Genomic DNA, 63593 nt, shown 5'->3' with positions numbered 1-63593 from the left:
ATGATAAGGTTTGCCATATAATATTTCATATGGACTTACTCCTATCCTCTCTCTTGGTTTGATCCTAATTCTCAACAGGGCAATGGATAATGCTTGGGGCCACGGAATCTTGGCTTCCTGACAGATTTTCTTCAATTGACCTTTCAATGTCTGATTCATCCTTTCAACTTGTCCACTAGACTGTGGTCTCCATGGCGTATGGAGATTCCATGTTATTCTTAATACAGCTTACACATCTTGGACTATCCCTGCTATAAAGTGCGGTCCTCGATCAGAGGACAACCCTAGGGGAACTCCAAATCTTGGGATGATTTCCCTCAAGAGAGTTTTTACCACTTCTTTTGCTTGATTAGTCCTACAGGGAAAAGCCTCAGGCCATCCGGAAAAGGTGCAGACAAATACTAACAAATACTTATAGGATTGGGCCTTAGGCAACTCAGAAAAATCTACTTGCCAATAATCTCCCGGTAACTGACCTATCTGTAATTTTCCCATCTGCACCTGCTTCCTGACTACTGGGTTATTCTTTATGCACATAGGACACATTGCATTTACTCTTTTTGCCAGTGTTAACATCTGGTTTGAGAGAACCTCATTTTTCAAAAATTTTACCAATGCTTCTGCACCCCAGTGGCACTTATTGTGTTCTGTTTCAAGCACTGCTTTCATTATTCTGACAGGTAAAATCACTTGTCCTATGGGGGAAATATACCACCCTTTAACATTTTTCCTTGCATTTGTCATTTGAGCTAATTTCTCATCTTCCTGTGAATAATGTGGTTTTTCTTCCATATATGGTATTGCTGGATTATTTCGAACAGGCAAAAGAGTCATCTGAGTCCATACTTCTCTTGCGGCTTGTTTAGCCGCTTGGTCAGCCTGTCGATTACCTCGAAATTCTCGTCCGGGATCTCTCTGATGTCCTTTAACATGCATAATTGCCACTGCTGAGGGTTTGTGTATTGCCTCTAGCAATTGTAAAATTTCTTCCCGATGTTTAATCGTTGTCCCTTGAGAAGTAAAAAGTCCTCTCTCTTTCCAGAGTGCTCCGTGAACATGAACTACCCCAAAAGCATATTTGGAGTCAGTCCATATGTTAACTCTCTTTCCTTGGCTTAATATCAAAGCTCTCACCAATGCCCATATTTCGGCCTTTTGTGCAGACGTACCTGGGGGTAGTGCGTTTGCTTCTATCACTTCTTGTTCAGTGACCACTGCATACCCAGCATACCTGGTGCCGTTCTCCACAAAGTTAGATCCGTCGGTGAACAATTCCCAGTCAGGATCTGTCAATGGCTCGTCCTTCAAGTCTCTTCTGCTCGCGTAGACTTGTTCAATGGTCTCTACACAGTCATGCTCCAGGATACCTTCTTCCTGTGTAGACCTAAGGAATTTGCGTCTAGCCGTTTGGAGAAATATCCAACCGGTCTTTTCCAGGATCCTAGACGCTGAGTGAGGACTCCTAGAGCCATTCGTTGTCTCTCGCAGACATAGAGCTGAAACTCCTTGGTTGGGTTCGGCAGTCCCAGGGTAGGTGCTTCCTGGAGAGCTCTTTTCAATTCCTGGAACGCTTTCTCTTGCTTCGTCCCCCAGGTCAGCTTGGGCTCCTTTACTGCTTCATATAAAGGTCTGGCAGTTAGTCCAAAGTTGGGGATCCACAGTCTGCACCACCCGACCATTTCTAAAAAAAGATCTCAGTTCCTGATTATTTCGGGGCATAGGGATAGCACATATTGCTTGAACCCTATTTGTTCCTAAGCGCCGGGTTCCTTGGGAGATTTCACATCCCAGATAAATAACTTTCTGTTTTACTAGTTGTGCTTTTTCTTTTGAGACTAGATAGCCTGCTTGCCCCAGCATGTTTAACAGTTCAATGGTTAATTGACGGCAGAGTCCCTGCTCTGTATTTCTCAAAAAGATGTCATCAACATATTGAAGTATTATATATGAAAAAAGAGATTCTTTTACCTGAGTAGTCTTCCATTCTTCAAGTTCCTTTGCTAACTGATTACCAAATATCGTGGGTGAGCATTTGAATCCTTGTGGTAATCGAGTCCAAGTAAGCTGTCGCTTCCGTCCAGTCTCTGGGTTCTCCCATTCAAAGGCAAAGATTTTCCAACTTTCCCGTGCCAGTGGTATGCAGAAGAAGGCATCCTTTAGATCAATCACTGTAAACCACTGAAATCTCTCAGAAACAGATGTTAACAAGGTGTAAGGGTTAGCTACAACCGGGTGGATATCTTTTGTGATGAGGTTTACTGCTCTAAAGTCTTGCACTAACCTATACTTACCATTTTGCTTTTTATCGGAAAAATGGGAGTATTAAACTCTGACTCACATTCTTTTAATATCCCTAAAATTAAAAACTATGTGATCATAGGAGCTATTCCTTTCCTGGCTTCTAAACTAATTAGGTATTGTCGCACTCTAACGGGTTGTGCTCCTTCTTTCTCTTAAAGAAAACAAGTAAATATCTTCACTGGCTTCTAACTATATATCGGCATAAAAACTCTCCTCTGGGCAAAAGGGTTTTTATTGCTAACATACCAAGTTAAAAGTTCACAGACCCAATTCTTAAAAGTACCATATATGGGCCAGTAAGTATTATTTCCTATTCTTCTACCTCCCCACACTTCAATACAATACTTAATCATTTTCTCCTTTGATCTTCTATAAGTGCTGGAATAACAACTCCGGTTCTCTAAGAGGTTCCCCAAGGGACTTTCAGGGGGAATCCTCAGCGTCCTAGCCTCAAAGTCACCTTTTACTAATCTTCTTATCAGAGGGCTATTTGTAATCTCTCTCTGAGGTTCCTCTTTTTTTTTACTACTTTTAACTTCATTCAGAGGTTCCTCTTTTAACTTCTCTAAAAAGGCTGAAAGAGATTCTCCCCTATTCCGTCCCACCGAGCACAGCCCTGACCAGTCCAGCGTCCCTGGTATCTCACTTTGTACTCCCTCCACCAACAATTCTCGGTAAATTCTCAACTTTCTACAATCTCCAGGCACATTTGGATCCCACCCGGGATCCTCCCGCGGCACAAAATCATCCACTGTTCCCCCCGCTGCCCGGGACAGAGTTCGCATTCTTTCTTTCGCTCTTTCCACCATCACTCTTAATACCATTTCTTTTTCAGTTGAATCCAGAATTGTATCTAACAATAACTGTAAATCATTCCAGTCCGGATTTTGAGTTTTTCTAACCATTTTTATAATACAAGTCACCTGCTCCGGATTTTCTCTGTATGACCCAGCTGACTGTTTCCAAATTAATATATCATTAGGTAAAAAAAGAAACTTTCATCATGACTTTTCCCCCGTCCGCTCCAACTGCTTCCCGCGAAGTGGCCATTAATCTCGGGGGTGAAAGCGAAACTTCCCTCAACTTTCCCCCCCCCGCCATCTTTCTCTACTCCTCCCTCATTCTCTTCGTGCTCTCCGCGTTCGTTCAGCTAAAGGAGTTCTATCAAAATCACATTCTCCCTTTCTCTTTTCTTCCTCATCTGAGGACGATTCTAGCGGGGGCATGGTGGGTGATTGTGCCCTCACACGTGAAGGGAGACTATCTGTCGGGGGCGCACTTGGAGTTATGCTGGGGGAGACTAACAAAGACACATCCTCCTCTGGTTCTGAAAACCGTATTTTCCGTTCTTGACATCCTATGCCTTTATCATCTAATTCTTTCAAAATCAACATATCACATTCTTTTTGCCATTCAGTCTTACGTTTTAGATAATAAAACATGTCTAGATACGGTATTTCATCCCATATTTCATTCTCTCGTAAATATCGCATCAAGGGGGTTATAATTTCCAAAGTCACTGAACCATTTCTAGGCCACTGCATTCCTTCTGTCTCATATTGAGGCCATACATTATTACAATAATCAATCGTTTCTTGTTTAACTCTTGTCCAAAATTTCCCTCCTTCCAATGTTTTAACAAGCAACCAAGCGGAGAATCGCTAGGGATATCATTTTCTGCACAAGATAGTGCCTTAAAGGTTTTAAACGGCATCATACTGACTCACACACACATACACACACACACACCACAGTCTGAATTCAAAATCAAATTCACAATAGCACAACAATATAAACCAATACGTTTTACGACCAGCGCAATAACACAACGATATAAACCAATTACATATTCCAAAACCAAAACCAAAACCAACTCGCCAATTCTCCCTCTGAGTGGCGAGTGCTGGTACAGCGCGGCTTTCGCTACGTCTTACGACCAGCGCCTAGGCTTCCCAACCGAGGTACCTTTAGCCCAACCCAGGGGGTAACTCACAGTCCCGTCTTATAGGCAGGCTCCCAACTAACAAACCTAAAGGAATAAAGCACCTCCGGGCTTACCTGGATGGTTGTCCGTCGGGCGCGGGGTCGGGCACGGGTCGATGTCTCCCCAGAAATCACCTGGTTGCCGGCGTGGAGTAGATCAGCTCGTGAGCCGCCCCAGCTACCCCCGGAGTCCCCAGTCTGGGTCGCCAGAAAACTGTTGCCCGTAACTGTTCACACAATTTCTGACCTACGACAAATCCCCTTTTTGGTTTTTGAGCAGTTTATTTTGCATTTCTGTGTCACTCTTTATTGTACCAATAACATATCAATAAACAAGATTACATATAACAATAATAGTACATTAACAAACTTAACAACTTAATAACTTCAAGGTTTGTGCTCTTAAATTTTACTTAACAGTGCTTCTAAATATAAAACTTATTCTTAAAACCTTTTATTCAATATAGAACACTTCTACAAATGGAGCTCCATTCAATATCACACACATACATGCATACATTTTCATCCATTCACTTTCATTCGGTGGCCACCAATTAAACACACATTCACACAAACATACTTTTGAGTTCCATTTCACCATGTTCTATAGGATAAAAAGCCATAATTCTCTAATACCTTATAATGTTAAAGCTTCTTATAAACTTTCCTTCACCAACACCCAGTGAATAATTCAAAATTCATACAAAACACTCTCTTAAATTCTTAACCTCTATAATTATGTGCTTTTTAAACTTATGTGCCTTAAAAATATATAAAAAATTGTGCTCATAATACCAAAAATTTTGCTCTTGTAATACTGAAAAACTATTATATACAACAGCTTCTGATAGTGCTACTGTTACCTACAGGAAGAGCATTAACCCTGTTCTGAAGAACCAGCTTCTTTCCAAGGTTTTACCCATCGTGCAGGTAGCCAGCGAACACCTGTATCTGTTAAGAGACAAGCATAGCCTCTTCCAGTCATCTTCGCTTCTGCAGGCCCTTTCCATTCCCCTGTCTGTGGATCCTTCTATTGCACCTTGATTATTGCTTGTTGACTTACCAGACCCGACTGCAAGGAAGTGTTATGAATAACAATGGGAGGGTCTGTTCTATTACCCGTCAACCGCAAGAAATTCAGCACATATAACACTTTTGCAAGTCGGTCATGTGGACTGGCTAGCTCTTCTCCCCCCTTCTGTTTTTGCAAAAGTGTTTTCAGAACTCCGTGAGCTCGTTCAATAATAGCTTGACCTGTAGGAGAGTGAGCTATACCAGTAACATGAGAAATACCCCAATTCATACAGAACCTTCGGAAACGTTGTGAGGTATAACCAGATCCATTATCAGTTTTAAGTTCTGTGGGGATCCCAAGGGCTGCTATGCATGCATGCATATGACGAATGACACATTTGGCACCTTCCCCAGCCTGGGCAGAGGCCCACATGGCATGAGAAAAGGTATCAATGCATACATGCACATATTTCAACCTCCCGAACTCAGCAACATGAGTGACATCCATTTGCCAAAGCTGCAATGCTTGTAGCCCCCGAGGATTGACTCCCAAGCCAATGCCCAGCCCGTTCTTGTGACAGGCTGAACAGGCCTGTACAATCCCTCGTGCATCTGAGGAAGTGAGCCCAAACTTTGTGGTTTAGAAATTCTGCCTTCTTGATGTCCAGGTCTCAAAAATAGATTTCTCTGACCACTGATATATGGCAGGCCTTAAACTTTTACTTTGTTTTTCTAACAAATGGCCATGGCCCAGAACTTGTCCATCATCCATTGTCTATTGCCCCCATTCAATCTCCTGCCAACAGTTTCTCCCCACTGCTGGGTGGGTTTCTTTGTCAAGCACTAGAACTTTTTGGGTAACAGGCCCAGTCCTGTTGCATATATTTCGTGGGGATCTGCAGGAGGGCATTGAGTCTTCCAGGAGCAAATTGGCAGAGGACCCCAAGCTGGCTTGCAGTGTGGATGTGCTGGAGGGCAGGAAGGCTGTGCAGAGGGGCCTGGACAGGCTGGACCTCTGGGCCGAGCCCGTGGGCATGAGGTTCAAGAGTGCCTTTGGGGCCTTTGGGGCCTCTGGCCACAAGAACCCCCTGCAGCTCCAGGCCGGGGGCAGAGGAGCTGCAAAGGGTCCCCATGGGAGAGGCCCTGGGGGTGCTGGTGGACAGAGGCTGAACCTGAGCCAGCGGGTGCCCGGGTGGGCAAGAAGGCCAAGGGCAGGCTGGCCTGGATCAGAAAGAGTGTGGCAGCAGGGGCAGGGCAGTGATTCTTCTGCTGGACTGGGCACTGGTGAGGTCACAGTTGGAGTGCTGTGTCCAGCTCTGGGTCCCTCAGTTCAGGGAGAACCTTGAGGGGCTGCAGTGGGTGGAGAGCAGGGCAATGGAGCTGGGCAAGGGTCTGCAGTGCCTGTCCTGTGAGGAGCAGCTGAGGGAGCTGGGCTTCTCCAACCTGGAGAAGAGGAGGCTCAGGGCTGACCTTCTCCCTGTCCACAACTCCCTGACAGGAGGCTGGAGTCAGGTGGGGGTCAACCCCTTCTCCGAGGCAACAGGCGCTAGGACAAGAGGACACGAGGACCTGCCTGTCAGGGGCTGTTTGTCAGGGAGAGGAGCAGGACTTTTTGGAGAGAAACAGGGATTAGGTATTGAAATGGGCTGCCCAGGGAGGTGGTGGAGTCACCGTCCCTGGAGGTGTTTAAGCAAAGACTGGCCATGGCACTGAGTGCCGTGGTCTGCTTGACGTGCTGGGGATGGGGCGTAGGCTGGACCCCGGTTGATCTCACAAGTCTCTGCCAAGCTCAGGGACTCTGGGCTTCTGTGCCAGCCCAGCCTTTGGGGACAGCATGCTGGTGGCTCCGAGGCTCCGTCCTTGCCTTGCCTTGCCCATCTCCTGGCTGCCAGGCAAGGGCCTTGTGACATCACAGCCTCTGTGGAACAGCGCGGGGGCTGAAAACTGTCAGTGCTGCGTCCCCGGGCCCAGAGCCTGGGCAGAAGTCGGCTGGCAGGGACGGGCAGAGACTGTGCAGAGGTGTCAGCTCGTCCCGCAGCAGCACGATGCCCAGCCAGGGCATCTCCTGGCTCCTCAGGCTCTCGCTGCTCCTGCTCTTGCCTGGCCCACTCGAGCCTTGCAGCCGTGCCACAGGTGCCATTGCTGAGAACCGGGCTTTTCCTTGGATGGCCCCTTGCCAGAAAAGGCAGGAGAGGCTGGAGAGAGGGGAAGGAGGGGGGTCAGGCCGCTGGGATGGTGCCGGCGGGCCGTGAGCCCAAAGCCAGCAAGGCCTTGGGCCCACACGGTGTCAGGGGAGGACTGAGAGCCCCCAGGGAGGAGGAAAGCTGGGCAGGCCCCAAGGCTGCTGGGCCTCTTCCTTGCCAGCCCTTTGGCCAAGGCCCCGAGGCAGAGGTGGGGCTCAGCCCCTGCCCAGCAATGGGGCACAGGCTGAGCCCCAGGGACACCAGAGCCAGGCGGCCTGAGCTCTTCTTCCTGCAGCGTCTGCCTGGGGCAGCCCAGCCAGGCCTGAGTCTCTGCAGGAGAGGCCAAGCCCAGCCAGAGAGGGCTCAGCCCTCTGAGGCTGCACTCACTGCAAAGGGAACAAAACATTGGCCCAGAGGACATCCTGCCCCCAAATGGAGAACTGGAAAGGTCAAGAATAAAAAAGTCATCCCTCTCCATTAGTAAAGAAATGTTCAGACCTCTTTCCTAAAAGCATCCAGGACTCAGGTCACCAAATTTTCTCTCTGACAATGGTTTTTCCATGGTTCTCCTCAATTCCCAGCCTACCCAGGATCACTTTTGGGGTCCCAACCTTCCCTTTTTCCCCCCCTTCCCCCACCCCTTACACATCATTCCCCCAATCCCCAGCCCCCTCATGCTCAGTTTGGGGGTCCCACCTTCCCCTTTTCCCCACTCTTCTGACCTCTCCCTCCCCTTTCCCATCAGTCCCCAATCCTCATTCCCCCTCCCCCTCCACTTTTGGGGGGTCCCACTCTCCTCCCACTCAGTTTGAGGTCCCACCACCCCTTTTATCCCCTCTAACTCACTGATCCCCCTCTTCCCAAGACCCCTCTCACCCGAGATCTCCTCACCTTCAGCGGGAGGGGCTCCCAGTAACACCAGTGCTCATAAATGTCACCCCAGAAAAGGGGTTAGGTGGGGTCCTGGGTGGGTTTGGGAGTTCCTTGGCGGGCTGTGGGGTGGTTTAAGGGGGTCCCAGCACACTTTGGGATGCATTGGATGCCGTGTTGGGGTGCAGATGTCCCCCAAAGCTCCCGCAGAACAGGGTGAAAAAGGGGGGGCACAGAGTGTTGCCCGTAACCAAAAGAAACACAAACCAACAGAGTGCCGGTTTATGCGGTGCTTTATTCGGGGCCCTGGGAACCTGAGGACTAGCATCCAAAGTCAGGATTCCGAAGACCCTCATTTTCAGTTCAGCTTTTATACACAAACAAGTTTATGTGCAGTTTCCACGGCAAACCAGTTACAGTTTCCACAGCAAACCAGGTGCAGTTACAAACAAGCTCATGCTCCATACTGATAACAATTAATAATCATCTACTCTAATCATAAATCTGCTTAAGTTGTCTTACTCCTAGAAACTGTTTAACAGACCCTTACTTCATCTTAGGTAACAAATTACTATATCCTAGGTAACAAATCATTATATACATGCTTGACTAGATCCTTTGATTATGGTTTCCACTTTTTTTCAGCACACAAACAAGGTTGCTAACTTACTTCTTTGGAGTGTTGCTTTTCTAGGCCTACTCTCCTACTAAGCCTTAGCCATTCTACTACTAAAATTTAAATTGCTTTGCAACATGTCCCCCCTTTTGAGCATTCTTCAGGCTTTGCTTGCAAGGATGCTCAAATACAACAATCTTCAGGTTGCAGTTTCTTGACAGGCAGGAGGTGGTCCATTTTGCGATGAGATTACTTCTTTTCTTGTTATAGCTTTCATGATGCGTCTCGTATGTTGACTTTCTTTTACAATCATTCCTAAAAGACACTTGTAAACAATTATAGCTATCACAATAATCACTACAATCAATATTCCATACTGGATAACAGAAGATATCCATCCTGACACATGAAGACCTAGGGAGCTGAATAATTGTCCTATCCAATTGTGTTCTGATTCTTTTTGCAGTTCATGAACATTCTCGTCAATTTGTTCTAATTGACTAATATCTTTTTCTACTTCCTGAGTGACATTTGGGATGTGCACACAACAATACTCGTCCTTAGCATGCAGGTAGCCGCAAACTCCATGTTCCTTAAGTAATATTAGGTCTAATGCCATGCGGTTTTGTATGGTCATTCTAGAGGTGGCTTGTAATTGTAAATTTAGATCTTTAAATCTCTTCTTGGTGACTGCTGCTAACCTTTCAGTTTGTCCCATTAATTTAAACAACATTTCTCTGTTCCGGTATGTTGAGATTGGTGCAAACAGAGACTCTAATGCCCATCCAAATTTAACTCCTGCTGATGGTTCATGCCAATCTCCCAACCCCAGGTTATCAATGTCTTTACTAATTTCTCTTTTCCCTCGTGGTTGTATTTCTACTGATGTTAACTTGTCCTGCTTCCAGAATGGACAGAGAGTAGGTATCCCTAGTGTGACAGGTACAACTGGACCATCTATTGGCATGTGGGTGGTCCACTGACCATGTCCCATGACCCACACTAAATTTCCTGGGCTCTTAACTGTGGGGGTACGGCAATCAATGTTTTCGCTTGTTACCCATGTTCCAACTACTACCCATCGGAAAAATCCAGGCACTTGTTCACATTGTTTCTTAGTCATTTCGTTTTTGAGTAGACATGCATCTATCATTTCATTCCATGTTTTGGTCACAAATCTGCAATTCCACGTAGTATTCTTAAATACTTTAGGAATTTCTGGTACTGGAATTATTCCCCATGGGATTGGGTCTCCTGCAGCATGAGGCATAGGGAGACATGCAGTAATTTTTGTGACATTCTGTACTCTCCCAAAATCACGAATTAGGCCTATGACTAGGTTTTCTTGTTCTACTTCTCTATCTGGAATTTGCGGGTTACTTACTTGCCGGATTATTCTTTCAGCCCTTATGTAGACGGCAGTAATTCCAGTATCCCACCAGTCATCTTTACTTATCCAGCAAGTATACTGGCCCTCATCTTCTCCTCTTTGTATTTCTTTGATTTTCAAAACTATTGTATCTGCTCTCTTCTCAATCTGATGTCTTTTTCCAACTTTCAAGTTTTGTCCTTTAAACCACCACCCATATTCAGAATACTGTCTTTCTGGAATTTTGCAACTTAGAATCAGATCTCTTCCTTCCTGGGCCGGATAAACACTATGTTCTGGCCTAACTCTTATTCCTTGATGTGGTACGGCTACTGCTGTCCTTATCCCGTGATCTTTCTCTTCTCCACATGAGACTACACAAAGAAATGTACCTTCTGTCTTTCCTACTCTGGGATTAGAAATATTCAGCCACCCTTTGCCTCCCCTACTATTGGACCACCAGCTAACTCCTTGACTTTGTGATTCCCAAGATTGATTTGTCATGTTCAATTTCCACCACTTTACTTTAACTGATTTTCGGCAATCATCAAATTGGAAGGTACAATTGATTTTTAAAGGAGGACCATCTCACATGTCTGATTGTTTCCTAGTGGGTAAAACTCGCACTTTGGTCACCGTCTTCTGAGTCGTGTTTATTGTCTGTATTTCTATATGTCCATAATCAAAGCTTTCCCAAATCCAAACTACACACATATATGTCTCCTCCATAGCTTTGGACACTTTGGGTACCTGCAGAACGGTGTAACCTTTTTGTTGTGTAGCATCCCAAACTGTTGTCACTCCTTCTGTCATGATTTGGTCTTGATCTCTCCATCTCCACTTGACATGGACATCTCTTAATTCAGCTCCCTGGTCATCTGAAAATAAACAGGTTAAATTCACATCAGTATGCTCTGGTACAAATAAATAAGGATCCGGGGTCTCAATTCTCACGGTGGTTTCTGCTAAACTTATCAACCCCAGGAACACTATGATCCTCAATGGTTGGCTCGAAATACCATCCTTGTGGGTGAGAGAGGTTCTACCGACCACGAGACTGGAACCTTCTTGACCCGAGTATAATGGATCCAGCTGTCGACTCCTTCGACCTTTACTGCCGTGTAGGTCGTCATTATCACCTGGCGAGGACCGTCCCATGTTTCTTTCAGCAGCTCCACCGACCAGTTTCTCACGTAGACATGATCTCCCGGAGAAATGTCATGCACTGGATTCTCCAGGGGCAGTTCCCAAAAAGATGTCGTCTACATACTGAAGTATTATATATGAAAAAGGAGATTCTTTTACCTGAGTAGTCTTCCATTCTTCAAGTTCCTTTGCTAACTGATTACCAAATATCGTGGGTGAGCATTTGAATCCTTGTGGTAATCGAGTCCAAGTAAGCTGTCACTTCCGTCCAGTCTCTGGGTTCTCCCATTCAAAGGCAAAGATTTTCCAACTTTCCCGTGCCAGTGGTATGCAGAAGAAGGCATCCTTTAGATCAATCACTGTAAACCACTGAAATCTCTCAGAAACAGATGTTAACAAGGTGTAAGGGTTAGCTACAACCGGGTGGATATCTTTTGTGATGAGGTTTACTGCTCTAAAGTCTTGCACTAACCTATACTTACCATTTTGCTTTTTATCGGAAAAATGGGAGTATTAAACTCTGACTCACATTCTTTTAATATCCTTAAAATTAAAAACTATGTGATCATAGGAGCTATTCCTTTCCTGGCTTCTAAACTAATTAGGTATTGTTGCACTCTAACGGGTTGTGCTCCTTCTTTCTCTTAAAGAAAACAAGTAAATATCTTCACTGGCTTCTAACTATATATCGGCATAAAAACTCTCCTCTGGGCAAAAGGGTTTTTATTGCTAACATACCAAGTTAAAAGTTCACAGACCCAATTCTTAAAAGTACCATATACGGGCCAGTAAGTATTATTTCCTATTCTTCTACCTCCCCACACTTCAATACAATACTTAATCATTTTCTCCTTTGATCTTCTATAAGTGCTGGAATAACAACTCCGGTTCTCTAAGAGGTTCCCCAAGGGACTTTCAGGGGGAATCCTCAGCGTCCTAGCCTCAAAGTCACCTTTTACTAATCTTCTTATCAGAGGGCTATTTGTAATCTCTCTCTGAGGTTCCTCTTTTTTTTTTTTACTACTTTTAACTTCATTCAGAGGTTCCTCTTTTAACTTCTCTAAAAAGGCTGAAAGAGATTCTCCCCTATTCCGTCCCACCGAGCACAGCCCTGACCAGTCCAGCGTCCCTGGTATCTCACTTTGCACTCCCTCCACCAACAATTCTCGGTAAATTCTCAACTTTCTACAATCTCCAGACACATTTGGATCCCACCCGGGATCCTCCCGCGGCACAAAATCATCCACTGTTCCCCCCGCCGCCCGGGGCAGAGTTCGCATTCTTTCTTTCGCTCTTTCCACCATCACTCTTAATACCATTTCTTTTTCAGTTGAATCCAGAATTGTATCTAACAATACCTGTAAATCATTCCAGTCCGGATTTTGAGTTTTTCTAACCATTTTTATAATACAAGTCACCTGCTCCGGATTTTCTCTGTATGACCCAGCTGACTGTTTCCAGATTAATATATCATTAGGTAAAAAAAGAAACTTTCATCATGACTTTTCCCCCGTCCGCTCCAACTGCTTCCCGCGAAGGGGCCATTAATCTCGGGGGTGAAAGCGAAACTTCCCTCAACTTTCCCCCCCACCGCCATCTTTCTCTACTCCTCCCTCGTTCTCTTCGTGCTCTCCGCGTTCGTTCAGCTAAAGGAGTTCTATCAAAATCACATTCTCCCTTTCTCTTTTCTTCCTCATCCGAGGACGATTCTAGCGGGGGCATGGTGGGTGATTGTGCCCTCACACATGAAGGGAGACTATCTCTCGGGGGCGCACTTGGAGTTATGCTGGGGGAGACTAACAAAGACACATCCTCCTCTGGTTCTGAAAACCGTATTTTCCGTTCTTGACATCTTATGCATTTATCATCTAATTCTTTCAAAATCAACATACCACATTCTTTTTGCCATTCAGTCTTACGTTTTAAATAATAAAACAAGTCTAGATACGGTATTTCATCCCATATTTCATTCTCCCGTAAATATTGCATCAAGGGGGTTATAATTTCCAGAGTCAATGAACCATTCCTGGGCCACTGCATTCCTTCTGTCTCATACTGAGGCCATACATAATTACAATAATCAATCGTTTCTTGTTTAACTCTTGTCCAAAATTTCCCTCCTTCCAATGTTTTAACAAGCAACCAAGCGGAGAATCGCTAGGGATATCTTTTTCTGCACAAGATAGTGCTCTAAAAGTTTTAAACGGCATCATACTGACTCACACATACACCACAATGTGAATTCCTCAAATTCACAATACCACAACCATACAAAGCAATACGTTTAACGACCAGCACGACAACACAACATAAACCAAGTACATATTCCAAAACCAAAACCAAAACCAACTCGCCAATTCTCCCTCTGAGTGGCGAGTGCTGGTACAGCGCGGCTTTCGCTACGTCTTACGACCAGCGCCTAGGCTTCCCAACCAAGGTACCTTTAGCCCAACCTAGCGGGTAACTTACGGTCCCGTCTTATAGGCAGGCTCCCAACCAACAAACCTAAAGGAATAAAGCACCTCCGGGCTTACCTGGATGGGTTGTCCGGCAGGTGCGGGGTCGGGCACGGGTCGATGTCTCCCCAGAAATCACCTGGTTGCCGGCGTGGAGTAGATCAGCGCGTGAGCCGCCCCAGCTACCCCCGGAGTCCCCAGTCTGGGTCGCCAGAAAACTGTTGCCCGTAACCAAAAGAAACACAAACCAACAGAGTGCCGGTTTATGCGGTGCTTTATTCGGGGCCCCGGGAACCTGAGGATTAGCGTCCAAAGTCAGGATTCCGAAGACCCTCATTTTCAGTTCAGCTTTTATACACAAACAAGTTTACGTGCAGTTTCCACGGCAAACCAGTTACAGTTTCCACAGCAAACCAGGTGCAGTTACAAACAAGCTCATGCTCCATACTGATAACAATTAATAATCATCTACTCTAATCATAAATCTGCTTAAGTTGTCTTATCCCTAGAAACTGTTTAACAGACCTTAACCACATCCTAGGTAACAAATCGTTACATACATGCCTGACTAGATCCTTTGATTATGGTTTCCACTTTTTTTCAGCACACAAACAAGGTTGCTAACTTACTTCTTTGGAGTGTTGCTTTTCTAGGCCTACTCTCCTACTAAGCCTTAGCCATTCTACTACTAAAATTTAAATTGCTTTGCAACAATGGGACTGGGTGTCCCCAGGAAAGCTGCCCTGTCCGAGGTGGGATGGTTTGAGTGGTGCTGCCCATGACTGGAGGTGGCTCTGGGCAGGACACCAAGGTGCTGGTGGGCACGAGCACATTCCCTGGAGCAGCTTTGCCTCAGGAAGGATCCCACCTACCATCAGGGTTGGATGGGGCAGCAGCAGCTCCCAGAGCCACACTGGCATGATCCACCAGACCTCCTCATCCAGAGACCTGACTCCAGGGTGGATCATCCCAAAGCACTGCTGCTGCTACCTGTGCAGAGGCAATCCTTTGGGAAGCCCAGGAAAATGTCAGGGGAGGGGCTTTGCTGTAGGAAACTTTCCCTGGGCAGGTGGAGGGAGGTGCATGCCGGTTCCTAGGGCAGACACTGATGTGTCGGTGCCATGGAAAGGGCAAGGCAGGGAGGAAAACCAATGCCTTGGCAACCATGAGTGTTCCCTGCCAGCAAGTTAATCTGTGCAGATGGCATGTGAGGGCTGAGCGTGGGACTGGTTTCCTTCCTGGCCGAGGGGGGAAGGAGCAATGTTTACTGAGCCCAGGAGCAGGGTCCTTTGGACTGTGTCCCTGCATGGCTCCCTGGAATGATTGCTGCTACGGAGACAATAAAACTGTGTGTGGTGTTTTGTCTCTATTAGCAGAGATCCACCAATTAGCTGTAATTCATTGTGGCAGGAAAGAGGATTAAAAACAAATGTTATTATTCCAAATTTACGTTGGCTTGTGCAGGGTACCAGAGTGTGGGGGTGGCAAAGCCTGCCCAGGAAGCCTTCAGCACTCTTGGCTGGCAGCCCAGCTGTCACCCCACTGCCCTGGCGACACCTTCCCCCACACAGTACTCCAGCTACTCCAGGGAAAAATGGCCTCTCCCCTCTTGGAAGTACTTAAATGGGCTTTAGCATTGCTATCCCTTTGGTGAGAGCAGTTGTTGCCATTTGCTTCTGCGTGGAAGGTGTCCCTGTCAGAGAAGATGCCACCACAGTGCTGGGCTCGGGAACCAGCTCGCTCACAGGAACTGAACCCCTGAGCCACAACACTTCTGCCTGTATGATCCCAGGCCTTGGAGCATCCTCTCGATTTTTCAAACCTTTGAGCCTGCGTAAGTGGATATTGACTTTTCTAAAGAATTTTGGCAATTCCTAGGACTAGGAGGTGCCAAGAAATAATCCAGAACCACTTTAGATGAACTTCTTAAGCTTAAAATGTGCCCTGGCTGTGTTCCTGCAGGGTCAGTCTGGGCTTGTCTTTCGGTTTGTTTGTGCTTTGCCTGTGTTTTGAATTGCCTTCCTCCCCGCTGAGATCCAGGGCAGCAGCCACGAGGAGATTTTGGAAGGACAGCGTGTGCTGTGTCTCTTCTGTGAAGGAGCAGTGGTCGATGCTGCCAGCTCGGGATGTGATCGCTGTGTGAAATGGATTGATCAAAAATGTGATGCCTTCCCTGTCAGTGACATGTGCCTTCATTTCCAGAAAAAGAGGGATCCCTCTCCCCGGCAACACTGTTGAGGAGCTCCTGAAGTACGTCAGCTATGACACACCACTGACACTTCCCCAGTTTCTAGAGAAATTTAATTACTACATGCCTGCTATTGCGTAAGTACCCTGCTTTTTGCTTCTCCCCCCTCAACCCTTGGTAGCATCCCTTGGCTCAGCCCTGGAGGTTCCCTGTGTGCCCTGGGGGTGAGCAGTCCCAGTTGATGGGTGGCACTGCTGTCCCTGCAGGGGTGACTGTGAGGCAGTGAGGAGAATCGCCTACGAGTTCGTGGAGACAAAGGCAAAGGAAGGAATCGCCTACGTGGAGGTCCGGTACAGCCCTCACCTCCTGGCCAACTCTGGTGTGGATCCCATCCCCTGGGGACAAGCTGAGTGAGTGATCCTGCTGTGCCAGGGAGTTGCTGGGTGGCCAGTTGGGCATGTAGAATGCATGGCTCACTCCGGACAGCAGTTGTGTGTCCAAAGCTCCTTTCTCCCCCCATGCAGTGAGCACCAGCATGCTTCCACCTCTCCTTCCCACCTGTAGGGTTTTTCATCTTAAATACCTCTGTGTGCTGCTGTGTTTTAACTTCCCTTGCTTTGGGTACTGGATTCTGCATGTGTAGGGCAGCTGTGCTCGACCTTCTGACTGGAGCTGTTCTCTGTGCGAGGCAAAGCAGCCTTCACATGTGGACTGCCTGCAAAATGGGAATTTGAACTGGCAGAGATAGTGGGTGGCATTGGAGGGGGCTGGTGATCCAATCCTTTCCTTGCATATCATCTCCTCTGTGATGTGTGCCTCTTATTAAATCAGTGCTGGGCTCTGTGGTCCCTCCAAAATATGCTGTGGTGGGCACTGAGCCCCATGCTTGCCCCTGCCTGGCTGCAGGTAGTTGTGTGTGATGCTCTGGCAAAGAGGGGGTTCCTCTGGGCAGGATTTGCCCCTGGTTCCCTGAGGCATTTCTAAATCTTACTGTCATCTTCACATGCTTCTATGCCCGACATCTGGTAAATGTGGGCATGGCATGGGTGTAAAAGGTGCTCATAAGTTCTGGGTGGTCTCATCGGGTGCCTCTGGATGTTGAGGCGAGTGGAGCCCCGGGCAGCCTGTCTCCTGCCTGCCTCCCTGGCTGGTGTCTGCCCTCTTGCTGATAGCTTTTCTTCCCTGCAGGGGAGACCTCACTCCAGATGAAGTCGTTCAGCTGGTAAATCAGGGACTACAGGATGGAGAAAGGGATTTCCACATCAAAGCCAGGTCTATTCTATGCTGCATGCACCATATGCCAAGTAATGAATTGCAGCTCCCCTGCTGCTCTGCTCCCCTTCCCTGGCGCGTGGCGGGGGGTGATGGCCCCTGGGTTCAGGTCCCTGCACAAATGTGGGGAAAGCCCCTGGTCCCTGGGTCTGATACAGGACCAGACAGTGCTGAGGAGGAGTTCTTTCTTGGTGGGGGGTCCTCTGCTCCCTTCACTGTGGGGAAAAGGTCTGCTGGATGGCAGAGGGGGGTCTGTGGGTATAAGCAGTTCGTGAAACGTCTTGCTCGTCTGTCCTCTGCCTGGGGAGCTGTGATCTCTGCTCCCTGCCCAAAGGCCAGAGCACCCCCTGGGCCAGTCAAAGCCATTGGCACAGGGAGCACTTGCATCTACTGTGCTGTCTGATGGGTCTGAGAGCAAATGGTCGTGGAAGGAGGACTGAGATCTCACACTTCCCTGCTCATGGTCCTGCTGCTGCAGCAGCATGTGCTCCTTCCTTAACCTGGATCACAGGGCAGCCAGAGAATCCACTGGCTGCCGTCAGTCTCTGCTGCCTTAAGATGAAAACACGAGTCAAATATACTTAAGACACATACATAAAACGTTTTTAAAAAAATCAGCAGCTCTGAACTTGGTCAGTAACAGGTGCTGTGACCCAGAATAGGAAGGAAACCTGATTTCCAGCATTTCAGTGGGCTGCTGAGTTCTCTGAGGACCTTCCTCCAGGGAAGAAGGTCAGAGAGAGAGTGTGTGACAGCAACTGTTTTATGTGAAGACTTTTCTCGGAGTATCTTCATATCTCACATCAGTTTCATATAGGCTTAATAGGGTAGATGGTGGAAAGATTTTTCCTAATGAGTACGTGGTTAATTTGTGTCTAGAAATGTGAAAAATCATATTCCTGGAAACTGGGAGATTGGAGAGTGGGGTTTTTTCCTGCCTGCACAGCCAACCGCAAACAATGCTTTGAAAACTCGACCCTGTCATTTCTGGTTTCTAGGAAGAAAACATTTTTCTTTGTAGAAACTGGAAAGCTGTAAGGCACAGTCACCCTGATCTGCAGTGTGCCAGCACACAAGTGGTAACGGCAGGAGGTGGCAGGAGCATCTGAGGGTGCGTGGAGCTGCACTGCTGGAGGGATTGCTTGCGCAGGCAACAGAGTTGGCATTCTCATACCTGTATCCCAAGGCACCAGCTCTGTTACCCAGAGCCAGGAATGTGCTTGGTAAAGAGTCTTTAGTGCTACGTTCAGGATATGCTGCACAGCATATCACCTGTGATATTAATCACCTTGTGAATAATGAACTGTTGAGAGAAAGGCAGAGGTGCCAGTCAGAACTAGCTTGTATTAAACTTGTTAGTAAAATAGTGGCTCTAACCCAGTGAGTTGGGAACTGATGAAAACAAAAAAAAGAAGAAATTGCACACATCCTCTTATGTGTTCCTATGGTTTGGGGATTGTATGTACACAGCAGGTACCTGTTAATTATTAACACTACTGTTTATCTCTGTTTCTTGGCCTTTCTGCTAAGGTTAAGTGCTATGTGAGCTGGTAGATGCATGTCCTTTAGCAGAGGTTATCTATCCTGATCAGAGGGAGCTCTGAAGTAATTGTCAGCCACTTGTTACTCTCTTTCTCACTCATGTCAAATAGATAAAAATTCATCTCCTTCCCACCAGGAGTAGAATCCATTGTCTTGCCCCGGGGAAGTCGAGGATACCCAATAATAGGGCATGGCTGACTGTTGTACAGGGCCCCCCAGAGATCCCTCTCAGCCCAAACTCCTCCTTAACAGGACACATCCAGCAGATGCCTGGCCTGGGATGGGGTGAAAGCTCAGGAGTGAGTTGAGGGAGTTCTCCAAAGCACCATGTTACAGCCTCAGAGCAGTGCAGTTCATCTTACCTCAAGCCAACTGCAGCAGTCAACCACTGGTTGGAGGGGATTTTTTTATTATTTTTTTCCCCTTGCTCAAAGTGATCAGAAGAACATGATAAGAGCAGTTTTATAGCTAGTGAGTGCATTTGGTTTCCCTTTCCTTGATGACAGACTGATCAGTTGACAGCTTTTATTTGCATGAAGATGACAGACTTTTCTAGGAGTTTCTTTTTGAAGCATCAAATTTTAGGAAAGACCAAAGAAAATAGCTCTAGCCTTCTAGTCATAGGACCAGGATTTGTTCATTAAAATGCTTCCTCCTAAATACTGGTGCTGTCTCTTCCAGGCTGGTCTCCAGAGGTGGTGGAGCTCTGCAAGAAGTATCGAAACAACTCTGTGGTGGCCATTGACCTGGCTGAAGGTCAACCTTCAGAGACCCTGAAGGTGGAGAATGACTCTGAGCATAAGAAGGCTTATGAGGTTTGTGGAATTAAGCATCTTAAAAGAAATTACAAGAAAAATACATATTGAGGTGACATGTGTGAAGGGACAAGCAGCACGTTTTTCCAACTGCAGATGGCTGGGACAACTTAGAAATGCGTTGCAGCTATTAAAAACAGAAATGTTTGTTTATATTTCCTAAATGATTAAAGGTAGGCATCACTGCTTAAACATGGTCTTGGAGCTGGGGCTTGGCATGCTACCCTGTAGCACTGAGCGTGACACAAGTGACATGGAGCCCAGATCATCCCCCACCCCGCTGCTGTCAACTCCTGGGGTTCAGTGGAACCATGGCCAAGGTGGAAGAGACTGGCCTTTCCAGTCTGCCAGAAATCACCCAAGGAGCTGAGAGGAAGCTGCACATTTGAAGGGCTTTTATCTGATCATCTCAAAAACAAACACTGTAATAGCTTCAGGAGCCTGATCCCAGACTCTTACTAGACCTCAGCCTTTGCAGAGGTTCTAAGGGAAAGTCTTGTTCCTCTTTGCTAGTGGGAATTTGGGGTTGTTAGTCCCCTCCATCAGTGGGGGAGGAGGTTGTGCACCCCCACTGGCAAAAAAGACACTGGTTTGTAAGCAGTGCTCAGGTCTGAAAACATGTGGGGCTTCCTGGGGTCTTCACCCCATTAGCGGGAGCTGATACAAAGTCTGCCTGCACTGCTGTGCTGGATAAACAGAGTGATTATGAGCCCAGATGCAGGCACAGGGATTTATGAACAAATGGGCAAGTGTGTCTTATCCTCCCTGCTGTGCCAGCAGTACCCAGGTCCAGCCTTCTCCATCTGAAGGGTGCATCTTGTCTTTGTGCCAGGGGCTCGCTCAGGCTCTGAGATGCTGAAGCAAACCCCACTCCTATCTGTATTAAGTAACTGAAAAAACCCTCCTGAGTGCAAAGCCCTGAAGGACTGTCTGTGAGGAGTGGCTGCTGTGGGATGGGGCTTGCAACCTGCCTGCTGTTGCCAGCTGGGTGGCCCTTCTCCAGCAAGCCAGAAGCCAGGCTTCCCTCGAGGCTGCATGGCTTCCCAAAGCCCAGGTGGCCTCTGGGCCACCCTGGCAAAGGATTTTTCGGGTTGGTCATGGAACTGCACCGAAAGCTGCACCTGCAGGGTCCTCTCGGCTGGGCTGCCTCCACCCCAGCCCCTTACAGGAGGGAGGTGCTCAGTGTCAGAGCATTTCTTCATCTCTGCCCTGGGGGGGGCTTCTAAATTCCCCCATGTGGCTGCAGCTGGCCAAAAAGGTAGAAGTTCCACAGACTGGAACTGCTGCAAGGTTCATGCAGAAGGACAGGTGGGTGGAGGAAGGGGAGCTTGGAGCTTGCTACTGTCTGGAGAAGAGGCAGTGATGAGCTCACCCAAAAAAGCCCTTGAGGAGCCTGACTGGGCTCCAGCAGAAGGTACCAGGATTTCTCAGTGCCTCTGTTTGTGGCCCTTCTCTTGTAGCCCTTGGAGTGCAGAGTCTGTGACCTGTGGGCTCTTGGCACAGAGCCCTGTTGCTTGCTGTGCCATCCCAGGGGTCTGCTGCCCTCGCTGCAGGTGGTGGGACAGGAACATGTTGTCCCTTGTTTTGCAGGAAGCTGAGAGGTGTGGGATTCATCGCACTGTCCACGCTGGGGAGGTTGGACCCGCTGCCATGGTCAAGGAGGTTTATATACCTCAAGTCTACAGGCTCCTCCTTCCACAAATCAAGCTGCTATACCAGAGCAAGTCTGGTTAGAGGTGGAAATGCCTGAGAGTTACTGTGCATGTGCAGATTTTCTTGGTTTTTCCCCAGAATGGTCATATCCAGCTAATAGATGGAATATATGTGTATATACTTAATGACATTGGTTTCCTAACTCTGGTTGGCACATTGCTGGTGACTGACTGGTCACGGGAAACATCCCACTGGCTCCTGCTGCTGTCATGTGGGTTTTGGGCTCTTTGCATCCGTGTCCTGGGATGTGCACTCATCCATCAGAGTAGCACTGAGGGGCAGCTGTGAACAAAGCTCTAAGCCTGTATCTGGCTTTATCAGTGTGCTGAGCTATCTGTGTCCACAGCTGGGGTTCAGGTCTGCGTGTTTGATTCTGCTTTTCATACTTAACTCCCCCAAACAGGTCTGCCCATGGTCCAGTTATCTCACTGGAGCATGTTCTCCAGACTTCACCAAACACCCCATAATACAGTAAGATTTCTCAATTATATGCAATCTTAAATAACCAGGATTTGGGTTGTTTTACTGCTTTATAAAGCTAAGGCCCATCTAATCATGTAGGACAGTGTGGCACATCCTTGTCCTTTTGCACGGGGGGAGCTGGTGGAGCTGGAGGGGTGAAGGGGTCCCTTGAGATGGCTGTCCTGTCCCCCCTGCTCTGAGCTGTGGGGCATGAGGTGCTGCACCCCAGCCACTACTGGCAGGTCAGTGCAGAGCTGTGGGGACAGAAACCACGCTCCATGTCTGTCTCCAGCAGTTCCAGCTGCAGGGACAGCCCTGAGGTCTTTGCTTTTACTGCGTTTCACCCTGAGAACTGTACAGCGTCACATCCAGTGCTTAACCCACCACTTCAACCACATTTCCTTACAGATTTAAGAAGGATCGTGCCAACTATTCTCTAAACACGGATGACCCCCTTATCTTTAACTCCACCATTGACAAGGATTATGGCATAGTCAAGGAATACATGGGCTTCACCGAAGAGGAGTTCAAGAGAGTTGTGAGTCAGCCCTGGCTGGGTGCTCTGATGCTGTCCTGGTGCAGCCCAGAACAACCTGCCAGTTTTTCTTTATGAGCTGAAGAATTTTTAATGGAAACCAAAAAATGCCGTCCTGGCCTTGTAAGCAGGAGGCTGAGAGGGTGCTGAGCTGGCTGGAGGGGGTTCTGGAGCACTGTGGGAGCAGGGTGTGGGCGCAGGGTGGGCTCTGAGGGGCTGCATCTCCCAGGCTGACTGCCTCAGTCTGTGTGGGGAACGGGTCAGAGTGGAAATTGTCTCACAGCAGGTCTGAGCAGCAGGAAAGGTAGGTGCCTCTTGCTTTTTTTTTTCCCATATTTGGAACTGCAGGTCAGTTATTTCAAGGCCTGGCCCAGGAATGAGCAAGATTCAACAGGTATGAAAGTGCTTGCAGTTTTTCCACTTACAACATGAGGATGCAACAACTGAGCTGGAAACAAAATGACTGCTGGTCACTGTTTTGGCACACAGAGTCATTTATGTTTCTTGCTTACATCCTTGATCTTCTAATTATCCACCCAAGACAGAAAGACAGGGTAACTGCTGGGGGTTAGACTTACCTGGTTACCAAGTGAACCTTCCTGGTTTGAGTCAAGTCCTGGTGAGCAATTCCACCTACATGTCTTCCCAGATACTTGACTTGGGAAGAGCAGGAGCATCAGGCCTCCTCTCAACTCTGTCTGGTGGAACAAATCCCTTTCTCCTACTGACCTCTCTCTCTGGGTCTGGAAGGAGGAACAAGGACAGCTGTGAGCTCTGGGATCCTGGATCCACAGCTGTCCTCTCCTACTCTTGCAAAAGCCACGTTGTTTCTGTGTAATAAAAGTCCCTGCACAAGACAGGTGACCAGGTTGAACTGCAGAGCCAGGCTGTGTCCCATCAGGCTGCCACCATGGCTGTGTCAGGAGAGGCTCTTTTCTGAAAGGGAGTCGGGAGAGTAGGAGCAGGTCTAAAGTGCATATCCCAAAAATCCCAAAGTATTTAAAGACTTTAAAGTATTTGCTTTGTGCCTGTCTCATTCCTCTTGGGACTGCTCTAGTGATGGGCCAGAGCAGTTGCCCTGTAAAACAAGACCATGGAAATAAATAAATCTGAGAGTGGAAACTTTACACTTTCCCTCACCTGTTGCTGCTCAGAGCCAGATGTCCACGTCTGATGTGTTTTAACATCTCTCTTGTGTTCCCCCTCTTCTTCCCCAGAACATCAACGCAGCCCAGTCCAGCTTCTTACCTGAGAAGGAAAAGCAGGAGCTGCTCAACAAGCTGTATGAAGCCTATGGGATGGTCCCCAACACATCGTGACCCGTCCCTGTGAGCCAGCGTGGAGCAGGGCCCTTCTCCGTGTGCTGACTCCTCTGTGCCCGTTGGAGCTTGGGGAGGAGGTGCCCAGGGTTGGTCTCTATTCCTGGCAGCCCTGTGTTAACCCTTACAATGCTCATCAGAATCAGACTATCACATTCACCCACCTATACCCCACAAACTCTCCCAAATGGATATCCAGCTTCCTATCCTGCTGTTGTGCAAGCAGACTGGATCTGCCTGCTGGCCTGACTCCCTTCTCCATCTGTCAGTGTTTCTGTACTGCAAACGCAAACAGAAGAACCTCCCCTGCTTTTTTCCCCCCCACTCTTTCCCTGTTTTTCCTGCCCTGTCCCACTGACCTCCCTGGCCCTTGTCTGCGGTGCCAAAATAACCACCTTTAACTCTGACTGTGGCCTGGGTTAATCTTCACCCTTGCAGGGAAGAGGTGTGTTAGTGCTGGCAGGGAGTGAGCAGGTGTTTCAGACACAGAGGCTTTATTCCTGTCCCTGTGGGTAGGAAGGTTTGGTCACAGCTCTGTTTACACAGGGTTAGTCTTGTACTAACAAGACTGGAACAAGAACAAGCTGGAAGCTGGTGCCCCTACCTATACACAGGTCTGAAGGGCATTTAAAACAAAACACATTTTTTTGGCATCCTTTCTTGGACAAGAGCTGTATTAGGCCACCCAATGTCACTGCAGGTGACAGCAGTGCTCACAGCTGGCCACGCCCATGCTCGCACATGCATAGGAAGTTGGAACATAATTTTACCATTCTGGGCCAAAATCCACCTTGGGGGACTTTTCCCAGTTTTGTACTCATCCTGGAGAATTCCTGTGAACTGCAGTTTGATCTGCTTCTATGTTCGTTTAGGACTTGGAGAAGCCATGGTCGATTGGCTGGTTTAACAGTTCTGCCCTCTTCCTGATTTGACATAATCATTAGGCACTCCTAGGGCTGAAAAAGTAAATTAACTAGGGCCCAGTGTTGACTTGGGTCCCACCTCATTGCTTCTCTCACTCAACTACAACACTGGCTCCAAGTCAGATCTTCGGTTTGGTGGAGAATTTATACAGAAAAATTCACCGAAAATTCCTAAGTGATTTTTGTGCATAATAGTGTTTTTACTTAATAAGCAATACAGCTGTGCATCCAGAGAAGAGGTCATAATTTTCTGACATGAGTGTGTGGTGTGCTTTAGCATCCCAGGTGTCTGCTGAGATGCTTACTCCAAAGATACTGTACCAAAAAGTTGCCTTTGACAAGGGGCTGTGGTCACCATTACCACGGACAGACCACGGACCGGTCCAGCCTCATCCAGCAGGAACAGTGTGCTGGGAGTATTTCCATTCTTTCTGGGCTTCCATATTGGTCTTCTGAGTAAAATACTCATCTCTGAAGTACGTGGTGCATATATACACATAGATAGATGAATAAGAGAGAGTGATTTTCTTATTTTTATAAAGCAAAAAATAAAGCATCCCTTTTAGGAACATGATTGCAGTAAGAAACAGGCCTTTTTTGGGTAGTTTCTCTCCAAAAATTCTTTCTGAAGAAGAGTTTCTTGTTTGGATTCTGGACAGTTGATTGTTAATCTTGGTTAATAAAATAACAGATTTATATTAAAGGTAAATACTTTTGCCTTTTTGTTCAAGGGTGACTGTTAGGAACTGTGGTCCCTGTTCTTCAACATGTGCCCTGGTACCCCTGCTAGACCACAAGGGTCCACTGGTAAGTGTGAGGGGGGCTTTGGCAGCCTGATTCCTGCCTTCTCCTGTTGCCAGGCTGGAGCACTTTGACAGCCAGAAGGAAGCTTACTCCCTTGCCAGACAGCCAAGTTGGATTTATGGATGCAGGTTGTTCCCGTGTCCTTTTCCCTTCAGTAATCAAAGGGATGTGTAACCCCTCCTAGAAGCAGCAGCGCCATCATCGTGTACTCTCACTTTTTCTGGTGTGTATCAAAAGTAGTTCACAGGTTTTTTCCCCTGTCTCCTGAGTTTTGTACCATTGGTTGATGCTCAGAACCAGAAGAGGGACAGCCTGGGCTGCACCATCGACGGACAAAGGGGAGTGTTTGCCAAGAGACTTTGGATCATTTAGTGCTTGGTTAGAGCTTCCAGAGGTCTGGCATGCCACGTGTTCAACTGAAATGGAGGGCTCGGAGCATCATGGGAACAAAGGGACCCCGGACACTGCCAAAACTCAGGGAGACAAGGGAACCCCAGGACACTGTGGAATCTCCTGGAATCCAGGGACCATTGGAATACACTGGGGCCTCCTGGAACCAAAGGGAACATGGGACACTGTGGAACCTCATGGAATCCAAAGGACCCCGGGACTTTGTGGAACGTCAGGGAATCAAGGGACCAGTGTGACATCCCAGAACCTTTTGGAACCAAAGGGAACCAACGGGACATTGTGGAATCTCATGGAATCAAGGGTCCATTGTGACCTTGTGGAACCTCACAGAATCAAGGGGCCATTCTGATTCTGCAAGGCCTTCTGGAGTCAAAGGGACCATTGTGACACTGTGGAACCTCATGGAATCAAGGGTCCATTGTGACACTGGGGAAAATGATGGAATCAGTGGGCCATTGTCACACTGCAGGGCCCTATGGAGCCAAAGAACACTGGGAAACAGTGCAACCTCATGGAATCAAGGATCCATTGTGCCTCTGCAGGGCCTTTTGAAGCCAAAGGAAGCCTTGCACCCTGTGAAACCTCATGGAATCAAGGGACCACCGTGATCTTGCAGGGCCTCATGGAACAAGAGGAACCCTGGGATTCTGCAGAATCTCATGGAATCAGGGGGCCATTGTGACACTGCAGGGCCTCATGGAATCAAATGTCCATTGTGACAGTCTAGGGCCTCAGGGAACCTAAGGAATCCAGGGACACTGTGGAATGTAATGGAACAATTGGGCATCTGTGACTCTGCACAACCTCATGCAACTGAGGGGCTGTCTTTGCTCAAAGACAAAACTTGGAGTGGGAACTCCAATGAAATGAACTCCCTCCCTTTTTTTCCCTTACCAATACAGAGAGATAAAATGCAAGGAGGTATAAGTTTAAAACTAAGAGTTTACTGACAAGGGAATAGCAGCAACCACAAAGACACACAGGGAACAGCTTACCCACAAAGAGGGGAATTCTTCGCCCACATGGCACCCCTGGAATAAAGGGGAAAAATGTGGAGGATCCTCCCTGATAACCACCCGTCTCTGACCCAGCAAGCCAAAGAAACTCTGGCAAAAGGGGGCACAAGCAGAAGCACGTGCCTGGGGTCAGGGTCACTCTCAGGGTCTCCCCGGTTGTGGTGCTGAGTTAGACTAAGTCTCTGAGACACACAAGATGGGAGGCTACTGAAGAAGGAGGGAAGGTAAACACGACTTTTTTTTAAGAAAATATCAAAAGCATAGAAAATAAAAAACTGTACATAAGGAAAGACCTCCTTGTTCATGGGAGTTATTACACACAGTGGGAGCATCATTCAACAAATAATATTCTACAATTCAACATCATGGACTGTTCTGACCCAAAAATCAAATCCCCTTGAGGTACACAGTGTGTTTCCTCATCCCTCTGCATCATCCACCAAGTGCACCCAAGTCCTTGAGCAGAAACAATCCCATGGGTGGCTTTGCCTTTGCTTAAGGCAGGACTAATCCAAACTCTCCTCCCTAATATATTCCTCACATGGACCACAGGGATTCTTTGGAGAAGGAGTTTGGGACTTTAAACTCGAATCCCAGAATGATTTGGCTTGGAAGGGAGCTAAAAGGTCATCTGGTCCAAGTCCCTGCACATGGACAGTATCATCTTTTACTAATTCAGGTTACTCACAGTCCCTGACCTTGGAGAAATGCAGGGATGGGACATCCACTTCTCTGGAAACCTCTTCCAGTTCTTGTCATCCTTATTGTTAAATATTTTCTCCTATTATCCAGTATAAAAGTCTTCTCTTTCAGTTCAAAGCCATTGCCACTACAGGCCTTGGTAAAAAGTAACCCTGTGATTTACTTAGATTATGACCATGAGATTTTCATCTGCAGAAACACTGGTGAGTGCCCAGAGATCTCCCAAGATGGGCTTGGAAGGTCTCAGGCACATGAGCACTAGAGAGGGGCTGAGGAGCTGTGGCCTCAATGGTGTGCAGACTGAGGACAGTACAGGACAGCCCTCAGAGGGCTTGAAGGGAGGATTTAGAGCTGGTGGATCCTTTTGTCATAGCAGAAAAGATCCTGAGAAAGAAAAAATTAATGCCAAGTGCAACTAGGGAGGTGCAGATTGGAACGAGGAGAAAAGAATTTTACTCCAAGGCGGTGCTGTGTTGCAACACATCACCCAACAGGAGTCTGGATGAGCCCAAGGCTTTGTGTGTCCAGGAAGAGCCAGGGAGGACACAGAGATGTCAGTGCAGGAAGGTGCCAGCCAGGTGGGGCAGCCGGGGGGATGACGACAGCCTGCAGGGAAAGGGGCAGGGCATGGACACCGTAGGACAGCCTGGGTTGGAGAGGAGACAGGGAGGGGGAGAAGCTGAAAGGCCCTGACAGAGCCACCTTCTGCAGGCCTTTGGCCATGGCTGCTGTCTGTGCCCCTGATGCCAGGAGGAGACAATTGGCCCTTGCAGCCCTGGGGCCTCCTGACCTCCTTGTCCCTGCTCAGCAGCCTGGCAGGTGCCACCCCATGGTCCTGCCCTTGGCATTGCACATCCCACATCCCAGTGCCCCAGGAAGAGCCCTGAGGAATGAGGCAGGGACAGGATCTGCCTTCCCATGGGCTGGGGTTCAGGCCTTGACCCATTGGATGAAGGGAACAAGTCAAGGTTTATTCAGCATCAGAGTCACCTTTCCTTTGCTTGTCCATCCTTGTCATCACTGTCTGCAGTCTTCTGCTCTAACTGGAACATGGGGACACGTTCTCAGTTGTGTCCCTCAGTGAGACTCATTAGCACTACAAGAAACTTTAGTGTTTCAATCTCATTTTGACTTCTTGAAAAGTTGTTTGAACTTACTCTCAGGGACTGAGTCTCATGAAAATAACGCCAACCCCTCCCCGAGGGTCACTAAATGCCTCGGGGCAGTTGCTGTGCTGCTGAGCTGGGCAGGGCTCCTGGCACACAGGGAGCTCCTGGCAAGCAAGAAGAGCTTCAAAGAGACAGCTCTGCCCAGGAGCAGCTCCTCTGCACAGCCCAGCAGGGCTGAGGGCACTGCCAGGGTAGCTCAGGGACACCAGCAGGGCACAGACAGAGCTTCAAGGGGCTCAGCACTGGCAGGATGGCTGAGAGCTCCCTGCAGGAGGAATCTTGGCAGGGTTGCACACGGTGAGTCTGTGGCTGCAGGGCAGTGCAGGGGCAGCTCCTGGAGGCATCTCCTAAAGCTGACCCAGCCCCAGCTGATGGGATGGGTGAACAGGGGACTGTTTTGGGGCACTTTGGCAGAGCTGTGAAGCCGGGGGTGCAGTCAGGGGTGCCCAGGGCTGTGGGGCAGAGCAGGGTCCTGCAACCCAGGGCGCTGTGCTGGGCAGGGACTCTGTTGCCTGCCAGGGGCAGCTCTCAACTGGCCCGGGGAGCTGTTCCCAGGGCTGGGGCAGAAGGGCTGTGGGCAAGGAGCAAACCTGGCAGCTGAGGAGGATCTTTTCCATGGCTTGGTGATGCAGGGTCAGACCTGCTCACAGCTCCAGAACACTACATCATATTTAATGCAGAATTTTTTGCAAAGCTCAGAAAAGACAGGGGCTACAGGAAAGGAATTAGTGCTGAGGTGTGTTTCCTGCTAAGGCATTGTAGCAGAGACATTGTTCTCTCGGTTCAGGAGGCTGCACTGATATTCCAACTCTTTTACTCTCAGACATGAATATTTCAGGCAGGATCAGAAATGAGCACAGGATCCTGGGCAGTGCTGAGCCTTCCCTTGGGGGTGGGCACTCTCCTGTGCCAGTCCTTGGCTTCTCTGCGGGAGGGCTCCTGTCCTGCTCTGTCCAGCACAGCTGCACCTCTGGACACTTCAGAGATCTGCCTTTTTAAGCAGCACTGCCCTGCTCTCAGCACAGATCTTGGTGGGGTTTTTAAAAATGAATCCGTGTGTGAAGTCGCCTTCAAGGCAGCCCAAGGGAAGGTGCAGGGCAGATTGGAAACAAACTGAGAGGCACTGCAGCTCTCCTGGCTCTGCAATAAGCAACGGAAAGCTCAGTCCTTCTGCCTGTCCTGTCTCAACACTCCTCAGATTTGTAATCGGAAAACTTTGCCCCTAAAAAAGCAGATGTTATGATTGTAACCAAAAAACCCATTCCAAATTATTTGAAGGATACTCTGTGCCTCTCTTCTGCAGCCCAAATTGCTCCAAGACAACAGTACAGGAATTGAACTTTTCCATCAAAACTGGGTTCCATGTGACATCCCCTGTGATCATGAGAGCTGCCCCAAAGCAGCTCCATGTCGACACTGCAGCAGAGCAAAGCTGAGGCCTTCGCAGCACATGGGCAGAGCTCCTGCTCCTCAGAGCAGCCTCAGAGAGCACAAACCAGGGAAAAGAAATGCCTTGACTTGGAGGGGATTTCCCTGAAAACTGCACTGGCTTTGCTGAGAGGGGGCTGTCTTAATTGTTCCCTGTGCTTTCCTTTTCTGAACAGACCTGTCCTAAGGAACAGCAAATGTGCAACAGCAGCTCCATGCCCCAGTTCCTCCTCCTGGCATCCGCAGACCGGCGGGAGTTGCAGCTCCTGCACTTCTGGCTCTTCCTGGCCATCTCCCTGGCTGCCCTCCTGGCCAACGGCCTCATCCTCAGCGCCGTAGCCTGTGACCACCACCTGCACACCCCCATGGGTTTCTTCCTGCTCCACCTCTCCCTCACAGACCTGGGCTGCATCTACACCACTGTCCCCAAAGCCATGCACAATTCCCTCCATAACACCACAACCATCTCTTACACGGCATGTGTTGCCCAGGTCTTTCTGCTTGTCTTCTTTCTTGGAACAGAGTTTTCCCTCCTCACCGTCATGTGCTATGACCGCTACGTTGCCATCTGCAAACCCCTGCACTACGGGAAGCTTGTGCCCACATGGCAGCAGTTGCCTGGGCCACTGGCTTCCTCACTGCTCTGCTGCACACAGCCAATACATTTTCCCTGCCCCTGTGCCAGGGTAATGCCCTGGGCCAGTTCTTCTGTGAACTCCCACACATCCTCAAGCTCTCCTGCTCACACTCAGGCTACTTCAGGGAAATTGGGCTCATTGGGGTTAGTGCTTGTTTAGCACTTGTTTTTTTCATTTTCATTGTTTTCTCGTATGTGCAGATCTTCAGGGCTGTGCTGAGGATCCCCTCTCAGCAGGGACAGCACAAAGCCTTTTCCACGTGCCTCCCTCACCTGGCTGTGGTCTCAGTCTTTGTCAGCACTGGCATATTTTCCAACCTCAAGCCCCCCTCCATCTCCTCCCCATCCCTGGACCTGGCTCTGTCAGTTCTGTACTCAGTGGTGCCTCCAGCACTGAATCCCCTCATCTATAGCCTGAGGAACCAGGAGCTCAAGGATGCCATAAGGAAAACACTGACTGGATGCTTTTCAGAAACCAAAAGCTGCCTGTTTTCTTCTAATTCTTAACATCAATTGCTAAAAGCCAACCCTCTCTTCTCAGGATTTTGGAGGGGCTAAGAATGTTTTCTTCAGTATTTTTACTTTTTATTATGTAGTGCAGAATAAAATTTTGTTCTGGATCGCACTTCTAATTCACTGACCCTTCCGCTCTGTAAATGAGGAACCCTCTCCATATATTAAAACAAATAAATGACACAGTGGGAACCTGGTGGTTTTGATATGGTTCTTCAGAGACCTTTGTAAAATGTCAAGGCAGTGCCTGTGTGCAGGGGGGTTGGGGAAAAGGGGACCAGAACAGCAGCACTGCAAGGGAGCACCAGCACTTCATCCTCCCCAGTTCAACACTCCCCTTCTGTGCCTTTGGGTAAGGTCCCTGAGTGCTCTGGTTGGTTGGTCACTGTTCTGCTTGGTGTCAGTGTTGTGACCCCGGGCAGGGACAGAGCTGGGCTCAAGGACAGCAGAATCCTGCCCAGGCTGGAGTCACCAAGAGATAAAGTACCACGTGTCTGCTGTAATTCGTGAGAGCACAGGGCACACAGCGGGAACAGGGAAAGGAGTCTGGGGAGTGACTCTTCTCCCCTCAGTGAACTTCCATAGGAGGAGCCAGGGCAGCCCCCAAAGCCATGTCCCAGCTCTGGAACAAGGCAGGGCCCCTCTGAGCACCCTCCATGGCCACACAGGAGTGTCTGTGGGAGGTGATCAGTGGCAGGGAACACCATCAGCTGGCTCTGCCTCCCAGCTTGAGAAGCACAGCCCCACAGAGTCCTCCATGGCCCCGGGCCCCACAGCCCCCCTGCTCTGCAGAGCAGCCCCACCAGCTCGGGGGCTGCTGTAAAGCCCTGTAGTGTTACAACTGCTCCTTGTTTCCATGAAGTTCCACAGTGTCCCTGGATTCCTTATGTTCCATGAGGTTCCACAGTGTCACAATGGCCTCTTGATTCCATGAAATTCCACTGTGGACCAGGGTTCCTTTGTTTCCAAGAGGCCCTGCAGTGTCACAATGGCCTCTAGATTCCATTTCTGCAGTGTCAAAATGACCCCTTTTTTTCATCAGGTTGCCCACTGTCCCTGGGTTCCTTTGGCTCCATGGGACCCTGCAGTGTCCCAGTGGCCTCTTGATTCCATGGCTTTCCCCAGTGTCACAATGGCCCTGTAATTCCATGAGGGTCTGCAGTTTCACAGTGGCTCCTTGATTCCAGGAGGTTGCAGAGCATCATCACACAGCTGAGCCCATTCTGATGAAAGTTCTGAGGAGGTTGGGAGGAAAAGAGTTGGAGAAGGAAAGAGGGACTTGGCCAACAGATAGGAAAGATTTTGATGAGGTAAAACTAGGCTCTGGGAATGCTGAGGGTGCTGAAACACTGACTGTGTAAACACTCCTGATGGACCTTTATGTACTTTGTAACCTCAAACCCCAACACTATCCAAAAGTACTGCCCCTCCCATTGAAAGGAATCCACTGCTCTAATTCCAAGCCAGAAAAAGACCAAACACAGAACTCCAGACTCTTCTTTGTCCTCTAATGCCCACTCCATTCCCAAATCTGTATTACCAGTATGAAAAGCCAAACTTTAATCCTGACCCAGCCCAAAACCCTAATCATGAACCAGACACTGCCAGCAGAACAACAAACCTCCCTAAACTTCTGTCTAATGTCGACCCTGAGCTCTAAACCCCAAGCCCTGCCCATTAACCACCCCCACAGCCCTTGGGAGCAGGGCAAGGACCTGGAGGACCCAGAGCAGGCCCAGGGGGTTGGCAGAGGAATGGGAGCTGACCCGGATCTGCTCAGACCTGGAGTGACCCCCAGAAGAAGGGCCTGTGCTGTGTGAGGGATGTCCTGTGGCACAGGGGCTCAGGATCCAAGTTAATAAGGCCCAATGCACATGGGGCTGCCTTGGGGGGCGTGTGGCCACCCAGACAGGGGAGTTGTCACCCTTCTGGACTCAGCCCTGGTGTCACCACATCTGGACTGGTCTATCTGGGTGTGAAGTTCCCCATTCTGGAGGAATGAGGAAGAACTGGAGAGAGTCTAGAGGAGATCTGACAGGATGGAGCTTTTCTTGGTGCTAGAAAGAAAAAGAAACCCCTAAAGTGCAGCTTGGAAGGTTCAGACTGAAGGTGGGGAAAAAGGAATATTACTCAAAGGGGAACCTTATGGAGCCAGAGGTCACTAAGAGGGTGATGGCATGGCTTTTTGTTCCAGGGAACAGCCAGAGCTGGTGCAGAGCCATTAGGGAGGGTCTAGAAATGCTGCTGGGAGGGGGGTTGGAAAGCAGGAGGGGTGGGTGCAGCCTGCAAGGCCAGAGCAGCAGCAGGGCCAGGGCAGGACAGCCTGCAGGAGAGATGGCCAAGGGCTCGGGCAGGGTTGCAAGGCCCAAAGGCACCCAGGTCTTTGTCCCCTTGCCTCTGGCAGCTGCCTCTGCCACTCAGGCCACCACAAGCAACTTTCCTTTCAGGCTCTGCACTTGGTTTCTGCCTCACCCCTCCCTGAGGAGCCTGGGAGGAGTTGCCCAGTTTTGGCCTTTGTTGTTCCTCCCCCTCCCATCCCAGTGCCCCCAAACAGCCCTGAGCCACCCAGGAGGGACAGGATCTGCTGGACCAGGGCCTGGGGCTCAGACCTTGGCCTTTCTGCTCCACAAAACCAAGCCAGGCTTTGCTCAGCTGTGCAGGGGCCTGCCCAGAGCCTTTGTCTGCCTGCACTCCTGGCCTCCAAGGAGCTGTTCGAAGGAGTCCCTGGGGAGGCTTTGTCAGTGCCTGCCCTCAGTGGGGCCCAGCAATGCTTCAAGGGACTTGGAGTTTGGCTTCCGACTTCTTGAGCAGCTTCTTCAATCTTCTCTCAGTACCTCAGGATCATGGGCTGGGCTGCAAACACACCGTGGGGCTCATTAAAATCCAGAAATCCCTCAGGATCTCTTTGTCTTCCTTTAATTGTTTTCAAGGCAATTTCAAAACAAGTCTTCAAAGTTTGTGCCTTTCTTTTCTTTTTTTAATTCAAGGATGGATATTTTTTAGTTCAGAGGAGAGGTGATAGAGGTGTTCTCCAAGTGATCTTGATGTTGAGTGTCTCCTCAGGAGATCCACACTGACCCTGGATGATCAACCTTGCTCCTCACCCCCCAGCCTCCCCAGTTCTGACATGGCCCATCTTGGACTGACAGCTGATGCAGCTCCAAACACACCGTGGGGCTCATTAAAACACTGACAAACAAATTATTTCCCTTCCTTTCATTGTCTTCATGTCTTCAAGACATCAACAACTAATTAGAGTTGTTTTGTAGTTTAGCTAAGCAGGAAGATTTTAAAGTGGACGTCACAAAATCAACATTTTTTTTTTTAAAGGGAATGATTTACCCAGAGCCTTGGGATGCAAGAGGGTCAGGGTGCAAAGGATTTGGATCCAAAGATAAGGGAGTAAAAGAGATTAGTAGCATTTAATCATTGAGCAGTTGAACAGTTATCAAGTAATTCAATAGCATATTCTATAATTTTAACAGTGACTGAATTATAGATTCACAATAACAACCTTCACACCACAGTCAATTCACACCCACACTCAGGCAGAGATGTGTGGACACATCAATAGCTGGGTGTGGAAAGGTCCTTCTCCGAAATTCTCCTTGTTGTCAGGGGAACACTCCCGCCAATCCCTTTGTGTTTCCCAACAGACAAGGGTCGCAGCTGGAGGAGTGTTTGTGGAGGGGGATCAGAATTGTCCTGGGTATCAACGACGCTCTTTGGATTGTTGCAAACTGGAGGGTTCCCGAGCTGCGAGAGGCTGCCAGAGGTGTCCCACTGAGAGGGAGGTGCTGGGGAGCTGCCAGGGCCTCCCTCAGCCCTGCTGGGTGTGGGTTCACAAGGGGACTGGCTTTAGTTATCTGCTGAATTTCCATCCTGGTGTCAGGAATGACTGGAGTTTCCAAACTATTTGGGAATTTTATCCAAACTGTTCCATTTGGGTCATGGTTCAGGGAATGTTCCAAGACTTTCATGGGATGACTGATTATCCTGTGTTCCCTAACTGTTCCACTCTGGATTGTTCCCACCTGTATCATCCAAGAGCACCTGGTCCAGTCCAGGGACACTTCCCCACACCCTCGGTACAGTCCAAGGGCTCTTCATTGCTCAGCTGGTTTGGCCAAGGTTTGTCAGGAGCTCCTGAGATCATGACCAGGCCTGAGGAGCATGGAGGGAGGATGCACCACCAGAGAGGCTTCTAAGAAAGATGGGGGCAGACTTTTTGTAGAGCCTGGACATAGCTGCGATTGGACAAATAGTTTTAAACTTAAAAAAAGGCAGATTTGAAGTCGATATAACCAAGAATTTTTTACAGTGAGAATGGTGAAACACTGGCATGGGTTGCCCAGAGAGGTGATGCCTCATCCTTGGAAACATTCAAGGGCAGGTTGGGCAGGGCTCTGAGCAACCTGATCTAGTTGTGGATGTTCCTGCTTATTGCAGAGGGTTGGACTTCTCACCCTGCAGGACCTCCTGGAATCAGGGGGCTAGTGGGACATTGGGGAACCTCTTGGAGCCAAGGGAACCCTGGGATATTTGGAACATCATGGAATCAAGGAGCCACTGTGACATTGCAGGGCCTTGAGGAACCAAAGGATCCAAGAGACACTGCGGAACCTTAAGGAATCAAGGGTCCATTGTGATACTGCAGGGAACTAAAGGAATCCTGGGACATAGTGGAAACTCATGAAATCATCAGGGCCATTGTGACACTCCAGAGCCTCATGGAACCAAGGATCTGTTGTGACATTGCAAGGCCTCATGGAACCAAAGGAATCCTGAGAGTTTTTGGAACCTCATGGAATCAAGCGGCCATTTCTGGCTGGATGCTCTGCTCTGATAATACCTAAACAATGGTCAGAGAATGCAAACAGTACAAGCTCTCTGTGGTGAGTTACTGCTGGTGTCAAGGTACTGTTTTTATTGTTGAATTATGCTAAACCCAAACTGCTTCCTGAAACTTCAAACACACATCTTGCTTTCTGAAGCAGGATTTGACAGAGAAGCCTGCAAATATGTCCAGCAGTCAAACCTATAAAAACTATAAAAACCCCGTCCAACTTTCATGTAACAGATTCTTCCACAGACTTCCTTGAAGTGTGTGGTGCTTCTGTCATGAAGCAGGGACAGCTCTTCATGGTCACTGCCTAGGGGTTAAGTGAAAGAGAGAGAACTACCCCCTGTTGTTGTAGGGTGAGTTACCTCAATCTCTGCTTCAGGACTGTTTTTTTGTTGGCTTTGATCCAATTGCTTTAATAGAATGATTTTGATAGACTGCACTGTCGTTTCTTACACTATACTGCTAGGAGTTTTTGGTTTTTATACTGTGCAGTAAATAATTCTGTTTCAGGTACATCATCTGATCATTTGTCTGATCAATTTTCTGTTCATTTGTCATAATAAATAATTCATTTTATAGAAATATTTCTGATTTACCATCACTAAAACCTGCAGGACAAAGTGATTGAATCACACCTCTATAATTTCATTTAGTTTAAACCAAAATCTGAACCTGAGATTGGATCCAGCCAGAGCCAGGTTCCTCTCTGAGAAGGAATTTGGAAAGCAAGGGGGTCCTTTCTGTACCTCGTAGCTCAACGAGACGGCTTCTGCCATCAACTTTGTCTAAGCCTTCCCCCCCCCAGCCCCAAGCCGTGACACAGGGGCATGTCTTGTGCATGCAGGGCAAACATGGACTCCTGAGCTGGTCATTTGCTCTCCCTCCTTGGAGGGAAGAACAAGCCCAATGGCCTGGGGTGAGAGGCCAGTGCTGGGCAGTGCCCTGGCTGTGCCAGGGCACTGCTGGGTGCCCCTACCCTGAGCACTCCCACCCTTGTGCTGGTCACTGCTGTTTTCCTCTCCAGGGCGTTGTGTTGGGCACATCCTGGAGAGCAAAGTGGAAAGCAGAGGGAAGCTTTCAGGTCCTGTCCTGAGGAGATGCCCCTGCAGGATGGCAGTGCTGCTGCAGAGGTCAGATCTGTGCCAGCAGTGCCCGTGGCTGTCCCTACCTGCAGTCCCTGGACAGTCCTGCAGCAGGACTTGGACCGACTGCCAGAGCACTGAGACCTCCAACAACACAGGGTTCTGCAGGACTGTGTGGAAGGGAAGGGAGAGGAGGTCACGCAGGAGAAGGGCTGCTGTTCCCTGGCAGTGCTGCTCTGCTGGGACTCTTTTCTGGCCCAGTTCTGCACAGAGGTACCGACCCTGCAGCTGCAGAGAAGTAAGAGAGGAAAGATGTCAGGCAAACAAGCCAATGCAGAGTTCTTTATTTGGTTTAAGCACAGAGTGAGTAAAATTCCCAATTTGTACAGCCTCTGGGCCAGGCTAGAAAGGCAAACACTGAATTGAAAATGGTGTTTATATATATATATAAAAATATATATATACTTTCACATATATATTTAAAGATTTTTTTGTGTGAAAAAATTCTCACAAAAGTAACATCCCTACCAGGAGCAAAAAATAGAGAAGATATGGTGGGCCTTTAATGAAGTCCATAACAGGATTGGCCTTTAATGAGGTACATAACATGCAGAAGAGAGTTTATTGTCTCTGAAAAACACCCAGATATGAGTTTCCTCAGGGCATCCTTGAGCTCCTGGTTCCTCAGGCCGTAGATGAGGGGGTTCAGTGTTGGAGACACCACTGAGTACAGAACTGACACAATCAGATCCAGGGATGGGGAGGAGATGGAAGGGGGCTTCAAGTAGGCAAAGAATGAGGTGCTGATAAACAAGGAGACCACAACCAGGTGAGGGAGGCACGTGGAAAAGGTTTTGTGCTGTCCCTGCTCAGAGGGGATCCTCAGCACAGCCCTGAAGATCTGCACATACGAGAAAACAATGAAAATGAAAAAAACAAGTGCTAAACAAGCACTAACCCCAATGAGCCCAATTTCTCTGAAGTAGCCTGAGTGTGAGCAGGAGAGCTTGAGGATGTGTGGGAGCTCACAGAAGAACTGGCCCAGGGCATTACCCTGGCACAGGGGTAGGGAAAATGTGCTGGTTGTGTGCAGCAGAGCAGTGAGGAAGCCAGTGGCCCAGGCAGCTGCTGCCATGTGGGCACAAGCTCTGCTGCCCAGGAGGGTCCCGTAGTGCAGGGGTTTGCAGATGGCAACGTAGCGGTCGTAGCACATGATGGTGAGGAGACAAAGCTCTGCTGAGATGAAGAAGAAAAAGAAAAAGAGCTGTGCAGCACATCCCGTGTAGGAGATGGTTGTGGTGTTATGGAGGGAATTGTGCATGGCTTTGGGGACAGTGGTGCAGATGCAGCCCAGGTCTGTGAGGGAGAGGTTGAGAAGGAAGAAGCCCATGGGGGTGTGCAGGTGGCGGTCACAGGCTACGGCGCTGAGGATGAGGCCGTTGGCCAGGAGGGCAGCCAGGGAGATGGCCAGGAAGAGCCAGAAGTGCAGGAGCTGCAGTTCCCTCCTGTCTACCAATGCCAGCAAGAGGAACTGGGGCATGGAGCTGCTGTTGCACATTTGCTGCCTCAGGTTATTGTTTTTTGTTTAGGAGAAAAAAGGTAGAACTGAATTAGGCCAGACTCAATCAGCAAAACATCTTGCATGTCTCATAGCAATTCAATATTCAGGGCCTCTTTTCAGGAAGGTCTCTCTGCATCCCTCTCCCCGAGCTCTGGGTTTTGCTGGTTGAAGGGGGCATTGAGAGCAGGGACCCTGGAATGGGGTCCTGAGGAATCCTTCTTGTTGTGCTGTGAGAGGCAACTTGGAGCACAGGGTGACCTCCAATTAAATGCACTTCTGATGTACCAAAGTGTTTCCAGAACTGCTGGTCACAGTTTGCCCAAGGGCAGAACAGAGGGAGGGGATTTGGGGGACTTGATTTTGTTCCAGTTCTTCTTGCCAGGAATGAGTTTGGATGGTTGAAATCTCTGACATTTCTAATGTGCTGCAAGTGAAATCCGGTGAATCCGGAGAGGCAAAGGGATGGTCTCTTGGTGCAGAGACAAGAGCTCACCATCTTTCCTGTTCACAGCTGCCCCTGGCTCGTAGATTGGAACTGAAGGGGGATCACCCATAGGAATTCCCTTAAAAAAGAAACAAGGGACTTCTGGGAGCAGAGGAAACCCAGTTCAAAGAGCAGATTGACAGAATCCTTGCCTTCCTCAGGATGCCTGATTAGGATCTCATCTCTCTGCTCCCAGACTGCCACACACAGGGATCATTGCAGCTGCCAAGTACGGTTGCCCAGAGCATTTCCATGGATTTAGCACTGATGAGTTTTCTCCACGGGGATCCTGTGCAGCACAGAGATACTATGGCAGAGCTGTCCCCTTTTGGAGGGCACCTGCAGCCCTACAGGACACCCAGGCAAAGAGCTGAATAGGCTGAAGTTGCCTGGGGGGCACTTGGGCACTTGGCTCCCATAGGAACATCCCCACAGCAGCACCCAAAGGGTTTGTATCTGGACAGGAATATGCCACCCCCAAACCCCACCCTGGCTCAGAAAACCCAATGGTGAGAACAAGGAGAGCCCAGGTAGCAGGGGACGGCAGTGAAATGCCACAGTACTGCAGACAAGGGAGGAGGGACACACAGAAGCAGCTGGAAATCAGGGCCTTGTCCTTGCCTGGGCTGTGGCTGCTGCAGGGCCATTGCAGATCCTTGGCCGGGCTGAGAGCTGACCCTGGCAGGCAGCAGAGTCCCCGCCCCAGCACACAGAGCCCTGGGGACAGGACCCTGCTCTGCACCACAGCCCTGGGCACCCCTGGCTGCACCCCCACCTTCCCACCCCACAGCCAGCCCTGGCACAGGGAACCTTCTTGCCCTGGACCTCTGAGGGGGCAGCAGCAAGTCCTGCTCTGCAGCAGCTTCTCCTGATGCACCCCAGCAAATCCAGCAGAGTCATCCTGACAGCTCCTGCCACTGGGGGCATTTGGCAGCTGGCAGAGGCACTTGCAGGAACTCACCTGCACTGCTCTGCAGCCAGAGCCTGACCACGGCAAAGGGCTGGCAGGGTTCCTCCCCTGAGCAGCTCTGCCCTGTCCTCCCACCCCAGGATCCCTTGAACCTCCTGCTCCCTTCTCCTCTCTGCCCTTGCTGCCTGCAGCTCCTGCCCTGCTCTACCATATGGCCACTTCCCCTGCACTGCAGCAACTGGGAGAGTCCTCCTGAAAGATCCTAGAAGCTGTGGGATGTGCCAGTTTTAGGAGATGCCTCCAGGAAGGGAAGTTGAACTTTCCTACAGCCAGAGAATTCTTCATTCAAATCCTGGGAAGGTTTCTCCCGTAGTGAGAACTCAGTCACCTCCCAGCCCAGGCTGCCTCTCCTCTCTCTCCCTTCTCTCCTGTGCCCTGGGTGCTGCAGGCAGTGCCCTCAGCCCTGCTGGGCTGTGCAGAGGAGCTGCTCACCAGCAGAGCTGTCTCTTTGAAGCTCTTCTTGCTTGCCAGGAGCTCCCTGTGTGCCAGGAGCCCGGCCCAGCTCAGCAGCACAGCAACAACCCCAGGCAGCCCTTTCTCTGCCCCTCTGGGCTCCCTCCAGCTCTCCCTGGGACTCCAGGAGAACCTGCTGGCACACAGCTGAAGGAAATAAGGATGTTCCTTCTCTCAGCTGGGCACAGACACTTCTTTCAGCAGGGTCATTTCTCCAGACAGACACAGAGTTAAGTCCAAGAGTCCCCTTTTCATGTCCCATCATTAGACAGGAAAGCCAGACAGTGCCCAGGAGGGATCTCCTTCACCTGCACTGAGGGAAGGGACTCAGCTGAGTCAACAGAGGTGTCTCCTTGTGGCTCTGCAGACCTGGGGCCAGAAGGACACTCAGCTCCCTCCACAACCCCCATGGGCTGGTGTGCAGGTTTCAAGCTGGCTTCCCGCCAAGTCTCCGAAACTTGACAACAAAGACCTGCTTCCCAGAGAGGGAAGAAAAAAAACGAACCAAACAGCCAAAGCTATATAAAAAAGGAAATATATATTTAACATATGAGTCAGATATATACAATGAGAATATTATATACTATCACCCCGGAAACCCTAAATAGCTTCCTAAAAGGGAAAAGGGGGAGGGAGAAGGGAAAAAAGGGCAAAATAGGATGAAAAGGGACAAAAACCAAAACAAGTCTACACCATCTAAAAACCCGGTAACCAGCAAACTGAAGAATTGGCAAAATCTCATCACTTCCCTTGAGAGAAGCAGGATGGCTGGACGTGGTCCAACACTCTCCCCACACACGTGGCAGATAACAGCAGTCGCTGTAGGCCTCAGTTCCAGAGGCCACCCACCATTCTCGAACCTCGCCGGAAAAGAAGAGAGAGAGGTCCCTCCCGCTGGTTTTATTTATACCTCAAGTTACGTAAAGGAATAGCATGGAATACTTCCATGATCACCTTCCCGGTTACAAACTGGTCTCCAGGAAGGCCTAGAGTGAAACCATCACAGCTGGGATTCCTCCTGCCCCACTTCAGTGGGCCCAAAACAGGCACCTGCAGGTGACTCCTTGTCCCAGCTCCCATGGCAATGAATGAAGACAAAAGCCAGGAGTGACCTGTTGGGACACAAAGCCCTGGTTCCTTCCGAGGGGCCAAAGGTGACCGAGATTCCTGCTGGGAACTGCAGGTTCCAATGGAGCAGTTCCTAGGGACAGGGCAACAGCTGTGGGATCTTCTTGGAGGCTGCTGGGACATTGCTTTGGCCAACTTCAGTGGCAGAAGGTGCCCACATGTAGGACAGGGGAATCTGTCACTGTTCCTTCTGTCCAGGGCAGCCCATAGAGGTGTTCAGGTGACCAAATGGAGTCAGGTGGCACAGGGAGAGAGGTCTCTCTCCTGTTCTTTATCAGGGTATTTTCTACATGTCCTCAGAGTACAATGGCAGTTGTCTCCCGGGCATCCCTTCACTGCTGAACCTGATTCAGGGCAGCTGAGCCTGGATTGAATAGCCAAAGAGGGGCCTGTAGTGCCAGGGGAGGTGCCAGGGCTCTGCAGCACAAGTGCAGCAGCTGCCATGGACAGCACAGGGCCTGTGCAGGAAGCCCGTCCCCATTCCCAGCAGTTGTGTGACAGGCACCACCCAGGGCTTCTCAGACACATTGGGGGCCTTTGGGGCAGGGAGTGAATCCCAGCCCTGCAGGGACACAAAGGCTGTCCCTTCTCTGCCCAGCCATGGCCGGGCCAGGCACGAGTCCAAAGCACATCAGCCCAGGCTGTCCACACTTGTTTCCTCCCTCTGCTGGCTCTCCTCTCCCCCAGCATTTCAGCAGCATGTGCTGATCTCCTCAGGGATCAGGCCTGTGATTTTCCCCCTGGGCCTGAGTCCCAGTACGTCCACCCACAAGGCCACTGTCAGCAAAGCCTCTGCAAACCCCAGCTCTCGGGGCTTTCACAGCAGCTTTCCCCACTGCAAGTCTGTTCTTAGCCCCGGTGCCCCCACTGAGGGGCTGCAGCCAGACAGACCCCAATGCCCTGCGTGTGGGCCACAGGCAGGAGGAGCTGCAGCCCCAAGTCTCTCTTCACTCCACTTGGAGGCAATAACAGCCCAGGCCTGCTGAGACAGTTCCCAGGTTGCAGGGCTGTGACGGGTTGGGAGAGAAGGCACCACGACAGGATGCAAAGAGTCCAAGAGGTTTGTGCAGGGTCTTGGTCAAGACACCCCTTGGGACACAGACCTTTAGAGCACAGCTGCCAGGTTGGTGGAAAACAGGGAGGCTCATCTGCCTCTGCTTCTCTCCAAGAGGAAGAGTTGGCCTGGGTGTGAAAAGCAGTGTCAGCCTTGGCTGTGGTGACCCTGGAATGGGAGGTGTCACCTGCCAAGGGGAAGGGCAAGAGAAGAGTGTAGATCCTGGACTTGAGAGGAGCAGATTTTGGCTGAGTCTTGTGACTTGGAGTGGGGGACCCACCCATGTGAGAAACACAGAAGGGTAGCAGAGCTGAGTGCAGCTGGTCTGCAAGGGCAGTGTGTGGCAAGGACCAGTCTGTGCACACCAACAGTCAGGGAAACAAGCAGAGCTGATAAGGAGATGAAGGGCCAGATCCCAGAGGGTCCTAATCAGTGGCACAGGGTGTGGCTGGAGGCCTGTCACCAGTGGTGTCCCCCACAGTCTTCTACTGGGCCCAGTGGAGTTTAACTTGTCCCTCAGTGACTTGGATGAGGGGGTCAGTGCTTCCTCAGGAAGTTCATTGATGACACAAAGCTGGAGCAGTGGCCGATACCCCAGAGGACTCTGTAGCCCTTCAGGTTGCAGAGATGGGCAGAGAAGAACCTTCTCTCAGTTTATTCTGAGCATGATGTCATATGGACTGGACTATCCCAAGCTGTCCCAGCCATGTCCCCTCTGAAACACTTGCCCAGCCCAGCCCATTGGGTGGGGGTGGGTTGCAGAGACGCTTCCTGCGGGGCCAGCACTGCCCAGGGACAGCCAAAGCCTTGGGCTGGGACCAACAGCGCTGCAGCCACGAGCACCAACACAGCAGGACAGGGGCTGCTCTGGGCAAAGGGAACTGCAGCCCAGCCACACCCACAGCAGTGCTGCTCAGGGGGCTCTGCCAGCCTCTGTTGTTCTACAATTCAAGGAGTCTTTTCCTTGGAGAGCTCTTTGAAGAGACAATAGACAGAGAGGCAGAAGTAGAGCTATCAAATGCACCAGGACAAACACAGCAGTTCCTGTGAGGAACATCTCTCGACTGAAATCATGGAAATCTACTGGACAAATTGGAGGAAACAAGTTTATGTGTATGTGGTCCCATCATTGACTGGGTCACAAGGAGGGGGATGGTTGGGTACAGGAACAAGGGGTCAGTTGTGCCTCAGGAACTCATCCTCCAGTAGGAAGCCAATGGCTGTGAAGGGGCTGTGAGGTCACTTCTGCCCTGGAGGGCACAGGCCAAGAGCAGGAAGGTGTCTGGGGAAGGGCCTGTGAGGTCCCTTCTCTCAGCAGGAGCTGATGGCTCAGCCTGTGACTCATGGCTGGGCCAGGGGCTCTCCAGCTGCCCCTGCCCTGGCCTGTGACAGCCCAGCACAAGGCCCGTTTGGGTCAAAGAGACCCTGCAGTGTCACAATGGCCTCTTGATTCCATGAGGTTTCAAAGTGTTGCAGGATTCATTTTTTCCATGAGGCCATGGACTTTTATTATGGAGCCCTGATTCCATGCAGTCATGCTCTGTCGCAATGGCCCCTTGGTTCCATGAGATCCCACAGTGTCCCAGGGTTCCTTTTGTACCATGAGACCCTGCAGTGTCCCAGGTGCCCCTTGATTCCATGGCATTCCACAGGGTTCCTCTGATTCCATGAGGCCCCACATGTCCCTATGGCCCCTTGATTCCATGAGGTTTCAAAGTGTCACAATGATCTCTTTGGCTCCAGAAGGCCCTACAGTGTCACAATGGCCCCTCAATTCCATGAGTTCCACAGCTTCCAAAAGGTGTCTTGATCCCATGAGGTTCCACAGTGTCCCAAGGGTCCCTTTAGCTCCATGTGGCTCTTTGACATCCCGTGACCTCCCGGCTCTTTAGGAGTCATGAGCACTTCAACAGGGGGAAGTGCCGGATTCTGCCCTGGGATGGGGCAACCCCGGATGGACGGACAGACTGGGAAGGAGAGGTTGGAAAGCAGTGCTGGGAAAGGACCCTGGGGGTGGTGGTGGGTGGCCAGTTGGCCCTGAGTCAGCAGTGCCCTGGCAGCCAGGAGGGCCAAGCCTGTCCTGGGGGCATCAGGCCCAGCATGGCCGGTCGGGCCAGGGAGGGGATTGTCCCGCTCTGCTCTGCCCTGGGGCGTCCTCACCTGCACCATTGGGGCAGTTTGGGGGGACACAATGGAAGGGAGAAATTGAGCCATTAGAGAGTGTCCAGAGGAGGGCAAAGAAGATGGGGAAGGGCTTTGGGGGGAAGCCGTGGGAGGACCCTGAGGGCACTTGGTGTGTTTAGCTGGAGGAGACTGAGAGGAGACCTCACTGCAGGTACAACTTCCTGGGGAGGGGCAGGCCCTGAGCTCTGCTCTGAGGGGACCAGGGACAGGACTGAGGGAATGACCTGGAGTTGTGTCAGGGCAGGGTTAGGTTGAATCTTAGGAAAAGGTTCTTCCCCCAGAGGGTGGTTGGGCACTGAACAGGCTCCCCAGGGCAGTGGGCACAGCACCAAGGCTGGCAGAGCTCAACAAGTGTTTGGATGATCCTCTCAGGCTCATAGTGTGACCCCTGGGGATGGTCCTGTTCAGGGCTAAGGGTTGGACTGGCTGATCCTTGTGGGTCCCTTCCAACTCAGCCTATTCTGTCATTCTGTGATTATCAACCCTGTGTTCAGCACAAACCAAAACAGAGCCCTGCACCAGCCATGGGGAAGAAATTTAACTGTACTCCCCCTGAAACCAGCACAGCCTTTAGGGGCTCTCACAGAAACATCCCACAGTCCATTTTTCACTTGGAACCAGTGACTCTGAGCTCCTGCTTCCCCAGCCCCCAGGGATGGTCTCCTTGTCTGCTCATTCCTCCACACTCTCTTTTCAGTGATGACATCTTAAGGAGACATGCCCCTGGGAATAATTTACATGTAAGTCTTCAATTCTTTTGTGGTTAATTAGACAGATCTCAGAAGTGCATTCAAAGTGAATATATTGTATTAATAAAACCATGAGAAAACGTGTCCTTTTTTGTGGCCTATTTACTTTTTTCCTGTTTTTACATTGATATCAGCAGTCCCCAGTCGATATTGATCCTGGGCACCTCCTCATTCAGTGGGAATAGATACCAAAATCAAGACCCTTTATGTCTGACAATCCATCAGACTTTGTCCACATCCTCACCCCACCATTCCCTCATCAAACCCCTGGGACTCAAAGCAGCCTTGGGCAAATCTGAGCTTCCTCCACTAAAGGCTGGACCTGCAGGTTTCAGCTCCTTGGCACCAACTCCCACCTGCTTGGCTTGGAGAAAGAGCTGCCCGAGACACAGAGGGATGTTCATTTATTGCCAGCAAAAAACCCAAAGGAAGGCAACAGCTCAATAAAAAAAGAATCCCTTAATCTTTTGCTGTATATTAACTCCACATTGCCTCTATTGAAGTCCACTTTGCAGACTCTTAAACCAATGGTAAACACGTTCTGTGTCAAGCACAGATCCCAAGATCCCCCAAACGCTCCCTTCCCCAGATTCTGTCCATATTTGCCCTTTGCACAGAGTGAGTCACACACTGAAGTCACAAGATCTCTTGATCCACAGAGGGAGGAAGAGAAAGTGAATGTACTTCTGTGTTGTGCAGAGCTAAATCTGCACTCATCCCAATATTCTGGGCTTACAGGACCTTTATCAAACACATTCTGCAGCATCTGTTCACTGGGGAAACATGTGTGGATGGCCAGGCCCAAGGAATGGTGGGGAATGGAGTTCCATCCAGTGGTGTTCCCAGGGCTCAGCACTGGGCTCAGGGCACTTCAATCTCTTTCTCAATGATCTGCACAAGGGCATCGAGTGCAACCTCAGGCAGTTCCCAGGGCACACCAAGCTGGGGGGAGTGTTGATGTGCTGGAGGGCAGGAAGGCTCTGCAGAGGGATCTGGACAGGCTGGATCCATGGACCCGGGCCACTTGGAGGAGGTTCAACAAGGCCAAGTGTCGGGTCCTGCACTGGGGTCACAACCATCCCAAAGCTCTGGTCATGTCCTGCAACTGGTCCCCACAGCCTGTCCTGTGTCCTTAATCCCTCCCTTTCCAAGGACTCTGTGGGACAAGGGAGCTCTGTGCTCTGGGTACGGAGGGAGCTCCAAGTGCCTCTGGAGTGGGAACCCCAACTCCCCAGGTTTGTGTTCTTTGGGCAGCCAGAAACTGGTGAGATTTAGAGCCACAGAAATTTTCTATTCATGACCAATATAAAATAAAAAGGTGAAGATGATACATGTTAATACACATCAAAACTCTTCCCTCAGCTCTGTGTGATGTCCCAGCAGCATCTGACGTGTCACCAATTCACAAGGGATTTCCATACAGGAAAGGTTTAAACACAGGCATAAGAAAAGGTTGTTCTATGATAGATATAAACACAATGAAGATGTTGACTGATGTGCTATTAAAACTTCTGACAGACTGGGCAGCTCCCTGAAGCTCAAAGCATGAAACCAGTCAATTGAGAGGCAGAGAATGACCAGAGAGCAAATGGAGGAGGAAAGCAGGGAGCAACAGGAACGACACACATCCAGCAAGTCTACTGAAGGGATGTCCTGAGACATGGCCATTTAAACAGGAGAGGTGGAAACATCTGAAGGGAGAGGGAGATGAAGTTATAGACGAAATAGTGGTAATCCAGGTAGAGAGCCAGATCCGTGTTTCTTCTCTTGCCATCAGTACACTTCCAGGAAATTCTTGTTCTGTCATAGTGGGAAAACTGCCCTTTCTTAAAAGTACTCAAATGACCCACTAATGAAAATGTGCTTCAATATTATTTAAATGTGAAAGTATTCAAATTATGCCTCTTTCCAGACAGACATCACTTGTCTGGTCGTGACCATGCAGCACTACAGGTTGTGCTGGATTATGGGGTGTCTCCAGTGGCACAAAGGAATCAAGGTGCCATTGTGACACTGCAGGGCGTCGTGGAACCAAAGGATCCCTGGGACACTGCATGATGAAAAAGGGAATAGAATACAGAGGTGGAAAATGTCGTGGTTTCAGGAGTTTTAGTATTTTCGGCCGTTTTTCCATTGTTTTGGAGGGACTGTCTCTTTAAGAAGGAATGCCTGCCCTACGCTGGGGCTGGACAGGGAGGGGAAGAAAGACAGAAATGCCAGGCATCAAAAGGAACTTTTTCTCCTCCCTGGACCCCCAGGGCTGGTGCCTGGAGAGTCCCAGTAGCGCCGTCCTGCCCCAGGGCCCTGCTGCTGCCACCCCCAGCGCTGAGCTCGCTCAGCACCAGAGTGACCCTGAGCCCAGGTACTCGCTTCTGCTTCTACCCCCATTTCCCAGAGTTTCTTTGGCTTGTTGGGTCAGAGACGGGTGGTTATCAGGGAGAACTCTCTGCCATTTTCCCCCTTTATTCCAGGGTGCCACGTGGGCGAAGAATTCCCCTCTTTGTGGGTAAGCTGTTCCCTAGGTTTCTTTGTGGTTGCTGCTATTTCCTTGTTAGTAAACTCTTAATTTTAGGAATTTTATCTCTGTGTATTGGTAAGAAAAAAAAAGGGAGGGATTCAGTTCATTGGAGTTCCTACCCCAAGTTTTGTCTTTAAGCCAAGTTGCATGAGGTTGTGCAGAGTCACAAATGCCCAATCGATCCATAACGTTCCACAGTGTCCCTGGATGCCTTAGGTTTCCTGAGGCCCTAGACTGTCACAATGGACATTTGATTCCATGAGGCCCTGCAGTGTCACAATGGTCCCCTGATTCCATGAGATTCTGCAGAATCCCAGGGTTCCTCTTGTTCCATGAGATCACAGTGGTCCCTTGATTCCATGAGGTTTCACAGGGTGCAAGGCTTCCTTTGACTTCAAAAGGCCCTGCAGAGGCACAATGGATCCTTGATTCCATGAGGTTGCACTGTTTCCCAGTGTTCTTTGGTTCCATAGGGCCCTGCAGTGTGACAATGGCCCACTGATTCCATCATTTTCCCCAGTGTCACAATGGACCCTTGATTCCATGAGGTTCCCCAGTGTCACAATGGTCCCTTTGACTCCAGAAGGCCTTGCAGAATCAGAATGGCCCCTTGATTCTGTGAGGTACCACAAGGTCACAATGGACCCTTGATTCCATGAGATTCCACAATGTCCCGTTGGTTCCCTTTGGTTCCAAAAAGTTCTGGGATGTCACACTGGCCCCTTGATTCCCTGACATTCCACAGAGTCCCGGGGTCCTTTGGATTCCATGAGATTCCACAGTGTCCCATGTTTCCTTTGGTTCCAGGAGGCCCCAGTGTATTCCAATGGCCCCTGGATTCCAGGAGATTCCACAGTGTCCTGGGATTCCCTGAGTTTTGGCAGTGTCCCAGGGTCCCTTTGCTCCCAGGAGGTTCCTTTTTTTCCATCAGGCCCTGCCATGTCCCAGACTCCCTTTGCTTCCATGAGGTGTTGCAGGGTCACAATGTCCCCTTGATTCCATGAGGTTCTGCCATGTCCCAGGGTTCCTTTGTTTCCATGGGGTTCCACAGTGCCAAAACTCCCTTGTTGTTATCCGTCCAAAATTTGTGGGCCCATTCTATCCCTGCTTGGGATGGAGCACAATTGTGCTTCTGCAGGAATGGATCCATGGCCATCCTGCCACTGCACCAATTTAATGCTGCAGAAACGTCACCGCAGGCCTGACATTGGATGCAGGAACAGTCTGGGAACTACAGGTCTACTCCCATTCAGCAGAGCCAGTCGGGGTCACAAAGAGCACAAGGGATTGACTGCAACCCCTGCAGTTCTCTGGGATTGCTGGGGACAAATGCAGGAACTGCCAGGAGCTCTGCAGAGCCCTGAGAGTGCCACAGCAATCCCAAACTGCATTGCCTGGGTCAACCCTCAGCACAGCCAAGACCACAACCCTTCCTGAAAGGTGTCCCTTCTGGGCAGGGCCAGGGGGACAAACCCCTCCATCTGTCCCTGCACCTCTTGTGTCCAATTTTCATGCCCCACTTAGGGACAAAGTCAGGCTACATTGTGTCTTTAGCTTTGCATTTTTTCACTCTTTTGTGCTTCCAACACACACACCCCCCAATCTGGGCAGAGTCTGACCCCCAAAGAACACAAGACCTGATTGTTCGTGGCTCCTGCTGCAGTGGTTGGAACTTGGGCCACAATCTGTGCCAGGAGCAGAGAGGTCCCTCCCAACAGAAACTTCTTGGCAATGGAATTCTTAAGAAAACGGAACAGGCTGTGGGGATCAGTGTCAGGGCATGACCTGGGAAGTGTCTTGAGCATCCTCCTGTTTAACATGACCAGTCTTTTCATCCCTTTCCTCTCTGCTTTCTCACACTTGTTCCTTCACAAACAACCGTGATCCCACCATTTCCATTCCTTTGGTTCTTCCCTAGAGATCCCATGACAAGTCTTGCACAGTCAGCAAATGTGCCTTCTTGTTGCCCATCATAAGTCTCACACCCCAAACAGAATCCCCCATCTTCAACTGGCAAGGTCATCCTGGGAGGTTCTGCCATTGATCCATTTGGTGAAACTTTCACACAGAGATGTCAGAACTTTATTTGAATTAATTTTTTACCTTTTGGGTTTACAATGGTTTCTCCAAAAACATGGTAATTCATGTCCTAGCAACAGAAATTCCTTGGAGAAGGAGTTTGGGACTCAAAGAATCACAGAATGGTTTGGTTGGAAGGGACATAAAAGCTCATGTGGTCCAAGTCCCTGGACACGGAGAGTGACATCTTCACTAATTGAGGCTGCTCAAAGTTCCTGACCTTGGACAAATCCAGGAAGGGGACATCCTCTTCTCTTGTAGTCCTTGCCAGCCCCATTGGTAAGTATTTCTTCATTTTATCAAATATAAAGCTCCCCTATTTTAGTTCAAAACCATTGCCCCATGTTGTGCCACTACAGACCTTGGTAAAATGTATCCATGTAACTTAGACCATGTTTTCATCTGCAGACACCTTGGAGAGTGCTCAGAGATGTCCCAGGAAGGGGGTTGGAGGTCTCAAACATATGACCACTCTACAGGGGCAAAAGAGTCGTGGGTTCAGTGGTGTGCAGAGGACAGCAGAGAAGAACCCTGGGAGTGCTTGAAGAGTCTCTTCGGAGACGGGGGTTGCTTTTGTCGTAGCAGAAAACAGAACGAGAAAGAAAGAATTAATGCCAAGTGCAGCTGGGGAGGTCCCGAGTGGACATGAGGGAAAAGGAATTTCACTCCATGGCCTCCTTGTCCCTGCTCAGCAACCTGGCAGGTGCCACCCCATGGTCCTGCCCTTAGCATTGCACATCCCACATCCCAGTGCCCCAGGAAGAGCCCTGAGGAATGAGGCAGGGATAGGATCTGTCTTCCCAGGGGCTGGGGGTCAGGCCTTGGCCCATTGGATGAAGGGAACAAGTCAAGGTTTATTCAGCATTAGAGCCACCATTCCCTTGCTTGTCCATCCTTATCATCACTGTCTGCAGATTTCTGTTCCAGCTGGAACTTGGGTTCCATGTGACATCCCCAGTGATCATGAGAGCTGTCCCAAAGCAGCTCCATGTTGGCACTGCAGCAGAGCAAAGTTGAGTCCTCGGCAACCCATTGTCAGAGCTCCTGCTCCTCACAGCAGCCTCAGAGAGCACAAACCAGGGAAAAGAAATACCTTGACTTGGAGGGGATTTCCCTGAAAACTGCTCTGGCTTTGCTGAGAGGGGGCTATCTTAATTGTTCCCTGTGCTTTCCTTTTCTGAACAGACCTGTCCTAAGGAACAGCAAATGTGCAACAGCAGCTCCATGCCCCAGTTCCTCCTGCTGACATTGGCAGACAGGCGGGAGCTGCAGCTCCTGCACTTCTGGCTCTTCCTGGCCATCTCCCTGGTTGCCCTCCTGGCCAACGGCCTCATTCTCAGCGCCGTAGCCTGCGACCACCACCTGCACACCCCCATGGGCTTCTTCCTGCTCCACCTCTCTCTCACAGACCTGGGTTGCATCTGCACCACTGTCCCCAAAGCCATGCACAATTCCCTCCATAACACCACAACCATCTCCTACACGGGATGTGTTGCACAGGCCTTTTTCTTTCTATTCTTCATCTCAGCAGAGTTTTCCCTTCTCACCGTCATGTGCTACGACCGCTACGTTGCCATCTGCAAACCCTGCACTACGGGACCCTCCTGGGCAGCAGAGCTTGTGCCCACAGGGCAGCAACTGCCTGGGCCGCTGACTTTCTCTATTCTCTGCTGCACACAGCCAGTACATTTTCCCTGCCCCTGTGCCAGGGTAATGCCCTGGGCCAGTTCTTCTGTGAAATCCCCCCCATCCTCAAGCTCTCCTGCTCACACTCAGGCTACCTCAGGGAAATTGGGCTCATTGGGATTAGTGTCTGTTTAGTGTTTGGTTGTTTCATTTTCATTGTGTTCTCCTATGTGCAGATCTTCAGGGCTGTGCTGAGGATCCCCTCTGAGCAGGGACAGCACAAAGCCTTTTCCACGTGCCTCCCTCACCTGGCCGTGGTCTCAATCTTTGACAGCACTGGCACATTTGCGTATCTGAAACCCCCCTTCATCTCCTCCCCATCCCTGGACCTGGCTCTGTCAGTTCTGTACTCAGTGGTACCTGCAGCACTGAACCCCTTCATCTACAGCCTCAGGAACCAGGAGCTCAAGGATGCCCTGAGGAAGATGATGACTTGATGCTCTTCAGGGGCAATAAAGTGCCAGTTTTCTGCTTTGTAGCATTCAGAATGGGACTCCTTAATGGCCCAGCCTTCCTTCTCAGGATTTTGGTGGCGGTCATCGGGTTCTTCTTGCAAGATTTTTCTGTGCAATTAATTATTATTATGCAGCTGCCTTCTAATTTAGTGTCTACCCATTGAGTTTGACCCAGAGATGTATAAATGATGAATTGTGCTGTCTGGCTATTTAAACCAAATAAAGGACCTTGCAGTGCCTTCTTTGGCCAAGACCCTTCTTCTTAGATGTTCCTAAAGGACAGCACACTGCAGGAGAGGGTGTATTTGCAAATGGGAAGGGGACAAGAATCCCAGCCCAACAGCACTGCCAGGGAGCAGCAGGGCTTGGTCTTTCCAGAGCTGCTCTCTTGCCACTTCCACACCGTCCTCCTGAGGCCCTTTCTCGCTGTAAGGCCTGAGTGCTCTCTGAGCACAGTCCTGTGGGCTGGAAGCCCTTGGAGCACAGGCAGGGACAGGCACTCTGAACTTGTGAAGCAGAGCTGGGCTCCCTTCCAGCATCTCCAGGATGCTGTGGGATCTTCTGAGGCCACTGCATGGACTGGGTCACTTCTTCTGTGACCTTGCTCCAGGGCTGGAACTCTCCTGCAGTGACACCATGCTACTCCTACTCTCTGCTTCCCAGGTTTCATTTTTAGAACCAGCCTCCCCCTTCCTGTTCACAGGGACATCCTGGGAGTGCTTCAGAGCTGCCATCCTGAGGTAGCTCCTGCCCAGCGTGGGCAGGCACAAGGTCTCTCCACCTGCTCCTCTCACCTCCCCAGTGTCACAGTTTTCTGCAGCCTCCCCATCCTTGCCCAGCACAGCCCTCCTGGCACAGTTGGACACAGCCCTTGTTCTACACCCTCCTCAGGCACCTGCCCAACCACCTCAGCTCCAGCCTGATGGCCAGAAACCTTCAGGGCAGGGAAGCACTGGGGAAAATGCTGAGGAAACCTTTCAGTTGCCCTCAAATCCAATTGGAGGGGTTGGCCTCAAGGAAGAAATCCCTTCTCATTCTCCAGAAACACCAGGACAACCTGTGTTTTGTCCTGGGCACTCCTCTGGAAGTGTAGGATATGGAACAGGTTTTGGTGTCAGGGATATTGAGAAGGATAGGCAGTGTCACTGGGAGACCTCTCCCAAACCCTTGGAAAGGCCAGAGCCATCCCAGAGCTTCCTGGGGCCTTGGCAAAGGCAGACATGGAAGCAGTTTGCAAACAGGGCAGCAAGGAGGGTTGGCAGAGTTCCAGACTGCTCAGGCTCAGCAGGGAAGGGGATAAGGCAAGTCCTCCTGCAACCATTCCCAGGCATGGGAAGGACAAGGTAGGGATTGCAGAACCCCTGTGGGAGGGAAGAGAAGAGGATGTTGTGTGCCCAGACTTTATCAAGGCCCTTGATATGGTCTCCTGTGGCCTCTTAGAGCCACATTGGTGAGAACTGGACTGAAGAAGAGGAAGGTGTGGTGGGTGGGAAGTTGGCTGAATGAAGAGTGCCAAATAAAATCCATGATACCAAGTCTTCTTGGTAGCAAATCCCTCAGTCACCAGTCCTTGAACACCACTCTAGAACATCTTTATTATCTCTCTGTACAATGGGACAAAATGTATTTTCAAGTCCTTTGGGAATGATGTGAAATTTCAGGGAGCCCTTGAGCAACCTGTCCTGGTTTAAAGAAACATATTGGGTCAGGAACTCCAATAAGATGAACTCTTTTATTCCCCACCAATACAGGGAGACAAAATACAAGGAGGTGTAAGTGAAAAATATAACAGTTTACTTACAAGAAATTTAGCAGCATAAGAACAATACCAACCGAAAGTTCAAAGCAACAGCAGAGACAGAAATTGCCTCCTCTCTCCCCCTTGCCCCAACTCCCTTTTGTAAACAGATAAAAACAGGGATCAACACGTGCCTCCCTTCCCTTTTTTCCCCCTGAATGAACAAAGAACAAAAAACAAAACCAGGGGAAAGAGAGGGCAAGCAAAACTGGGAAACTCTCTGGTTTAAGTTGTGCTGCCCAAGAACACGCTGGCTCCAGAGGTGTCCAAGCGGGGCAGAGCCGGCAACTCCGGTCCGTGCGGCGGCAGGGGGGAGGCAGCGGCTCTGCTTGATTCCATGGAGTTCTGGGGAGGCACAGTGGGTGCCATGAGACTCTTCACTGTCACTATGGCCCCTGGGTTCCATGAGGCTCTGAGATGTCTCAGGGTTCCTTTTGTTCCAAAGAGACCCCGTTGTCACAATGACCCCTTGGTTCCAGGAGATCCCACAGTGTCCCTGCATTCCTTTGGTTCCATGAGGCCCTGCAGGGTCACAGGGTCACTTGATTCCGTGACGTTGCAAAGAATCAGAATGCCCCCTTGACTTAAGGCCAACTGCACATGGGGCTGCCTTAGGGGGAGTGTGGGCACCCAGACAAGGGAGTTGTCACCCCCCTGGACACAGCCCTGGGGTCTCCACAGCTGGACCGATCTGTCTGTCTGTCTGTGAGGTTCCCCATTGTGGAGGAATGAGGAAGAATGGGAGAGGGTCTAGAGGAGATCTGACAGGATGGAGCTTTTCTCCGTTTTAGAAATAGAATGAAATCTCCACAAAGAGTAGCATGGAAGGTTCAGACTGAAGGTGAGGAAAAAGAAATATCACTCAGTGGGAACCTTTGTGGTGCAAGAGGTCACCCAGAGGGAGTCAGGATCAGCCCGTGGCTTTTTGTTCCAGGGAACAGCCAGAGCTGGTGCAGAGCCATCAGGGAGGGTCTAGAAATGCTGCTGGGAGGGGGGTGGGAAAGCAGGAGGGGTGGGTGCAGCCTGCAAGGCCAGAGCAGCAGCAGGGCCAGGGCAGGACAGCCTGCAGGAGAGATGGTCAAGGGCTCTGGCAGGGCTGCAAGGCCCAAAGGCACCCAGGCCTTTGTCCCCTTGCCTCTGGCAGCTGCCTCTGCCACTCAGGCCACCACAAGCAACTTTCCTTTCAGGTTCTGCACTTGGTTTCTGCCTCACCCCTCCCTGAGGAGCCTGGCAGGGGTTGCCCAGTTTTGGGCCTTTGTTGTTCCTCCCCCTCCCATCCCAGTGCCCCCCAAACAGCCCTGAGCCAGCTGGGAGGGACAGGATCTGCTGGACCAGGGCCTGGGGCTCAAGTCTTGGCCTTTCTGCTCCACAAAACCAAGCCAGGTTTTGCTCAGCATTGCAGGGGCCTGCCCAGAGCCTTTGTCTGCCTGCACTCCTGGCCTCCAAGGAGCTGCTCCAAGGAGTCCCTGGGGAGGCTTTGTCAGTGCCTGCCCTCAGTGGGGCCCAGCAATGCTTCAAGGGACTTGGAGTTTGGTTTCCGACTTCTTGAGCAGCTTCTTCAATCTTCTCTCAGTACCTCAGGATCATGGGCTGGGCTGCAAACACACCGTGAGGCTCATTAAAATCCAGAAATCCCTCAGGATCTCTTTGTCTTCCTTTAATTGTTTTCAAGGCAATTTCAAAACAAGTCTTCAAAGTTTGTGCCTTTCTTTTCTTTTTTAATTCAAGGATGGATATTTTTTAGTTCAGAGGAGAGGTGATAGAGGTGTTCTCCAAGTGATCTTGATGTTGAGTGTCTCCTCAGGAGATCCACACTGACCCTGGATGATCAACCTTGCTCCTCACCCCCCAACCTCCCCAGTTCTGACATGGCCCATCTTGGACTGACAGCTGATGCAGCTCCAAACACACCGTGGGGCTAATTAAAACACTGACAAACAAATTATTTCCCTTCCTTTCATTGTCTTCATGTCTTCAAGACATCAACAACTAATTAGAGTTGTTTTGCAGTTTAGCTAAGCAGGAAGATTTTAAAGTGGACGTCACAAAATCAACATTTTTTTTTTTAAAGGGAATGATTTAACCAGAGCCTTGGGATGCAAGAGGGTCAGGGTGCAAAGGATTTGGATCCAAAGATAAGGGAGCAAGAGATTAGTAGCATTTAATCATTGAGCAGTTGAACAGTTATCAAGTAATTCAATAGCATTTTCTACAATTTTAACAGTGACTGAATTATAGATTCACAATAACAACCTTCACACCACAGTCAATTCACACCCACACTCAGGCAGAGATGTGTGGACACATCAATAGCTGGGTGTGGAAAGGTCCTTCTCCGAAATTCTCCTTGTTGTCAGGGGAACAATCCCACCCATCCCTTTGTGTTTCCCAACAGACAAGGGTCGCAGCTGGAGGAGTGTTTGTTGAGGGGGATCAGAATTGTCCTGGGCATCAGTGACAGTCTTTGGAGCCCACCAAGGCTCTCTCACTTCTCCTCCCTCTCCACTGCCCTTGGTGCCTGCAGGGTTGTTTCTCCCACATTTCTCTCACTTCTCTCTGGGTTACAGCACCCTGGATTTTATCCTTTCTCCAAAGGGTTATCACAGAGGTGCCTCTGGAATTGTCTTTTGGCTCAGTTTTGGGCACGGGCTGGTCCATTTTGGAGCCACCTGAAGCTGGCTCTCTCTGACACAGAGTCGACTCTTGATCTCCTCTTCCCTAGGGAAACCTGCAACCCCCTCCCTGCTACCAAACCTGATGCACAGGGTCATTCAAGTGCCCAGGAATACAGGAGATCATTGAGCCCATTTATTTCTCAGGCTGGTTAAACAAGACTTTGTCCTCTTGCTGTCCCTGACTGCAGGTTCTTTCTGTCAGAGCAGAACTGGGCTGGACCTCAGCCGTGCTTTGCTCCAGAGCCTGCTGGGGTGGGGGCAGATGGCAATGAAGAGTTGGCTTGGGCTGGATGATCCTTGTGGGTCCCTTCTAGCTCAGTATATTCTGTCATTCTCTGTTTGTTTGGCTTTGGTTTGGTTGTGTTTGGTCTTTCTGCCCCCCTTTTGAATTCCCTTTCCTCTGACCCATGAGTTTTTTCTTCATTGTCTTGGGCCTTGGTGGGCACTTGATGGCAAGACAAGTTTATCCAACTCAGTCATCTTGACCACATTTTTTCTACGGTCACCATTAGCTAGATGAGGTTTCCCACAGACTCCCTGCAACTTGGTATCATCCACAAAGGAGTGGGAAGTGCATTTAATCCCATCATCCAGAGACATAAGAAAGATGTTCCAGAGGAATGGTCAAGGACTGGTCCCTGATGGATGTCACCTGAGAGTTGCTGCCAAGAGGAATTTGTTCCATGACTTTTGACCCTCATCAGTCGTTCAACTTCCCATTCACCACATGTTTCACTTGTCCGGTCCTGCTCTCACCAGTCTGACTCCGTCTAGGGAGACCACAGGAGACCATGTCAAAGGCCTTGCTGAAGTCTGGGCACACAACATCCCCTTCTTTTCCCTCCCACAGGGGTTCTGCAATCCCTGCCTTGTCCTTCCCATGCCTGGGAAGGGCTGCAGGAGGACTTGCCAGCCCTTCGCAGCCTGAGCAGTCTGGAACTCTCCCAACCCTCCTTGCTGCCCTGTTTGCAGACTGCTTCCATGTCTGCCTTTACCAAGGCCCCAGGAAGCTCTGGGATGGCTCTGGTCTTTCCAATTGTTTGGGAGAGGTCTCCCAGTGACACTGCCTATCCTTCTCAATATCCCTGACACCAAAACCTTTTCAATATCCCACAGTTCCAGTTTACAGGACACAACACATATTCTCATGGTTCTTCAGAATATTAGAAGTGATTTCATTAGAGAGGTCAACTGGTGGAGCAGCCCAGTCTGGTCTGGCCCCACAGCAGTGCCCAGCCCAGGGGGCTGCAGAGCTCTGGGCACTCCCCTCACAGCCCCAGCCCCTCTGAACGGCACAGCAGCTCCTCGGGCACAGAGAGGAGTCTCAGCATCCCCATCAGCTCAGGGGCTGGACACTCAGCATGGCAGGAGGAAATGCAGGTCAGGGAAACTGCAGGACCCCTGTTGTCACCTCCAGGAGATGCCCAGCACAGCCTGACTGTGCCCCTCAGTGCCCAGCCCAGCAGAGTCCTGGCCCAGGGACAGAGCAGCCTGTCCCCGGGGGGGCTGCAGAAAGAGGTTTCTCTGTGTCATGGATTCCTCTCTGCAGGCCCAGAAATGCTCCCTTGCTCTTCTCCAGGGACAAACATTTCCCCAGGTCAGTGTGTCCAGGCTGTCTTGGCCAGTTGCAGGGCCCTGAGCTGGAGGTGCTGCTCTGCACAGGGAGGGGTTGTGGCACCCTGGGCTGACCCTGCACTGGCCATACTGGTCAGGGTGGGGAGCAGACCCAGCAGGATGGGGATCACTCCTCTCCACCCTCTGCCATAGTCCTGGAAGGCTCAGTAGCCAAGCACAAGACTGGGCAGGACCATGGGCAGTTTCCAGTGGCACAAAGGGCAGGGCAGGGCTCCACTCCATCCAGCCTGTGGGCTGGAGGGTTCTTCAGGACAGTCTCCTGGAAAGCCCTCCCTGAACTGGGGAGGCACAAGGGGAGTTCACTGCGGGTGAGACGAGTCACTCACCAGAGTTCTTTCTCTGTTCCTGCTGCATCCCCTGGGGTTCCAGAACTCTCCTTTACCAGAGAAATTTAGTACTTGATCTCTGGTGACTCCACTTTGGGCAGGATTCTTCTCCAGGCCTCCATTCCTGGCTGACTGCATGGGCCGGGCTGTCCCTGCAGATCCTCAGACAAGTCCTCACCTGCCATCAGAGCCCTCAGAACTGCAGAGCCCCAGGCAGGTGACTTGGAGACCATCTGCCACTGGCCACCAGCACAGAACATCTGAGCCAGCCCTCAGTCCCTCAGGTACTCCAGTGAGTCGCTTCTCTCACTGCAGGGACTGAATGGGGAAACAAGCAAAGCAATGAGACTTTGGAGAGTCTATTCCTTGACCTTGTTCTTTACACCAACCTTTCAAAAAGAACAAAGTCTTCAGGAACTGCCCAGGGGGATTCCCTTTCCTGATGGAAATTGATGTTAAGGAGCCCAGCTCTGTCCCAGCAGTGCCCAGGGCCTGTCCCTGCCCATGGTCACAGGACTGACACACAGCAGGGACTGAGCTACCAGAGCACTCAGGCCTTGGGCAAGGAGCAGGAAGGAGAGGGAGGCAGTGGAAAAAGAGCATCTCTGAAAAGCCCAAGAGCTGCTGCTCCCTGGCAGTGCTCCTGTACCAGGACTCTTTACCCCTTCTCCTCTGCACACAGGCACTGCCCTCCAGCTTCAGGGAAGTTCTTGGAGGGGGAATCTGGAAAAAAGAATTCAAGTCCTTTATTATACTCAGAGATTGTGATTCCTCATGTGCAGAATAACAAAGGCAGGATGTTTGACAAAGAAGTCGTTGCAGGAACTTTTATTTTGTTTAAACGCACACAGAGAATGATTCCTCATTTACACAATTGTGGGTCAAAATAAAGAGGGAGAGAGTGAATTAGGTATGAGATGAAGAATAAATTTCTGTGTTAACAACATTAAAAGAGGAAAAAATGTAGGAAACATCCCCCCACCACTCTCAAAAGCTTTAGAAGGTAGGTTGGGTCAGTAAAGGGTCACACAATGAGTTTTCTGTAGAAGAAATGAGACACATTATTGCTCTTGAGAAGCATCCAGTCATCATTTTCCATATGGCATCCTTGAGCTCCTGGTTCCTGAGGCTGTAGATGAAGGGGTTCAGTGCTGGAGGTACCACTGAGTACAGAACTGACACAATCAGATCCAGGGATGGGGAGGAGATGGAGGGGGGCTTCAGGTCGGAAAATGTACCAGCGTTGACAAACAGGGAGAGCACGGTCAGGTGAGGGAGGCACGTGAAAAGGCTTTGTGCCGTCCCTGCTGAGAGGGGATCCTCAGCACAGCCCTGAAGATCTGCACATAGGAGAAAACAATGAAAATGAAACAACCAAACACTAAACAGACACTAATCCCAATGAGCCCAATTTCCCTGAGGTAGCCTGAGTGTGAGCAGGAGAGCTTGAGGATGTGTGGGATTTCACAGAAGAACTGGCCCAGGGCATTACCCTGGCACAGGGGCAGGGAAAATGTACTGGCTGTGTGCAGCAGAGAATAGAGAAAGCCAGTGGCCCAGGCAGCTGCTGCCATGTGGGCACAAGCTCTGCTGCCCAGGAGGGTCCCGTAGTGCAGGGGTTTGCAGATGGCAACGTAGCGGTCGTAGCACATGATGGTGAGGAGGAAATACTCTGCTGACATGAAGAAGACAAAGAAAAAGAGCTGTGCAGCACATCCCGTGTAGGAGATGGTTGTGGTGTTATGGAGGGAATTGTGCATGGCTTTGGGGACAGTGGTGCAGATGCAACCCAGGTCTGTGAGGGAGAGGTGGAGCAGGAAGAAGCCCATGGGGGTGTGCAGGTGGTGGTCGCAGGCTACGGCGCTGAGGATGAGGCCGTTGGCCAGGAGGGCAGCCAGGGAGATGGCCAGGAAGAACCAGAAGTGCAGGAGCTGCAGCTCCCGCCTGTCTGCCAATGCCAGCAGGAGGAACTGGGGCATGGAGCTGCTGTTGGGCATTTGCTCCTTCCCCAGGGTATTTTGATCTGTTGAGGAGGAAAAGTTACTGCTGAGTTAGACCAGGCTTCTGCAGCCGAACATTACAGGTCTCACAGCCACCCCACTCTCAGGCTCTCTCTCCTCACTCAGACCTCCCTGCAGCTGCCTCCCCTGAGCTCTGGCTTTTGCTGGCTGAGGGGACCATTGGAAGCAGGAACTCTGTGATGGGCTCCCAAGGACTCCTTCTTGCTCTGCTGGGAGAGGGAACTTGGAATGCAGGGTGATCTCAAATTAAATGTAGTCATGATACATCAAAGAGCTTCTCAGCTTTGCTCTTTGCAATTTTCCCAAATGAAGGACTGAGCTGAGGGAATTCTTCGTATTTGTTCACCCAGTTGCACCTGCCACACTTAGGAGCGGTTGTGGAGGTTTGAAATCCCTGACATTTCCATTGCACTGCAGGCCAAGTCTTGTGGGTTCTGAGGGGCACAGGGATGGCCCCTTAGTGCAGAGAGAAGAGCTGCTCTGCCCATCAGTCCTGTGCTTGGTTGCCTTGTGCTGGCAGCTTGGAGCTGGAGGAGCATCACAGTCAACTGTTCCCCTACAGAGAAACTGCACAGATATCCAGGAATGCATGTCCAAAGAACAGACTGACACATTCCTCACTTTTTCATCTCTCCCCTCCCGGAGTGAGACACAAAATGCTCATTGCAGCTGCCCAGAGCATTTCCATGGAGTTAGCACTGAGGAGTTTTCTCCATGGGGATCTTGTGCAGCACAGAGATACTATGGCAGAGATACTGCAGGGCAATGCACAGCCCAGCCCCCGTGGGCCTGAGGGCACAGGTTCTGCTTAGTCTGGGAAAGGAGTCCAGGGAGGAGCTGCTCAGGGAAGGGGTCTGTGCCACAGGGACAGCAGGGAGGGGCCCACATCCCCCTGCCCAGCACTCGTGGCAGCAGCTCCCTTTCCCTGCCTGCCTGTCTCTGGGAGAGGAGCTGTTCCTGCCAGCAGCCCCTGCCAGTGCCCAGCTCAGTCAGCTCCCTACCAGTGCTCCCAGAGCCATCCCCAGCCCACTGCCCAGGGGCAGCTCTGCCTGAGCAGGGGCTGCAGAGCAGATCCCAGACACCCTGCGGTGGCTGGGGTGGGGGAGGTGTTCTGCAGGGATGTGCTTCCTGAGAAGGGCCCCTGAAACTGGAGGAGGTGGAGTTGAAGCTGTGAGGAGCCCTGACCCTGCAGCTGAAGGGCCCTGCCCAGCCCTGCCCTGCCATGAGGGGTCAGTCCTTCCACCAACACCTTCTCCCTGCAGGGCCGTGGCAGAGAGCTGGGCTGAGAGCTGACTCTGGCAGGCAGCAGAAAGCCCTGCCCCAGCACACAGAGCCCTGGGGGCAGGACCCTGCTCTACACCACAGCCCTGGGCACCCCTGGCTGCACCCCCACCTTCCCACCCCACAGCCAGCCCTGGCACAGGGAACCTTCTTGCCCTGGGCCTCTGAGGGGGCAGCAGCAAGTCCTGCTCTGCAGCAGCTTCTCCTGATGCACCCCAGCAAATCCAGCAGAGCCATCCTGACAGCTCCTGCCACTGGGGGCATTTGGCAGCTGGCAGAGGCACTTGCAGGAACTCACCTGCACTGCTCTGCAGCCACAGCCTGACCGTGGCAAAGGGCTGGCAAGGTTCCTCCCCTGAGCAGCTCTGCCCTGTCCTCCCACCCCAGGATCCCTTGAACCTCCTGCTCCCTTCTCCTCTCTGCCCTTGCTGCCTGCAGCTCCTGCCCTGCTCTGCCATATGGCCACTTCCCCTGCACTGCAGCAACTGGGAGAGTCCTCCTGGAAGATCCTAGAAGCTGTGGGATGTGCCAGTTTTAGGAGATGCCTCCAGGAAGGGAAGTTGAACTTTCCTACAGCCAGAGAATTCTTCATTCAAATCCTGGGAAGGTTTCTCCCGTAGTGAGAACTCAGTCACCTCCCAGTCCAGGCTGCCTCTCCTCTCTCTCCCTTCTCTCCTGTGCCCTGGGTGCTGCAGGCAGTGCCCTCAGCCCTGCTGGGCTGTGCAGAGGAGCTGCTCACCAGCAGAGCTGTCTCTTTGAAGCTCTTCTTGCTTGCCAGGAGCTCCCTGTGTGCCAGGAACCCGGCCCAGCTCAGCAGCACAGCAACAGCCCCAGGCAGCCCTTTCTCTGCCCCTCTGGGCTCCCTCCAGCTGTCCCTGGGACTCCAGGAGAACCTGCTGGCACACAGCTGAAGGAAATAAGGATGTTCCTTCTCTCAGCTGGGCACAGACACTTCTTTCAGCAGGGTCATTTCTCCAGACAGACACAGAGTTAAGTCCAAGAGTCCCCTTTTCATGTCCCATCATTAGACAGGAAAGCCAGACAGTGCCCAGGAGGGATCTCCTTCACCTGCACTGAGGGAAGGGACTCAGCTGAGTCAACAGAGGTGTCTCCTTGTGGCTCTGCAGACCTGGGGCCAGAAGGACACTCAGCTCCCTCCACAACCCCCATGGGCTGGTGTGCAGGTTTCAAGCTGGCTTCCCGCCAAGTCTCCGAAACTTG

At 50.4% G+C, this 63593-nt stretch overlaps 1 protein-coding gene and 1 pseudogene across 1 annotated transcript; one reads left to right on the top strand and one right to left on the bottom strand.

Moving 5' to 3' along the window:
- Positions 1–14058: 14058 nt before the first annotated feature.
- LOC120324737 lies at positions 14059–23801 on the top strand (annotated as a pseudogene).
- An 8273-nt stretch (positions 23802–32074) lies between these two features.
- LOC113994312 (olfactory receptor 14J1-like) lies at positions 32075–38873 on the bottom strand. Its single transcript, XM_027733216.1, has 2 exons — positions 37963–38873; positions 32075–32282 (listed from the first exon to the last, which is right to left on the bottom strand). Exons 1-2 carry the CDS (start codon positions 38871–38873, stop codon positions 32075–32077), a joined length of 1119 nt encoding a protein of 372 aa, XP_027589017.1.
- Between the last annotated feature and the right edge of the window lie 24720 nt (positions 38874–63593).

This window comes from Pipra filicauda, unplaced genomic scaffold, assembly GCF_003945595.2.
Source record: "Pipra filicauda isolate LSUMZ 115617 unplaced genomic scaffold, ASM394559v2 scaffold682_size158433_pilon, whole genome shotgun sequence".
NCBI lineage: Eukaryota > Metazoa > Chordata > Aves > Passeriformes > Pipridae > Pipra > Pipra filicauda.
Note: the sequence above shows the minus strand (reverse complement) of the source record. Positions and strands in the feature narration are given on the sequence as shown.

Coding starts and splice junctions, on each gene's coding strand:
- LOC113994312 (XM_027733216.1), bottom strand. CDS start 38,873: ATGTGCAACAGCAGCTCCATGCCCCAGTTCCTCTTGCTGGCATTGGTA. Junction 32,283..37,962: donor GATGCCCTGAGGAAACTCAT/ATCTGGGTGTTT, acceptor CTGTGGAACCTC/ATGGAACATAAGGAATCCAG.